Raw genomic sequence first — 67,119 nt, 5'->3', positions numbered from 1 at the left:
TTTAGATATGCGTTTTTGAGGTTGGTTTTAGGGATTTAGGGCTCGGGTGTTGCTTTGGGAGGTCGAGGGGAACATATTAGGTGATTCTGATTTTTTTGGAACACGGGGGACGGTGGCCAGAGCAGCAGTCGATGGAGGTTCGGGCGGTAAAGATATGGTCGGCCTATGAACGGTTGGGGGAAGGATTGAGAGGTTTTTTTGAAGGGAGATATTTTTTTTATTTTTTTTATTTTTTTTGTGATTTAGGATAAAATGAATTTTTTAAAGATATTAGAGCTATTATAGGGAGGGCCTTAGTGCAATTAGCCAATAATTAAATTATTTTCGCAGTCCCTGTTATTTTGATGTGTAATTTATTTTGGTCACCTGTTGAAAATTTGCCCTTAAATTTTGAATTAATTCAATTTAATTCTTGTTATATTTTTTATATTTTTGTAATTTAACCTCCCTAACTTCTTTTTTTCCTTGCAGCTTTTAATTAATCTCAATTTAATCCTTGGTTTTAATTCTTTTCAATTTAATCCTTTTAATTTAATTTTTATTCTTTTTTATTTTGTTTTATTATTTAATATTAATTTGATTTATTTTTTAGGACAATTTAAATTTGTCAAAGGTAAGTAATCATGATCGAACTTTTAAATTTTAATTTGACTTTTAATTTTCGCAATTAAGACAACCGAGAAATCAAATTGGTACTGAAAGGGCAGTACATGGGTGCTAATCCTTCCCTGATTGTAATCGACTCCCGAATCCAACAAATTTCTGGTAAAACGTAGATCAAAAAGGTAAGTTAAGGTGTCCGATCAACCTAATTTAAAATTATCGGTGGTGGCTTCAGCACATTAATTTAAGTCGAAACCCGATTTCGAACCCACTTGAAGGACGGTTACGATAATGTTTATACCAAATAAATTAACAATGAGATGTAACATTCTCGATATTATTGAGGCAATGTTACTTGTTACATTCTGAAAATGTTATTTTCATACATACTATATTATGTGAACCAAACACTAAGGGCTGTTTGTTTTTACAGTGTAAGGTCTGTAAAGCTCTTATGTCTGCGCCGCGCAGACCACGCGCAGACATTGGGTTTCGCAGACCGTTTGTTTTTTAGAAGACAGAAACTTTTCTAACGTCTGTGCGTGATCTGCGCCGCGCAAACATGGTTTTATGTCTGCAGATGTCTTCTAACCTCTTCAAAGAGGTTTTATATTTAATTTTATATTATATTTGATTTTAATTTTAATATTACTTTTTTAAATAAATTAAATATTATTTTTTTAATTATATTATAGATATTAATTTTAATATTATTTTTTAAATAAATTAAATATTATTTTTTAATATTATATTATAGATATTTAATTTTATATATTATTAAAATTTTATATTTATTTTAATTATTTTGATTGAAGTTTAAATATAATATTTTTTTGGATTTGTTATTTTTAAATTATATTTAAACTTTTTATACAAAATATAAGTATTTAAACCACATTGCTTAATAAAAAATGATTTTATATTTGATAATTAAGATTTTAAAATAAAATATAAAAAATTATAAATTATTTTAAAATTTTAAAATATAATCACAATTAAATAAAAAATAATCATAAAATAATTTGATAAATTAAAAAATATTTTCTAAAAATATCATATAATTATAAAATAAATTATGAATATATATTTAAAAATTAAAGTATTACATAATTGCATATTTAAAAAAATCATATAATTTAATGATCATTTATAAATTTTATTCTATAAACTTATAAAACTAATAATATATGTGTGTTATTATAATAGAATTAATAAGGTGGTGTTTGTTTTTCTAAAAAATTATTATTGTAGTTGTATGAATTATTTAAATTTCAGTATTATAAAACTAAAATTATTTAAATCTCAGTATTGCAAAACTCTTTTAAGTTTAAAAAATCAGTTTATTTATATTTCATTTTATTTATATTTTAGTTTATTTTAGCAGTTTGCAGACGTTAAAAAACACTTCTTCTTGCAGACTGCAGACTTTTGGTCCACCTCTTCTGCTGCAGATGCCTGTAGATGTGGTCCGCAGACTGCAGATCTTTTACCTCTGCAAAAACAAACACCACCTAAGTATAAGCATGGAAGGGTTGAGGGGTATTGGGGCAGACGGTCAGTCACACTTTTTAAAATTGTTAATTTTTATATAATTTTTTTTTAGTTTTTATTGATATTTAGAGTCAGTTTAGGAAACTTTTGCTAATGGAAAATAGATATTCACTTTATAAGTAATGCTAAACACTCATAAATTGATTTGAAATCATGTTTGAAAAAAATGATTTTTAACCTAACCTCAAAACTTAAATTTCTATTTTTTACTATGAAAAATCACTTTTAGATGAAACTATATTTTTGTCCTCAATTATTTAATTTTAATTCATTTTTAAATTAATACATATGCATGTCTAAAATGGACATTTTATATTTGCAAATCACTTTTTAATGACAATTCTAAACAATTAAATTTAAACTACATTTTTTAATGGAGATTTTGATGCCACCGATTTGAGGAGTGGGACAACCAAGAACTTGTGAAGATGACCTTGCCTTTAGAGGCTTTGCTTTGTTAAACTTAAGAACTGGAGTACATGTGCATCCCAAAGTGGCCAACATCGCCATTGTTGCTTTCTCTGTTATTTCTATTTATTTGCTAGTTTCTCTGGCAGCCTCGACAAGTTCTTTTTCAGACTTCGCGACCCTTAATTGATTCTAGAGGTTTCAAATCATCAAAGGTGTGGTATCGAATCTTCTTTATATCCACTCATCTTTCCCATCTTCCATGTCGTTGCTTCCAAACTCAGAGAAAAGAGGTGACACTGAAAATTTTAGGTGTTTTCAAAGAAAGTCCTTTTTTAACATGTAAAGATTAAAAAAAACCTTTTAATTTGATCACAAATAACCCCGTTAGTTTGATTTTTAGTTTGACCACGTCATAATGCGGTTAGATTTTTAATAATAGAGTGAACAAAAAAAGTAATATATAAAATTTAATTATTAAATTAAAAATTTTAAAGTACAATAGTAAAATAAAATAATAATAAACTACAGTTATTAAATTTGTAATTACTTTACCATATATCCTATGTCTCCCAACTTATGACGTGGAGTCGGTCCAAATTTTCATGTTTTATTTAATAGCGTTGGTATCATATTATATGTATGCACGTTGGAATTCGTTCATTATTGTCACACCTCAAAATAGAGCTTAAAATTCTCTTAAAAATTTACGAGAACTAAATTGAATTTTGATTAATTTTAGGAATTAAATTGAATTTTGATTAATTTTGGGAACCAAAGTGAAATTTTGATTAAATTTAGATCCAAATTCATAAAGTAATTAAAGATGGAGGACCTATGACATGATTTTGCCATTTCTTTTTAGGGTTATTTAACCCCAAATATGAAAAAAAGTTAATTATTTTTATCTCTCTTTAATATTTTCATCTTTTATAAACAAATCTTGAGTGTCGTTTCGTCGCAGATCGTTGCTCCTTTTTCGACACCTCCACCACCATCGTGTTCCTTACGTGGTCCCGATTTACGGTGTCCTTCTTATCTCCGTTGTCGCCGGCGTATGAGGGGGTGAGGAATATCAAGTTTCTGATATTTCGAAATCGAGCTCTCTACTGTTCACCGTTGTGAACCAAGCTTGGTAAGTGTTTCAAAACCCCTTAAAACGTGTTTGGAATTTTTTTTGGAATACGCCCTTATGTGCCACCCATGCGCGTGGGGAAAGTCCACCACCAAGTGGACTACTTGGAAATGGGTCGATCCGACTCGACCCGTCAACCCGACCCTCTAATTCGACCCGCTGCCCGACTCGGTCCAACGTTTGACCATTGACCGTTGACTTTCACCAAAAAGTCAAAATTTTCAAAAAGTCATATTTATGTTTTTCGACGTCCTCAGTCCGATTCCAAAGTCTGATTTGCCAAATTTTGACCGAAATCCCCAAATCGAGCCGTTAACCAAAAAATGCTTAGTATTTTTAGCACTTTTGCTTATTTATTTGAGATTTGGTTATGGAATTGATCCAAGATATATTTATGAAGGTAATCATGTTTCACCTGACCGAGGGTCAGTTAGGTCCTATGTTTCCTCCGTCAGACCCGCTCGATCTGCGTTTTACGAGAGTTACCCGTAGGTTTCCATAAATTATTTAATAAAGGTTAATATTATTATATTAGGATTCCGATATGGATTTTTTGATTTGTAGGATCTAGCACTGTCGCTATTGTGGTAGACATCATCAGTAGTAGGCTTCCCTATCAGACTACTCAGATCGATACATGTGTTTTCCTGTTGGTGTTACATTACTGTTTTTAACTATCTGCCTGAATGGTTTGAGATTTTGATGATACTGAATATTTTTACGACACAATACATGATTTTCTGAATAAGGTTTATCTGATATTTTATTACTTATATTTCTGATATGATCTCTGATTATCGTATTTTTGTATCTGATTTATGAAAATGAAATATTTTCATATTTTAATGGATTAACTACCATTTTCATTCGATTACATATATGTTATTTATGTCATCGGGTTTTATAAGATGAAGTATCTCATGCTTAATCTATGACTTGTAAGACCTTATCGTTTCTGTAGGCTCCTCGGCTTTGTGCTCAGGGTAAGTCGTTACTGCATGCTCCTTTGCTTTATGCTCAAGGTAATCCTAATTGCAGGTCCTTGGCTTTGTGCTCAGAGTAAGTCCTTACTGCATGATCCACTACTTTGTGCTCAGGGTAAGTCCTTACTGCAGGCTCCTCAGCTTTATGCTCAGGGTAAGTCCTTACTGTAGGCCTCTGCTTTGTGCACAAGATAAGACCTTACTGAATGCTCCTCTGCTTTGTGCAGGGTAAGTTCTTACTGGGTGTGCAGGTGGGTGTATGGTTATGGGAATCTACACATTCTGGAGATCAGACGGGGGTAGTGTTCATGTTTTTAAAACATGTTTGATAAACTGATTTTACTAAAATTTTATCTGTGCTTTTATACACCATAAGGAACACACTGAGCTTTTTAGTTCATTCCGTAAATTTTAACCTTTTCAGATAATAAAACTAGGCTACAGACTTGGCATAGGAGGACCGACTTCTCCTAATTTTGTACCGCTTTATATTTTATATATCTTTCTGTTATATTGGTGACATGTGTTTTGTTACTGTCTTGATATATCTGTATTATCGGTATTTTATTCCGTAAATGTTTTATACAGTTTTGCGGTTTATTGATACATATGTTTTATACAGTTTTCTGACATATTATACATATATGTTTATCATATGGATCTTTCTTATGGATTTTAACGTTTTTAAATATGAAAAAAAAATTGAATGCAATATGTGGCCGCCTAGATTTGGGCCTAACGTCCAGGCCGGGTATAAGAGGTTACAATTTTTTTAGGTAAACATATAAATAGTTCGGGTGTTGTTTTGTTGAGTCCTCAATTATTAAAAGATACAAAATAATCCTCAGATTATAAGGAGTTGCTTTATTGAGTTCCTCAACTATTAAAAGTTATAAAATGGTTACTCGGCTATTCATTATTCCAAACTCGTTAAAATTTGATGATAGTCTAAGCTGAATGTTAATTTGATGACTAAGATATAATAAACCTGACCTTATAATCTCAAGCAAAATCATATCTCAGTCAGCATGTTAACGTCTAGCTCAGACGACTGTTAAATTTTTAACAAAAAAGTACGAGTTTGTAACATAATTAATAGTTGGGTAACCTATTTTGTAACTTTTAATAGTTGGGACTCAATAAAACAACTTCCTATAGTTTTGGGGACCATTTTTAATTTTTAATAGCCGGAGGACTCAACAAAGTATACTATAGTCAAGGATCATTTGAGTACTTTACCCTTCTTTTTTATGTTATATAGATTTTAATATATACATTATTATGTGTTTTAAGGTTTAAGGTAAATTACACATTTAGTATCTTAATTTAACTTTTATTTCATTTTGATTTTCAACTATTTTATTTTAAAATCGTATTACGTTACTTTTGATTCATTTTTCACTCATTATTAAAAGTTAACAGTGATGTTGACTTCCACCATAAATAATATATGCCATCATTGATTTTTAAAAAAAATATAATGTCAGTAGTTCTTTTAATATTTAACGATAGTGACCAAAATGAAAACGTAACGTTAAATATAATTTAAAAAAATAATAGTTGAGTGCCCAAAATAGAATAAATGTGATAGTTGATATATTAAAATTAGTTTACCCTAAACTTAAACAGAATTGTCTCATTTTAAAAAAGAAAAAAGAACCAAAACACTTCTGATATTCATACACGAGAGTCTCGTTTTGATAAGGACATTTTTTTTAATTCCATCTTTATCCTATATTATATTATTCAAGTGGGAATATCACATGCGTTGATCATATTAGAAAATAAAAAATTTATTAAATTAATATAAATTGATTTTTTTTTACAAAAAAGTTTAGGGCTGGCTCCTCAAATCCAAAGTCAGGACTACCTACCCAATCGAGATTTATATAAAAATTTACAGATTATCCACCAAAAGTAACAGTGATAGAATTTGAACTGGACCTTACAAGCTCAAATTCATGATTCCTAACCACTTGTATCAACACTCGTTGGCATATAAAGTGGTTTTTTTAACTTCATTGTTTACAAACTTTATGAAATTTAAATATATATTTTTGTAAGCTAATGAAATTTTCACAAACTTTATAAAAAAGGTAAGATTTATATTAAACCAACTGATAATATACAAATTTATGCATACAAAATATAAACTTCAAAGAGGGGTCAATCGCATGTTCTTTAAAATATGCAGTTAATTAAAAATATCGACGCCCTTATCTTCTATATTATAATAATTAAAAAAATCCATTCTATAAAAATAATTTATTACTATAAATACTTTTTTGATACAATATTTGTATTGTCTAAGATTCATCAAATTTTTAATAAAAATACTATGTTTTAAATAATAAAATATTGCTTTGTTGGGTTAAGCAAGAGCTGGCCAGAGAGTTAAATGCAACCGCTTTCGGATAACGGTTGGGGGCATGGCTTTCGTGGAAGGAAAGCCATGCGCATGATTTTGTTAAATAAATTTAATTACCTCGTATAAAACGTTCCCACAAATGTTTCAAATATTTTATATTAAGGATGAATTTTAAAAATTTAGAAAATAATGCTTTAAAAATTTAAAAGATGAAAATAAATTATTAATTATAAATATAAAAAATTAATATTTAAATATATGATAAATTAAATTATTCAAAAAAACGACTATCCTCTTCTGTTCTTCCTCGATCCATCCTTAATTCTAACTAACTATTTATAATTTTTTTTGGTACATAAAAGTTTAGGTTAGGGGTGGCTCTCCAATCCAGGGTCAGGGCCAGGGCATACTTAAGACCAATTGGGATTTATATAGGACTTTACAATTTAATAACGTTAAAATGTCTTCATAGTCACACCTGTCACTTTATTAGCGACAACCACATATATTCACTCACACAAACTCCTTTAGAATCTCTTTTAGTTATTAACACACACACTCCAGATATAATTACTTGAACCCAATATCTCTAGAAAGAACAATATTCCCTTTAACTACTACGTCCACTTAATGAATTCTCTATAGATAATTTTATGGTTATTTGATGACAACATAAAGAGATTGAGATCTTTAAAATGTAAGAGTGTGATTTTATTATTTATATTCTCATTTGATAAATAAATAAAATTTATATTTAATTAATTTAATTATCATATTTCACATTTTATTCACATTACATAATATTTATCTATATTTATTCAACATAAAAGATTTTCGATAATTAAGTACTTCTTTTAGAAAAGATACTATTATTTATAATATAGAGAGAATAATGTTTCAATACATAATAAATCTTTAACGAACTATTTGTTCAAATACTGATTAATATAAACTATTGTGTGTATATATATATATGAAAATAATGTATAATAAGTTCCAACCACAAAATAGTTATTTGTTATTGACATATTAAAACGTGGACTTTTAATGATTATCGTTCACGCTACGCAAGTAATGTAATTAGTATCAACCTCCAACGACCATATTTATTAATCCACAATTCTGTAAATTATTTTAATTTGTGAATTTCATTAATAAGTGCCCTTAGAGTAATATTTACGACAATACAGTATCTGATATGTTTATTTTGATGAATTTTAAGAAATAAAATTCACCACATAATTCATATTCTTTATTAGTATTTTATTTTCAACCCTTTTATTTTTAAAATATATAAAATTAAAAATAATTTATTATGTTGTTTTATATTTTTATATATTTTTTAATTTTTTATAAAATTGGAAAAAGTTATAAGTTTCATTCTATTTTTATTTTTTTAATAAGTTAAGTTTTAAATAATAAGATTTTTTTTGAATGCTTATATATTTAAAAAAATAGAATTTAATCATTGGTAGATGCATGCCATGTATTAAAGAAGATATAGTTAATATTATCTTCAATTTTCCATATTTACTTCTTTCATATAATATATGGATTAAATCATTTTATTTATTTTGAATAAATTAATTTTTTTGACAGATCTATTCATATTCATATTGATTTTATATTTTTTATTATTTAAGTTTTTATATTTATAATTTATCATTATTTAAGGAGTTTTAGATGTTCTCAATGAATTGTTAAATTGTATGTTTCATATAAATTTTATTCACAAGTCAGATCGAGTCAAAATCAATTTGAAAATCATGTTCAAATAAAAATTTGATGGGACCCAATGACTTTTTTTTTATCATTGTACATTATAGTTATAGAATAAAATTAATAGAAACATAATAAATAAATAGAAAAATAGAGCACGTAAATAATAGAGAGGGCAACTCTTGTTGTTGTATTCTCATTGATTGTATATCATATTTACACATTCCATAAAACCTAATGAAGGAAAAAGTACATAATCATTCATCAACTCTCATTGTTTTCCGCCACCACTCATCACAGGGATGTTGATAAATAGAACGTCCGATAAACTATTCGTAAACCATTTGTTTATTAAGTTAAACAACGAGTGTGGATAATTTTTTTATGTTCATTTAATAAATGAATGAAATGAACATATGTGCGTTCATTTGTTTATGTTCATGAACAAATCATGTGAAAAACTCATTTATTGGCTTGTTTATAAGTTCATTTATTCTATTCTCATTCTTTTTACATTTTAAATATCGGTGAATGTAAGAACTAAATCAAACACATTGTAACTTGGAGTTCAAACTGTTAAGTCTATGGAGATTAAGAATGGTGTAATTTTATCATTTTTCTGAACATATAAATGAACATGTATGCGAACGCTAAATGGACATATTCGCTAACTTGCAAAATCTAAATAAAAACACGAACACCTTATAAAATAAACAAATAAACATGATATTAAAATTTAATCAAACAAAAACCGAACATGAACACCTTCAAAATAAATAAACAAACACATATAACCTTATCCATTAAAACCGATTTATTTACACCCCTACTCATCACCATTGTTGAACCAAAGAATTCCGGCTGCCACATGAGACACAAACTCAAGCCGAAACATCACTGACCAAAGCCTTTACCCAAATCGATCCCAAAGTACTAGATATATATAATTATATTTTTTAACAATTATAGAACAATAGTTAAAATATTATAAAAAGCACTAAATTGATATTTCATCTAAAATTAAATATTAAATAAAAATTAACCCTTTTTATTAATGTCGCTACATCATTGTAACAAGAGTTAACCTCTTGCCTCTTGGTGGCCAAATTATAACAATTCAAAGTTGAATAGCCAAAATTAAGAAAATGAAACAAGAGCTACATCTATAATTTAATAAGTTAAAAGTTGTTAAGATGCCGAGTTAGGGAAACCAGGAGTTGAAGGTGAATTTAGATGAATATATATATATATATATATAATTATATATATAGTTTAATGTGAGAAGTAATGACGTATAATCTTTTTTTTTTTGATGAAGTAAAGAGGAGCTAACACTCAATGTTCTTCTTGCAAATTACAAGCACATGAATCCTGTTGTAACAAGCTAAGCACTTCCAATGGTGGAGTAGAAAACCGTATGATCCGAGCCTATTGCTATGGCTAAATTGACTAGTTTATCGGCCACCTTATTTGCATCCCGATTTATATGCCTCAAAGTAATTGTCCATTTCTGCTTTAATAACTCATTGACCCGGTCGAGCAAAGTAAAAACTGATCCTTTATTAGCATTTCCTTTTAGCATCCGAATGACCTCCAAGCTGTCCGCTTCAACCATAATTTGTCTTTCGCCAAGATTCCATGCATGCGAGAGACCTTCATGTATTCCCCATAACTCCGCTTCAACGATAGAGCATTACCTATTACTTTAGAGAAACCAAGAATCCATCCACTGTTCGAAGATCGAATAACGCCCCCACACGTAACAAATCCATTTCCTATTTTACGGGATCCATCAGTATTAACCTGCACCAATTAGTAGGGGCGGAATCCAATGATTAGGCACATTAATCCTTTGATACGAACACGAATTAATTTGCAAATTTGTTTCAATTGCTTGCCTAGCCTCAAAACAAAGACGCCTACCTTGTGCTAATATCGACTCCTGTTCGATGTAATCCGAATAAAAATTCTCCTATTACGGTTCTTCCAAATCACCAAAGTACGAACTAAAGAGTAAGTCCCAATCCCAGTCATCCCGTGCATAGATTCCCGAATTAGCAATATTAATCTGCAACCAATCTCGTATATCCCTGGTCAAAACCATCTAATTTTTCAGCTTTAATTAACGTTATCCAAACAGCCAAGGCCGTATGGCATGTTCGAAATAATGGTCTATTGTTTCCCCCTGCTTGGCCGCAAACTCCACAGCAATTGCTTGATGTTAAGTGTCGTCTGACTCGTTCCGTATTGGTTAATAAACGTTCATTGTCTACTAACCACAAAAAGACTTAATCCGTTATAACCCTCTATATTTCGAAATCACTTTCCAAACTTTATGAGGACTAGCATCCGGAGTTACCTGTCTCATGTCATACGCTGATTTAACCGAAAAGCAGCGATCAACAGTCCATTTCCAGCCTAACACATCGTTCCTATTGCCTTGTCGTGGTGGCATTGTTGCTGCAAGCCGCTGTTGAATACTGCTCGGTGCTAAATTAAAAATCAACTCCCATCGCCATTGGCCATTAGTATCAACCATGGAGCCATCGTCCTCCTTGGTAGTGCGATTCTCTCCACTTGATTATCTACAACCGTATTTAAAGGCCCCACATCACTGAGCCAAGGATCACCCCAAAAGTCCACCCTACACCCGTTACCAATATTCCAAACCAACTCTGTCGCACCTCGCTCCACACGTGAGAGATTCCTTTCCAACATGCGAGCTTCTCTTACTGTCAATTGATTCGGGTAACTCATTCCTCCACCTATACTTGGATCGCATTACTTTAATCCACAGTTGGTCGGAGTTTGTTGCCAATTTAAAAGCTAGTTTCATAAGAAAGCATCATTTGATCGATTAGCTTCTTCATGCCAAGACCACCATTGCTTTTCGGTTTACAAACATTCTCCCAATTAACAAGAGATATGCCATTTATAGCCTCAGTCCGACCCCAGATAAAACCCCGGATTATTCGTTCTATATCATCGCAAATCCCTTTCGGAAGCTTCATAGATTGCATTGAATAGAAAAGAATAGTCAATAGTGATGCTTTAGCCAAAGTAATCCTCTCGGCCGAAGATAAAGATTTCGCCTTCCATCCTGTGAGTTTGTCTCGGACTCTCGAATTATGTGGCTAAACGAAGATCTCGTAACCCGAGTGAAGCAGAGGTACTCCGGGATACTTTCCCAAGTTTTGAACTTCCTGGAATCCAAATAAGGAGCTAATTGAATTCTTCAAACCCGAATCCACATTCTTAGAATAAATATAGTTGTTTTTTGCATATTTATTTTGACCGGAGAACCTGCAGAAAAGATCCAGAATGCTCCTTATTACAGAACATTGCTCAATAGACGCCTCAGCAAACAGTACCAAGTCATCCGCGAAAAATAGATGAGAAAGATCAGGACCACTGCGGCACAGCCGGATAGGTTTCCACCAATGAACAACATAATCTTTGATTAATCTTAATTGTGAGAAGAATATGTTTAATAAAAAATTAACATAATTTAATTTTAAGTTGATATAACTATTGACATATGTAAATCAAAACATTTTAAATGATTTTTTCTTTTTAAAAAAAACTCGAAAATTGCAAAACATGAAGTTATATGCTTGTTTGTATCATGCCATCACATTTCATTAATTTGTGCTAATAACTTCTCCACCTTCCCTCGCCCACATCCTTATTAAAACCATCCACTTTGATTCTGCCTTTATTCCGTCCCTACTCATCCTTCCTCTGTTTTTCCTAAATATAAATACAAGTTCAAATCCAAAAACCTCTTAACCCTGATTCATCGCTTCCTCTTTTTGGTTAATATCCTCTCTGTTTTTCAATCACGATGGTGTCGGCCTCTTTGGAGAGTCCCGTTTCGGGCCATCGGTTCTCATCGGTGGTTCCCGCCAAAGTAACCAGCGGGAACAAGGATTTCGAGCTGACCAACATGGATTTAGCAATGAAACTCCATTATATCAAAGGTGTTATTTCTTCCATCCGAAGCGGCTCGAGGTTTGTCCGTTCTGATTTGAAAGGCCCGATGTTTGAGTGTCTGGAACATTACTCCACCGTCGCCGGGAGGATTCGGAGATCCGAAACTGGCCGGCCGTTCATCAAGTGCAACGACGGCGGCGTCCGAATCGTCGAAGCTCGATGCGATCAGACCGTCGATGAATGGCTTGCAACGGCGAGAGATAATGATCATTCCCTTGATCATATGCTTGCTTATGATCAAGTTCTTGGCCCTGATTTGGGATTCTCGCCTCTGGCTTTCGTCCAGGTATTGGTTTCTGCATTCTATTAAATTACGATTCATGGACACATCTAGCCATCTTTAATTAAATTCGTAACTAACTTTTCTCATAGGAACTCGCGGTTCATGCATTAAGGTTGCTTTTTCCACCAGTTTTTTAAAATTTCTTTCATGGTATGCATCAAGTATAATATTCAATAATTTAAAAATCATAGGCATCAACATGCTTTATGAACAACATCAAAAATATTATTATATAAATAAAAGAATTATTTAAATAAAATTCTGAAATTTTTAATCTGAATTTGAACTAATATTATAATAAAATAACCTCTTCTGAATACTAACATTTTTTTAGTTTATTCACAGCTTATTGCCTTGACGTTAAAATATAAATTATAAATCATGCGAATTAGTTCATGAACAGTTAACCTTGTGGTGAACGTGCATATGTTGGTCTAATTAGGTATGATATATAAGGGGTATGGGAGATTTATTATTTCCACCTAGCTTTTTAGTGTATAATCTAGAACACTGTAGGTGTAGGGTTTAATTCGTTATTTTTGACTCATCGATTTGAGCGGCAATTTATTGAATGGCCTGCCAACTGAGACGTGAAAGTATATAGTTTTATTAAAAGCCAACGACACTGACAATTTGTTCTTTTATAAAAGGTGTCTTTCTCAATTTTATTATTTATCTTTCATCTAAAATTAATTATTAAAACAATACATTAGAGATGAGTACGAGACTGAATTCAATAAGTTCAAATATAATACTAATAAGTTGAACTTTTTTAAAAGTTAGTTTAGGTTAGATTGAGTTTTTTAGAGCATAAATTTAGATTAGGTCAGGTAAAAATATCTAATTAGACTCGATTCGAAAAATAATATAATTATTTCTTAGTATATAGATAATTATAATAATACCTCTATATATATTATTGAATATAACCAATACCTAATTAGGCCAACATATGCACATTAATTCATAGAGTATTACAAAGATAAGAACGATCATCTCAACCTAATTTGTTACATTCACAATGTAAGAATTTGAACCATCGACCTTGCTTAAATTTAGTACTTCATCATACTAGATCAACTGTTGTTAGTATGAAAAGTCTTATTTGATTGATTTTTTTTTCTAACATTGATTTTATTTTATTTTATAATAAAATATGTGTAATTTTAGTTTATTGCTAGGTAACGGTTCATTTAGTTTAGTTAGAATTTGGGACCCAGTCCAAAGAGCTTATGCTAATTAAAGAGTACACCCTCTCTCCAGTCTCCACCCCACCCCTCAACCCCCGGTCCCGTCCTCTTATTTATTTTTGGACCAAATCCATGGTCCATATATCCACCATCAAATAATAATAATAATAATAATGATAAACATATAGTGTAATAATAAATACATGTAAGTAATATAAAAATTGGCTGTGAATTAATTATTGTTTATATTAATAATATAATGTTAAATCTAATAGCTGGGTGAAAAATAATGTTGTTCCGATAGTCATTTCGGTCGTTAATCAAATTAAATTATCATTAATGAAAATTTTAACATTTAAATATAAATATAATCAAATTATTAGTAAAACTAAATTAAGTTAAATTAATTTGGTCGGTTCTCAACGTAACGGACTATCAGGCCTTTATAGTTTTAGGTATTTATATTTTTTTAAAACTTTAGTTTGTTTCCTTTGGCCACTAGTTTATCTAATACATCTTTTAAAATCCGTTTAAGATTGGATTAAAATATTTTTTTAATATTTATTGATAATTTTTTAATTTATTGACAACTTATATATTATATAGATGTACTGTTTGAATTCAAAATTTCTAAGAAGAATAATCTTCCCTTTTATACTAAGGTCACTTGATGGGTATCTAGTCGAACTAATTATAATTAAAATTATTACTTTAATTTGATTAATTTATTTAGATTTAACCTAACTTTACAGACCTTAACAATGTATACATATTTAGACTAATAGTACTTTAGATTCTAAAAGTCCTTTTATTAAATCAACGTATTATTTTAAATGTGTAGTAAAAAGTATTTTATTAATATTAATTTAATACAACTCCGTTTATATTATTATTATCATTATTATTATTAACAAATTGAATTTGAGCACGAATCAAACGATATCAACGGTTAAGGAATTTTTATTATTCCTTAAGATTTCATATTCAAGCACCATGTATATTAGTGGTATGAACGTTCAATGACAATGATTGTGAGTCTTTTAAATGTATTCAAGTATAATTAATTTTTAATTTGAAATTTAAAAACTATAAATAACTTTAATGTTTTATAAAAAATTTGATCAAACTATACTCTTTTATATTGGCGTCTAAATATTTTTGGTTAATCTATGTATCTAACATCTAAACATTACCATTTAGGTGTCTTGATGTAACGACCATTAAAAAAACACTATTAAATGACATGTGTTATTTTATATTTTTTTTCTTCTAAAAATGTTGTTTTTAAAAATATTATTTTAAAAAATAATGCCCCCATCTCATCCCCACATTTTTAGCCCTGCAAATCCCAAATAAGAAATAGCAAAAGTTTTTGGCCAGCCTTTGGTTAGCCCTACGTCAAACAGAGAAAGGTCGATGGGTGGCTAAATGGCCGACCACCACTGTGGTAGGTGTTTCAACGGTCGACTGAATGGATTTGAGTTAGAGATTTCAATATATTATTTGGGATATAAAAATTTTAGTTTAAAGATTTAGAGGATTAAGACGATGGTAAGGATGATGTCTGGTTAGTTAGATGACCGACGATCTAAAATGGCCGGCAATGATAATGGAAGTTGAAATTAAGATTTTTAAAGTCATGAGTTTTTAAATAGTTTTTTTTAAAATTAAAAATATTTTTAAGTTTTTTAAATAAAATTTTCAAAATTACTAGAATGCGACATATGTAATTTATTAGAGTATTTTAACAACTGTTGTGATAGAGATATCTAAAGTAGTAACGTTTTAATGTTAAACACTTGAATTAATTCAAAAAAATTAAAACATTAATTTAAAAATATATAATTTTGGAATTTTTTATATGAATCCAACTTTAAAACGAAAATTCAGAAGGATGAGCCATTATTAATGGTAATGAAGTTTGTAAATTATAACCGTCGCTTTGGGAAATCTGTCCAGAGGGATGTCTTAAATGATGCTAGGGTAAAAACTATAAATGCAGATTCCTTGTCAATTGTCATGGAAAAAAGGTAATAAATTTGCCCCTTCTATTTATTGGTAGTAATAAATTTGCACTCATCCCTTCCCTGTAAGCCCCATTTCATTCATGAATCAGTACAAAAGAAAATTACATATTTTAGCAGTAAATATTTCTAACTTTAGAGAAATATATCAGTATTTAGAAATTAATAAATAATGATACATTAGATAACACAAATCAAGTTATTTAGTGGTTAAAGGGATGATTGTTATTCCTATAAATCCTAGGTTCAAGCATCAGAGACTACAAGGGTGTTTAAAATTTCATTGGCAAATAGTGAAGAATCTTTAGAACATATATTACCTTGTAATCACTTTATATTAATAAAAAACCGATACATTAAATGAAAAGACTCTAAAATAACAATTGGAAAAGGTAAAATACATTTTAGGTCCCTCTAAATCTTGAAATTATGCAAATTGACCCCTCTGAAATAACCTCTTGCTTTATCAGTTCACATGGTTCAATGTGGGGGCATATCGGTAGGACTCAGCTGGGCTCATGTATTAGGGGATGCATTTTCAGCCTCGGATTTCATCAATGTATGGGACAAATATGGCGGAAACAAATTCCATCAGAGGTGAATAATTCTGTTCTGAAATCTGAATTCCCTGCTTCTATTTCTAGGAAACCATTCTCATTGAAAAAAGTTGACCCGGTTGGTGATCGTTGGTTAACCTCCAATGACTCTAAAATGGTAACTCATTCTTTCACATCACTGGAAAACAACTTCAACATTACATTACAACAAGCTCTGTTCATGACTTAAACATAGTCGACAAGATCAAATTTCGAAATCATTTCGGCTATAATATGGCAATCGATGTCTAAAGTTAGAATCAATTCGGGTCCAAAGACCATTACGATTTGTTGAACAATAATCTCGTTCGAGGTTATGAAATGGCGGCACAGCCGGTTAATGGTATGACTTTGAGCACAATCGAAGCTGACTTTTGTGTTTCGAAAGTCGAAATAGCCGAATTAGCAAAGCTGATTGCCGATAACATGGTGTCCGAGAACGGTTTGATCGAAGGTTTCCTATCAGGGGATGAAGAAAAATCGGATTTTATAGTTTACGGAGATAATTTGACATTTGTAAACTTGGAAGGTGCAGATTTTTATGATTAGAACTCAAGGGGCTGAAACCAGTATTTGTGAATTATATGATTAATGGAGTTGGGGATGAAGGAACGTGTCTGATTTTTCCTAGCAATGAAAGAGATGGTGGCAATGGGAAGATCGTGACCATGACCCTGCCCATGGATCAAATTGAAAAGTTGAAGAACATACTTGAAAAGGATTGGAATATTGCCAATTAATTAAGGCAACTTAATTTTAAAAAAATAATATTTAATTTGAAGAAAGAGCTGATTTGTTATTGTAATGCTTGGTTTATCGTTTATTTGTATTGTTAGTTATTGTTTATATATACACACAATAAGATTGATTTCGGGTTTGTAAATGTTATCACTATTAGTATTCTATAAATGATTGTATGTACCAATTAAGTTATGATAACTGTTGATTATTTTTAATGATAAATGTTATGCATATCATGTAATATTATTCTCGTAAAATTATTTGAATCGATATAATTTTTTTGTATTTTAATTATGTCTGTAGACAATGAAAAATAAATAATCAAATAAAAAGAGGAAATAAAGGAGAAAATAAAAGAAGGGTTAAATTTAACATATTGATGTACCAAAATGGATAAAATTAACAATCCGGGTCCAAAAATTACATTATCCCATAAAAGAAATCCGAGGGAAAGACACCTTTTTATTTTGTTCTCTTTTCCCAGGCTTTGTGTCACGAGTCCTGCCATGAATTCGAACATGGAAAATCGAGAGAAACCGGGTTTTTTCCCTTTCTCGTAACGCCTTTTTTCAGTAATAGGGAAAATAAAAAATAAAAAATCCCTCTAAATTCTGGTAAATTATGTCTCTTTGGGACCATATCTCTCACTATTTAAACTGAAGCTTCAGTAGATCCGATCAACCCCAAAGCTTCTTTGCTCTTTCACTAGAATTCTCATTTTGAATTGCCTTTACTTTTGCCGTATTTCGTTTGTTTTTGGGGTTGAAAGATGAGTTCGAGCTCGGATTTAGTGAGTTTTGTTGAGACTATTGGGAGTATCGTTAGGCGGTTCGGTAACGGATTCCATGATAATGATGGCAACGACGTCGATGGCGGTGGTTCTGGGGCTCTTGATTTTTCTCTGGAAAATATCAGCCACTGAACGAAGCCGTGACGTTAAGCCTCTGGTTGCTCCTAACTCTGTTTCACTCGAGTCTGATGAAGATGATGATGAAGCCAGCGTCGCCGCCGGTAAAACGAAAGTCACCGTTTTCTACGGCACCCAGACGGGAACCGCTGAGGGATTCGCTAAGGTAAAAAAAGAAGAAACTTTGATGTTTTGGTTTTGATTGGTTAGTATGATGATTTGATTATTATCTTGAAAATGTGTGACTTGAATGTTACTCTAGTTGACATAAATGAAACATTTTTTACTGATGGAATTTGGAAGAAAATTGATGTTAAAATTACTAATAAGCTTGTTTTGTCAGTCAATGGAAAGTTGTGTTGCTGGTGAAATAATTACATGATACAGATCAAGATTAAGAAGTTGCAAGGAGATGGAGGGAACGTTCTTTTTTTTATGTCACACTACATGAAAATTTAGGGTATCAGACTATTTGAAGTTCACTGTACTTTTCAACAGTTTTCGAATATTCGAATAATTTAGCTATAAATTTAGTTGTAATAAATTGTTTATTCGTTGGAGATTTAGTTGCATTGTTGGATTCGATTTGCTTTTATGTCCGAACCTTTCATCATTCCAAGGTCAAAGATATCCGGACATAAATATAGATTGAAACGTGGCGACAATCCTTCTCGTTAGCAAATCTTTTGCTATTAACCGTTTTGTCGTCAACAGAGGATAATTTAGCTATATGGGGAGCTTTTTTGCCGTTACACTTGAACGAAATCAATGTGTGCTTGTGTAGACACCTATTTTTTTATTGGGATTAAAATATATATTATATTTATTATATACTATATTATTATTATTATTATTATTATTATTTTACAATATTTGCAGGCCCAATTATAAATACCAGGAGGCCCAACACCAGTGACCCAACAAGTAAACCCAAGCATCTCAAATGACAACCCAGCAACTTTAGGGGTTTTGAAACCCTAATCCCTAAACCAAAACCACCACCAGCTTCCCCAACCACACCATATACTTCACCGAGCTAACAGCTGTCGCACACCAGCTCATCTCGAGCCAACAACCATCGCACGCCACCAGTTGTAAGCCGAAGCCATCGTAGAGATATCAAGCCGAGATATCCCAAGCTGTCACCATCGATAAACCTGCACAAATCTACCAAGTCAACGACAACCCATGTCAAAACAACACCTAATCCCAACTAAACACATCAAAATCTCACCAAACGCATAGAAAATAAGCATGCAATGACAAGAGGATTTGGTATTGAGAAGAGAAATAAAAAGGAGGAAAAAATACGAACAGAGGAGGGGGAGAGAAAAAAAAACACACATCAGGGAGGAAAAAAAAAAAAAGAGCATTCGAATCAAAAAGAAAAACCGGAGGAAAAACTCACCAAATATCAGAGCTTGTCGAAAGGAACTCAAAAGTCATCGGGTTTCAAAGGTTTTCGAAAGGTAAACTAGTAGATCTATGATATTTGGGTTATTTGTAGGTTAAAAAAAGGTGTTTTTCGGGTAGAGGGTCAAATAAGGAAGCTTTTGGGGACCATTTGGTCCGTGCGCCGCCTTGTGCCATCACGCTGGCAACCGTGAATCGCCGTATAGTCCACTGGCGGCGGCGACCGATGAAGCTTTTTAAAGAGAGAGTTCAGAGCATTTTATGTGCTCTCTCTCTCTTCTCTCGATTCAAAAGAGAGAAATGAGAAAATATGGCTCTTTTTGCCTTTAAAATACCTATATATCTTTTGAGCAAAACGACATCGTTTCAGTAAAGGGCCTTCAACGTATTTTCTTGGATGAGGTAATAGCTATTTGAGTCCCTCTGATTTTGTAATTTTATAAATTTGCAGTTAAATGAAATTATAATTATTTTATTTCGAACTTTAATGTTTTATTATTTATATTTTTATCCTATTTTCATTTATTTTACTATTATTATTAATATTAGATTTAGATCACAATATTTAAAATATTTCATTTTAACCATTGATTTAAATGTTGTGTATTTCTTTTGATGCTATATTTGGTCATGTTATTTGCAAGTTTTTTATTTTAATCACTAATTTATTTCTATGAGTGGTAAATGATTAATTGATTGTTTTAAATTTAGTTTTTATTAAACGATTGTTTATTATTTTCTTTCCTCCCTTAATTGATGTAATATGCATAAAATTAGGTTGTCAATATATTATATCCTTAACTTCAGCTTATTTTCCTATTCTCTCTTTATTTTTGTATTCCATGTAAGAAATGTTTAATTTTTTATCATTAATTTAATGTTTTTTTATTTGGTTTTGTTTTGATTTTGTCCCGATTTAATTGTTAAGTTTTATTTGTATATTAACTATTTTCTATATTTATTAAATGCCTTTTATATAATTTTTTATTTGACTTTTTATATACATTTTAAGTTCCTTGTATTATGCCTAAATTTATGATATATTAGTATGTGTATACAACTTATATACGTAAATATATAAAATATGTATATATGTAAATATTATGAAAATATATAAGTTATGTTTTTATTCCTATATTATGGTTTTAAGTGTATATATGTCATAAATATATATTTGAGCCTTTACATTTTTGTGTGTGTTATACATATATATTTAATATATATTTGACTTTACTGTTTATATATATATATATATATATATATATATATATTTTACCCTTGTATATTTATATATATAATAACACTTATTTTATTTTTTGACTTTATTTATTTCATTTCATTTTATAAGATGTTAAATTTATATTCGAATTGCGTTTTTAATCTATGAGGAAGGAATATTCTTTATGGATAAGAAATAGTCGAAATAGTTTTTCCATTAGAGAATTGATAATCTCGAAATTTCTTTTTAAGTTAAAGAATTTTCCTTAATATTTAATTCAAAGCAAATTAATTAATATTTAATAAATCGATCATATTTTAACTTGATATTTGATTTAGGATTTCCACTATTATGATAACGTGTAAGCGACACAGTACCAATTTTGGGCGCTGTGGGGGTGCTAATCCTTCCTCACGCGTAACCGACTCCCGAACTCATTTTAATCGAATCTTTGGTAAACGAAGACCAGCTTTTTTTCTTAAAAATGATTTTTTCTTAAAATTATTTTTAAAAATATATTTTTAGGTATTCGACCTACCTAACCCAAAGGTTGATGGCGACTCTATCCAATAATCCAAATTAATTCAAAATCAACCATTTTTCAAAATTAAAGTCGTAACTGTTTTTAAAACAATTAAACGATTGTCCCCGCCGAAAAACAGTTACGACAGCTTGGCGACTATGCTGGGGAGATTTTCTAGAGAGTCAGTCTGTAAGTCGCTTACACATTGTCGTTTGGTAGAAATTATGAGTTCGAGTCTTTAGTTAACTTATGATTCTTTTATTGAAGTTTTTAATTGCTTCATTTTATTATTGTCTTACTAACATTTTTATCTTGGTTTTCAGATTTGTCCAAAGTTTTGTCGAATGTGTCATTTTCCTTTTGAGTCAAAGGGTTGAATGTTCCTCCTCACACGTCACGAGCATTTGCATAACATAAGCTCTATACCCGAGCTCCGAACCTTTCTAAGTGGGGGCGAAAGCGACGCCTTCGTGAGAATTTATTCTCCGTGCAGGCCTAGCAAGTAACCTTCGGGATTCATATACCTTATGTTTTCGTGAGAATTTATTCTCCGCATAGACATAAGGGAATGTATCCTCTCGAATTGAACTCGATCCGTTTAAGCCTATAATGGGCGAGGATTGAGGGTTTGGCAGCTCAAGGGGGCACTAACATCAAGGACAATTCGAGTACCTTTTTCTGTTAGAAACGGAACCACACATATAGTGAACCGTAGAACGATCACCTTAGGTATATATATATATCGAACCTATGTCTGTCAGTAGGTACCCAAAATAGGTGTACACAAAGGAGGAGCGTTTCTGAACCTTTTCTTTTTGCTTTAAATATTGTTTAATAACAGCATGTGAACTAGATACCATGCAGTTAGGATCATTTCATTGAAAATAATTATTTTGGGTAGAAAACATGTTTGGGTAGGATCACTATCTAATAAAAGCATGATCGGGTAGATATCATGATTGGGTAGGTGTTATATTTAAATAGTATTTTTTAATTTTATTGATTATTTTGCCCATACTTTTTTTTTGCGTATGCAATTTTTTTGTCCTTTGTATTACATCACTTTTGCATCTGTATTTGCATCTTCGCATTTGCATAATCATCATGAATAAAAGAAAGGTGTTGATTAAACCAAGTAATCATCAGATTAGAAGAGCGATCATTGAAATGGAAAGAATTTTCATAACAAGGAAGAATCTAATCCAACGGTTCGAGCTTAATCTAAAGAAACACAAAGGGCAAAAAGATAATTTTTTGGGGATTTCATATCACAAATGATCACAAATGTCAATGTCAATGTCAAGCAAGAATGATCTACAAGAGCTGATAGAGATATGGGATATTTAGAGAGTAGTTACCAAAGAAAAAGTTCACAAGAAATATGGTGACATGGTCTATCTCCTCTGCGTAAAGATAGATGAGTCGTTACCTAAAGCTCTGGTCTGATGCCGAAATTCCACATAAAAATGCTTCACTTTCAAAAGACAATATTTGACACAAACAATAGAAGAGTAATGCTTTGTTTAACTTTGAAAGCCTTCAGGTGGATAAAATTCATTACAGACTTTCGAAAGTCCAATACTTCAAAAGAAAGCTTGTGAAGATTACTGATAGTAAAACACATCCAACAAATGAGAGAAGGATTAGACACATTTGCTATGGCTATACATGATATAGTGATATTCTCAAAGACTTTGCTACACATTGAGGCTGTTGTTGTAGATCTTTTGGACAGATTGGAGAAAGGTATAAGTCCTGCACTGGTTATTTTGGCAGAGACTTTTTGATCCCTAAATGATTGCCATAGATTAGAGGGAAGGTGATTCAGAAGTTGCACTTAACTACTCACCATATGGATTCATAATCATTTCTGGAAAGAGGAGAAAGTTATTGGGATCATGACTGAGATCATGAAGCTAAATTAAAAGGCCAAACTTCATTCATAGATTGATCTTTCTTGTAAAGATGAAAGTTTTTTTGGAAGAATGAAACTCTTTCTAAGAATGATTACTTTTGGAAATCGATACCTCGTGCATTTGCATTCTTATTTTTGCATTGGCTTATTTATTTTGATATTGTTGCTTTTTGTTATTTTGTTATCCTATTTGTACTACCTTGTTTTTTATGTGGTTTTTTTCTTTGTTTGCATTGCATGATCATGACATAATCAAAAGGTGTCGATTTATGAGTGGCCAGCATAGTAGAAGGCTTTCATGATGGACAAGGGGTTTCGTGATCAAGCAGGCTATAATACAGCTAAGAAGTGGCATCCTAAGAAAGCGTCGAGAATAATGGAGAGATTTGCGCCCAAAGATCGCATGGCTGAGGAAGAACGAAAGGAAATAAGAGAGATAAAAGAGGAGATGTCCAGGATGATGGATAGGATAAATGTTTTGTCCAAAGGAAGTGTGACTTCTATATCAGAAAAGAATGAGCTCGATGAAAGCAACCTTGAGGTGTCAAATACACAAGGGACTACTTTAGAACTTGTTGATTCTAGCCAGTATGAGAAGCCACACACAGTCACTATTCGTATCAACAAGTTTTCTGGAAACACCAAGGAAATGGTGACAACTGTAGAAGTCCATAAGGATAAAAAGAAACCATGCAATCAAAACTCGTGGGCATTTGAGAGTATACTTACATCGTCAGGAATAAAACTGAAGACTCCAGTTCCATCCAAGCCTAGAGGTGGCTCTCATTTTGATTCTATCCCTATATCATATAAGGAGTTGTATGATAAGCTTTTAGAAGCCCGAGAGGTGTCCTCGCTGTATGTGAAGCCTTTACAAACTCCATATCCGGAGTGGTACGATGCCAATGCCAACTGTGAATATCACGCAGGAGCTCAAGGACATTATATCGAGACTTGTGTTGCCTTCAAGCGTCGAATTAATTGCTTACTAGAGCATGGAGTATTGGAATTTGAGAATGAGGGTCAACCAGGTTCAATAGTCAAACATCTGGTCGAGGCAAAACTGAATGAGTTCAAGGACAAAAGTATCAGTAAGGGTATCCAAAATGAGGAGCGTCTATTGAAATATGAAGCTCAAATACTTCAATTGCAAAATGAAAAGACATTCTAAACAGAGAGAAGCCATGCAAGATGGTTTTCAAAGAATCAATCAAAGTGTTGGGTTAGACAATACTCCAGAAGAGTGGGCAAAAGAAGCCTCTAAATTGAAGAGTGGTATTGAACAATGGAAAAGAAATTGTAAAATGCATGAAGAACGAGCTAAAAGGTGCTATCATGATCTGTAAATTGCAGAAAATGAACGTAAAACAGCCTTACAAGAGTTAGGGATATGGAAAACAAAGAACGAAATGTTGAGAATAACCCTTACTGACGCCAGAAGCCTCGTTTCAAAACCACAATCGTAAGAAAGATATTGAACTTGAAACAAGTAGAGCCAACAATAAAACAATGATAGAGTTGGTACATGATTATATAAATCTTGCACGAGAATTTCATAGCCGCATCGAGTCTCTTACTAGAGAGAATGATCAATATTGCTTACAACTTCAAAGGTTGAAATATAAAGTGGAGAAAAAAGACAATGCTATGAATGAGGCGGTTACTCAAGCAAGCAAAGTGGCTCATAAGTTGGTCGAGTTAGCTGTCTTTGCAAGAGATTTAAAGCAGATTGATGGCTCATCACCGGATCATACTTGGAAGATAACCTGGCTTCTGAAGGAGATAGAAAAGCTAGGAGTGAAAGCTTTCCATTATCTGTAAAGTTTGTTTGATGTACAGAGACCTTTGTGTTCAATGAAAGTTATATTTTAAGATGGTCACTCTGGAATGACACCTTTTGCATTTGCATTTGGCATCTGTATTTACATTCTGCATAACATTCATTTAAGCATTTTTACATGCATATTTCATTAAAAAACATAGAGTTAATTCATAGAGGATTCTATAAAGTGGTCATACCACGTGACACTACATAAAATCAAGAAGCTGAAATTAGTACAATTGGAGCTTGTTTAGCTGATTGTAGGACCGAGCCTTCCAGAATGATCTGAGAAAAGAGTCCCCATATCCCGAGGGATACGATGTTGATATTGTGCACAGTTACCACATAGGAAGTTCATGACATTTGTCTAAGAATTGTGAGGCACTGAAGCGCAAGATCCAAAACCTGATTGATTCAGGGCATGGATAATCGGAAAATGATGGGGGCATGCATTACCATTACGTTGAGAGCATTGTTTTGTTTGAAATCATTTTTGTTCTATCTTTTATACTTGCTTAATCTTTTAAGTGACTGAACTTATGCTACATTCTAAGGTTGAATAATTGAGCAAATTTTAATCTTAGTTCTTTGAATATCGAATGAATTCATGATTCTTTTAATTCTTCAAGAATTATAGATTTTGAAATATGACAGATCAAACATTTCTTATCCTGTCCAAAATAATCCCTCGATTTTTACCCAGAATAATTCATGGAGATAAAGAGTTATATCGATACCTTTGAGTTAAAAAGTCACACCATCATCTTTTTAGATGCAAAACAACATTTCTACCAATAAACCTGCAAACATGAGTTCAAGATTCACTTGAGCATGAACCTTTCTACCAGAAGACAAATTAGGGCATTTCGTATCAATTTTCTGAAGTTGAGCCTAAACAATTACATGTTGGTCTATCCCCCTGGGGATATCTCTTCTACGAGGAATTTTGTGTATGAGATGATGAACGGCTTTGTTTCATGTATCCATATATGTATGCATATATATATATATATATATCCTTTGTTGTCCCCTTTTGAGCCTATAACATTTTTTTTCTGACTCAACCCTAACTAAGGATCACCCCCCACACTGGGGGGCAAGGCGGAGATATGCTCACATGAGTGTAGACATCAATCCAGAGGAGATACCAAAAGGTGAATCGAATGTCAAGTACGAAGATCCAATCAGAGCAAAAAGAGGAAAAAATAAAAAAATAAAAAAAATTAAAGCAAGGATAATAAAGAAAGAAAAAAATAAAGAAAAAGGATGAGAATCAAACTCAAATGGCGCATCAAACTTCAAACTATGAGATTGATCAAGCACAATCATTCCAGAAGAGCATGGAGTATCCAGAAAACATCAAGAGAGGGACACATACAAACAGATTCAAATTGAGCAAGACATGATTGAAGCAATCGGAATGAATTGATCCTTGGTTCAATACCCTAAAACACTTATTTGGGCCTACTTATCCTTTTCTTTCATAACCATAAACCATGGCCTACATTACGTACTTTAAAAGTCCCTTCTAATCATACATGGATTTCTAGACAGAAGAGGTTTTGAGTTGAAAACCTGAAAATACGGCTCGAATGTAAAAATTATGTAGCTGAGGCGATCACACAAATTCCTTGAAGGCATTTCACAATGCGTGACCATGAGAGCTTGGGAGCCGGCGAACACTTCCAGTAGATGAGCATACAAGCTACCCCATCAAATCAGTGAACATCAAAGAAATAAGAAGGCCAAACCATTGACAACAACAATAACCTGAATTTCATTTTACCCATTCCTTACCTAACCCATTTCCTAGAGATAGCTTTGATTTTGACACTTTTCAAAAAGTTATAATTTATGAAGGATTAACAGTGTAATTAATTCTTTGATATCCAATGAATTCTAGTTTCATGATTTGTCTCAATATGAAACCTAGAAAGGGACATATTTTCTCAAAATCTTTGGTTAAACATTTTTCAAAATTTTTTGATATTTCAAACTTTTGAAATAAAAGAAGAGAAAAAACACTTTTCAAATAGACAATCTCTCTAGAGTGGATCTTGGTATTTGACATGTGACTCTCAGACAAAGCTCATACTTAGAATCAGTGCTGAAGCAATAGAGGGCATCTTGAAGATTCAACATCAAAGGTTTGGGGGATCTTTGGAGATTCAACACAAATGTTGGGGCATCTTTGGAGATTCAACATCAAAATATTGGGGCATCTTTGGTGATTCAATATCGAATATTGGGGCATTCAATATCCTGATGCAAACGATCAGATATTCTGAAGGCATTTCCTCCACCAGCAAGAACAAGCAAATTATCAGTATCCTTTAATGTTGTTTCTCTTAAAAAAATTGTCTCACTGAGATAATTCCTCAAAACAATTTTGTCTCACTTGAGACAATTTCTCAAACAAATTCCGTCTCGCTTGAGACAATTTTCTCTGAGATACAAATTTCGAGTATGTTTCACTTAAAACAATTTTATAATCTTTGAGTCAGTTTCTTTTGAAAACACCCATCTGTAAGATCGTTCTTTTGAAACGAATTTTGTCTCTTGAGACAATTTCTTTTAAATTTTTTTGAGTATGTTTCATTTGAAACAAGTCGTCTCACTTGAGACTGTTTACTTGAAAGAAGACATTTCATTTGACTAAAGATTTTTCTCAAAACAAGATTTGTCTCTGGAGACATGTTTAATTTAAAACAAGACATTATTTCATCAAGATAGTTTCCTCGAAACAGAAAAATTTGTAGACAGTTTCCCTTGAAACAATATTGTCTCCCTGAGACGGTTTCCCTTGAAATAAATTTTGTCTCCCTTGAGACAATTTCCCTTGAAACAAATTTTGTCTCCCTTGAGACAGTTTCTCTCGAAACAAGTTTTGTCTCCCTTGAAACACATTTTGTCTCCCTTGAGACAGTTTCCATTGAAACAAATTTTGTCTCTCTTGAGACGGTTCCCTTGAAACACATTTTGTCTCCCTTGAGACAATTCACTTGAAATAAAAGATTTATCTCGCTTGAGATAGTTTCGCTCGAAACACAATATTTTTAGAAACTAAGCCTGATTTTCAGGGGTTTCTTGAAGAAAAGCTTGAGAAACCATTGTGATATGTAGAGGTTCCTTGATTACAAATTTGATGACAAGCTTGAAGGACCATCGTGATATGTAGGGGTTCTTTGAGGAAAAGCTTGAGAAACCATCGCGATATGTAGGGGTTTCTTGATGAAAAGCTTGAGGGACTGTCGTGATATGTAGGGGTTCCTTGACGACAAATTTAATGACAAGCTTGAAGGACCATCGTGATATGTAGGGGTTCTTTGAGGACAAGCTTGAGAAACCATCATGATATGTAGGGGTTTCTTGATAAAAAGCTTGAGGGACCATCGTGATATGTAGGGGTTCCTTGATGACAAGCTTGAGAAACCATCGTGATATGTAGGGGTTTCTTGATGAAAAGTTTGAGGGATCATCGTGATATGTAGGGGTTCCTTGAAGACAAATTTGATGAGCACTTGAGGGATCAACGTGATATGTAGGGGTTCCTTGGTGACAATTTAAGAAATTGAGCTTGATTTTCAAGAGTTTCTTGATTTTTAAGTCCTTCGGGCCATCCATAAGACCTTCAGTGCAGGATGTTTTCAAATGAGATTTAAGAAACTGAGCCTTCGGGGGTTTCTTGATTTTTTAAGTCCTTCGGGCCATCCGTAAGACCTTCAGTGCAGGATGTTTTCAAATGAGATTTAAGAAACTAAGCCTTCAGGGGTTTCTTGATTTTTTAAGTCCTTCAGGTAACCATAAGACCTTCGGGCAAAATGCTTTCAACATTTTCATTGCTTGATTCACGACATTTCGAATCAGAGACGAACCTAAAAAAAGAATGGACAAAAAACTGGTTGTCTTTTTCATCTTTGCCCTATTCTTGTTAATACAAGAATGTGCAAATAGAGGCAGCTGTAGACACCCATTTTTTTATTGGGATTAAAATATATATTATATTTATTATTATATACTATAGTATGATTATTATTATTATTATTATTATTTTACAATATTTGCAGGCCCAATTAAAAATACCAGGATCCCAAATGACAACCCATCAACTTTAGGGTTTTTAAAACCCTAATCCCTAAACCAAAGCCACCGCCAGCTTCCCCAACCACGCCATATACTTCACCGAGCCAACAGCTGCACAACAGCTCTCGAGCCAACAACCATTGCACGCCACCAGTTGTAAGCCGAAGCCATCGTAGAGATATCAAGCCGAGATATCCCAAGCTGTCATCGATAAACCTGCACAATCTACCAAGTCAACGACAACCATGTCAAAAACACACCTAATCCCAACTAAACACATCAAAAATCTCACCAAACACATAGAAAATAAGCATGCAATGACAAGAGGATTTGGTATTGAGAAGAGAAATAAAAAGGAGGAAAAATACGAACAGAGGAGGGGGAGAGAAAAAAAAACACACATCAGGGAGGAAAAAAGAAAAAAGAGCATTCGAATCAAAAAGAAAAACCGGAGGAAAAACTCACCAAATATCAGAGCTTGTCGGAAGGAACTCAAAAGTCATCGGGTTTCAAAGGTTTTCGAAAGGTAAACTCGTAGATCTACGATATTTGGGTTATTTGTAGGTTAAAGAAGGTGTTTTTCGGGTAGAGGGTTAAATAAGGAAGCTTTTGGGGACCATTTGGTCCGTGCGTCGCCTTGTGCCGCCGCACTGGCAACCGTGAACCGCCGTATAGTCCACCGACGGCGGCGACCGATGAAGCTTTTTAAAGAGAGAGTTCAGAGCATTTATGTGCTCTCTCTCTCTTCTCTCGATTCAAAGAGAGAAATGAGAAAATATGGCTCTTTTTGCCTTTAAATACCTATATCTATTGAGCAAAACGACGTCGTTTCAGTAAAGGGCCTTCAGCGTTTTCTTGGATGAGGTAATAGCTATTTGAGTCCCTCTAATTTTGTAATTTTATAAATTTGAGTTAAATGAAATTATAATTATTTATTTCGAACTTTAATGTTTTATTATTTATTATTTTATCCTATTTCATTTATTTTACTATTATTATTAATATTAGATTTAGATCACAATATTTATAAATATTTCATTTTAACCATTGATTTTAAATGTTGTGTATTTTTTGATGCTATAATTGGTCATGTTATTTGCAAGTTTTTTTATTTTAATCACTAATTTATTCCATGAGTGGTAAATGATTAATTGATTGTTTTAAATTTATTTTTATTAAACGATTGTTTATTATTTTCTTCCTCCCTTAATTGATGTAATATGCATAAAATTAGGTTGTCAATAATTTATATCATAACTTCAGCTTTTCCTATTCTCTCTTTATTTTTGTATTCCATGTAAGAAATGTTTAATTTTTTATCATTAATTTAATGTTTGTTTATTGATTTGTCCCGATTTAATTGTTAAGTTTTATTGTAGATTAACTATTTCTATATTTATTAAATGCCTTTTATAAATTTTTATTTGACTTTTTATACATTTTAAGTAAGTTCCTTGTATTATGCCTAAATTTCATGATATTAGTATGTGTATACAACTTATATATACGTAAATATATAAAATATGTGTATATATGTAAATATTATGAAAATATATAAGTTATGTTTTTATTCCTATATTTATGGTTTTAAGTGTATATATATGTCATAAATATATATTTGAGCCTTTACATATTTTTGTGTGTGTTATACATATATATATTTAATATATATTTGACTTTACTGTTTTTATATATATATATATATATATATATATATATATATATTAATTTACCCTTGTATATTTATATATATTAATAACACTTATTTTATTTTGTTTGACTTTATTTATTTCATTTCATTTTATAAGATGTTAAATTTATATTCGAATTGCGTTTTTAATCTATGAGGAATATTCTTTATGGATAAGAAATAGTCGAAATAGTTTTTCTATTAGAGAATTGATAATCTCGAAATTTCTTTTTAAGTTAAAGAATTTTCCCTAATATTTAATTCAAAGCAAATTAATTAATATTTAATAAATCGATCATATTTTAACTTGATATTGATTTAGGATTTCCACTATTATGATAACGTGTAAGCGACACAGTACCAATTTTGGGCGCTGTGGGGGTGCTAATCCTTCCTCACGCGTAACCGACTCCCGAACTCATTTTAATCGAATCTTTGGTAAACGAAGACCAGTTTTTTGTCTTAAAAATGATTTTTTCTTAAAATTATTTTTAAAAAGATATTTTTAGGTATTCGACCTACCTAACCCAAATGTTGATGGCGACTCTATCCGATAATCCAAATTAATTCAAAATCAACCATTTTTCAAAATTAAAGTCGTAACTGTTTTTAAAACAATTAAACGATTGTCCCCGCCGGAAACGGTTTACAGCTTGGAATGTGGTGCTGCATAATCGGAAAAGATATCTGTTTTTATTTAACGGTTCACGTGTTGATGTGAGGATTTCCTGTTGCAGGCTTTAGGAGAAGAGATCAAGGCAAGGTATGAGAAGGCAGCAGTCAAGGTTGTTGACCTGGTATGTACACAGAATTGCTTGTTACCTTGTTTTCTTACTTCAGAATTACTTGGTTGTGTATCTGTTTCAACGTTATATAAAGTATGGGTTTTTAATATAATTGAGCCTGACATTGTAGTTACGGGGACAGGGAGCCAACCGACAACTCTGCTAGATTTTACAAATGGCTTACTGTGGTTGGTGCCTTGAAAGAACAGTCAAATTTAGACTTTGTTTATGCCATCATTCATCTTTTTTGTTGATTAATACTCACTATTGGATTGTTTTTATTCAAATTTAGGGGAATGGAAGGGAGCCCTAGCTTCAACAACTCACATATGGTGTTTTTGGTCTTGGTAAGCGTCAATATGAACATTTTAATAAGGTAACATTGGCACAGATACTCGGGACTCGCCCACATAATCACTTTCTCCGTTGCAATTGTGGTATCTGATTATATGGTTTCTTTTTTTTTTCCCAAATAGATAGCAAAGGTTCTTGATGAGAAACTTTCTGAAGAAGGTATTCTTTTTACATTACTTATTTTGAGATTCCACCCTTCTGATCTTGATGAGATTCTACTAAGTGTATGACTTTTTCTTGTGTGAAATAGGTGCCAAAAGTCTTATCGAAGTTGGTCTTGTGTGCAATTTTCAGAATGCTGTTCCTCTGTAGAGAAACAATGATTATAGCTGGGCTCCCATTTTTATCAGGCAATCCAATTTTAAGCTACCAGCAGACCCTTCAATTCCAGTTATCATGGTTGGACCTGGGACTGGATTTGCACCTTTCCGAGGTTTTCTACGGGTTGATTATTCCGTTTACATTTTCTTTTATGTCGAAAGAAAAATGAAATATGAAGAAAATAACTTGAGCTAACTCTTATTTACAGGAAAGAGTGGTCCTTAAAAAGGATGGTGCAGAACTTGGTCCGGCTCTACTCTTTTTTGGATGTAGGAATCGTCGAATGGTTCGGATTTGATTCTGATAATAATGATCTTCTAGCAGCATTATTCGCATGTCTCATTGTAATATTCAACTGATGTTGATATTCATTTGGAGAATTTTATTTATTTACTTTTCCTGCAACTTTTTAAGATTTCATTTACGAGGATGAGCTCAACAACTTTATAGAACAAGGTGCTCTATCTGAGCTGAGCGTAACATTCACAGAGAAGGTGCACAACAAGAGTACGTTCAGCATAAGATGATGGAGAAAGTAAGTAGTAGTAATAGGAAACAACAGATATTGCAGTTAAAATGGAGCATTATAAGTTACATCTGTTGTTTCTGGAGTACATGCAGCCTATATATGGAGCCTAATTTCTAAGGGAGGATGTCTTTATGTGTGCGGCGATGCCAAGGGTATGGCGAAAGATGTTCATCGCACCTTGCACACCATTGTTCAGGAGCAGGTATTGTTCATCATCAGTTTTTTTTTCGTTCTCCGTTCGGATATACTTAGTTTAAAGTTTTTCTGGTACGCTTGTAATGATAATGATTTGAGTTTCACCGTCACCAATTCTTGATTAGTAGGAACATTAATCTTGAAACTTGTCTATGAATTTCAGGCGAACGTGGATTCGTCAAAGGCGGAGTCTATGGTGAAGAAATTCCAGGTGGAAGGACGTTACCTTAGAGACGTCTGGTGATGATGACCCTATGCGGTTCTCCGAAGCATCCATGCCAAATATGGGGGTGGGTTAAGTTTATATTTTCTAGCGCTAGCGTCTTTAACTGCTTCATCTCTACCTGTCCGGAGTAAAAGCAGCTGGAAGGATAGTATGGTGGTCGAAACAAAACCCGGTTTTATCCGGTGGTGGATGTTAATCTACCTTTTCTTCTCTTCTTTAATCTCAAATAATACTAGGAATAGAAGCAAAGTTTGTGCTTAGACTTTCCCCTTCATCTAGAATTGGGATGGTCATGGATTCATGGTGCTTTCCGTTTGTAGGTTATTTGGGATGGTCATGGATTCATGGCGCTTTCCGTTTGTACGTTATTTGGGATGGTCATGGTCATGGTGTTTCGTAGTGAAAATAAATAAAAGACCAAATAAACAGTTGGAATTATAAAGGTTGGTGTCTTAATCTTTTTTACATGGATACTTTCCTTCCATTGTCTCTTCTTTTAGGGGAAGAAAATGAATAATTGGTTTGGCATAGTGAATAAAAAAGGGGAAACAAATGAGAAATTTTTTACCAAATTATGAACTTTCTTTTTAAAATTTTTAGATTGCATTGATGATTGATCATCAGTTGTTATGGTTATGAGAAATATATAACTGACGACGATTTTCCTTAATACATGCATGCGGGCAGGATACTAGACCGAACAAGACAGGACAGTACAATTAATTAGAAGTTGCCATCTTACCTATCACCTTAAATTTAAAATTTATTTTAAACCAACCAATCAAAATTTAAATTCTCACATACTCTCGATTTTAATAATTAGGATATTATGTGTTTAGTTTTGTACGGTCTGACGTAATCAAACAATACAAAATATTATCACTGTTAGGAGCGAGTAAAATTGGTTACTACTCGCAATTTTATTTTTTTTTTTAATTTTAAATTTTTGAATTTGAGTTTAAAATTTATCATTCTAAAAAATCAAATTTCAAATTGATGTCGATCTGATTTTTAACTTGATAATTTGGTTGTATTGCAATTTAACTCTTAATTTTGTTATTTCTTCAATTCTTCATTCATTTTAAGCTCGTATTTGATCAAATTTGAATTATATGCTATTAAACTATTTTAGAATACCTATATAATTTGACTTTCTCTTTTTGAAAACAAATTTTTATTTTTCAATTTAGTCCTTATATTGTATGATTTCATCATTTCTTCAATTTATTTTTCGTTTTAAGTCAATTTTCGCAATCGACCGACGAAATGAAGATGATAAATTAGGTATGCAGAAAGGATAGAAGGAATCACGATAAAGAAACGATTAGAATCGGAGAAGCATCCTTTCCTTTTTTTCTATTTGGTTCAACATCGTAAAATTGGATCGAGACCTTTCAATTACTTGCCCTTCGATCTCATTCGTTTGCTGTCAGATTGAGCCCAAATGAAAGTATGTTAGTTAGTCACCTCGTATCTCTTCACCATTCAGATCTAGAAGGCAACACTCAGAGCACTAGTGGCTACCTCTAATCGAATGTGGATAATATCTTTTTTATTTTTTTCATTATCTTTTGTTGTTTCATTCTTTGTTTGGTTTTGATTGTTTAGATTAAAGAAAGTCAATGAAGGAATTTAGGAATTGAGATGTTTTGGTGGCTTTGGAGGTGATGATGGTGTAGACACCCATTTTCTTAAAAGATAGAACTAGCAAGAGTTCTCTCCTAGGAGGACTCTTCCACCACCATATCTTTTAAAGCAACAACCACACCAACAAACGTACAACAACCGAGCAAGGAGTCTAGTTGCATTAGGATTCTATTGTTAATAGGATTCTAAAAATAGTTAGTTTTTTTCACTATAAATACATGTAATCCTCCCATTTGTAACAGAGGATTTACATACAAAATACAGAGGATATCATGGAAAATACAAAGACAAAGCTATTGTAAACGATTCGAAAATGAAATAAAAGGTAGCATTTTTTTACTTTTGATTCGGTCCCTTACATTTAAGTTTTAATTATTATTATTTTTATTTAACTTTATTTATACGCACATTTCCCTTGTTACTCATTTTATTTAATTATTTTGTTATTTTTTTTCTTTTTTTTTCATGTAATATTTTTTTTACATTTTATGCATTTTGTTTTTTACTTTAGTATATATATATATTTTTAGATTACACATATATATATGTTAATTTTCATTATATGTTTTATTAATTTATATATATTTACTATTTTTTATGTTTTTATTTATTTTATATATATACATATTATCATTTCGTTTATCTTATATCTATTTTATTTTATTTTATATTTTTTCTCCTCTTGCATTTATTTATTTATTTACTATGTATATATTATTTTCACCATTTTTTTCTAGTATTTTATTTATTTCATTTGCTTTTATGGACTTTATTTATTTTTTATGTCTTTTATTTATTATTTATTATTATTTTTTTTCTTTTCGTTTCTTTATTTTATTTAATTTACTTGTTATCGTTAATTTTTATTATTCTTTTCTTTGTCTTTCTTTTATTCGTTTTATTTTATCTTCTCCATTTCATCAGTTTTCTATTTTGTTAGTTTTTATTACTTTTTTTCTAACACGTTTGTTGACTTTTCTAAGAGTACGCTTTCAAATCAATCAATTGTAAGTAATTAGAATCGGGTCTGTTAAATTTTAATTTTAATTTTGAATTTTTGCAACTAAGACAACCGACAAATTAATTGGTACCGAAAGGGCGGTTCAAGGGTGCTAATCCTTCCTTGACCGTAACCGACTCCCGAACTCGACACATTTCTGGTAAAAACGCAGATCAGGTAAGATGGTGTCCGACCCACCTAAATTCGTTTTAAAGTGGTCGGTGGCGACTCCCAACCCAATTATTTCAAGTCGAAGCCCAATTATTGGGCCCAACCGAAAGACGGTTACGACAGCTTGGCGACTTCGCTGGGGACAAGTAAGTGAGCCAGGCCGAAATTAATTTCTGGTTGTCTTTTTGAGCGAAAATTATAAGTTTAAATTTTAATTTATTTATTTGATTATTATTATTTAACTTTGATTATTTTTCAAATAAATAGTTGTACTGACATTTTTTTCAATGATTTCAGATCTTTAATTTTTTCCATCTAAGGGTCTATACCCGAGCTCCGAACCCGTTCTAAGTGGGGCTGAAAGTGACGCATTCGTGTGAATTTATTCACCGCATATGCCTAGCAATTAGCCTTCGGGATTCATATACCTTATGTCTTCGTGTGAATTTATTCTCCACATAGACATAAGGGAATGTGTCCTCTCGAGTTTAACTTAGTCCACACAAGCCTGTGATGGGTTTAGGACTAAGGGTCTGGTAAGCCCAAGGGGGCACCGGCAAGAAGAACTCGGGTACCATTTTTTTAGAACTTAAACCGGGAGACTATGGAGAAATAGAGCCTACCCCGAAACCCCATTTCAAACCTTAGGACTTTTTTCCACCCTAACTATGATGTTTGTTTGTCTTTATATTTTTCTTTCTTTCATTCATTATTTATATTTTTATTTTACTAACTTTTTGCCTTTGTTTTTGTTTTTTAGCACTTGCATCATAAATGAGGCCATTGATCCACTAAAATGTGTTTGTTAAAACTTAAATAATCTGCATTAATGGAAAGGGGTTGTAATACAAGAGATAAAAATACAGAGGACAGTCTGCAGGACGTCTATGTGTTGTATTCAATCCAGAAGACGTGGTGCCCACAATTGAAGAGTATATCACTCTACGACATTATAAAGGGCTCAGAATGAACCAAGTCTACATCAAGCACAATGAAAGTCTATCTTTGAAGAACTGACTGGCTGAGGTTGCAGGGGCAAGATGAATGTTACTGATCTTGGGAGTCCCTTCGAAGACAACAATGGCAAAACGATAGCTGAAATTGGAAATCATTGCTGATGAACTCAAGAAACAAACTAATGAACTTCACATAGTTCCTCCCAATTAAGGGCTCCAGTGATGTATTCGTTAGGAACAGACTCCAAGGATAGATGCTAGAGATGCAGTCATTCGAGACTTTTTGGGCCAGTACCAAAAAACAACTCAACATTTTCACGGTTCATCCGGAGAAGCCGGAGCGGTTCGACAGGTTATTCAACCGGTGAAAGACGAAGGCAGAAGACTAGTCAACATGTCAGAAGCTGTTAGGATATTTTTGTCTCTTAAAAGATAAAACACTTTTGTCCCCAATAAGGATTATTCATAATAACAGACACATTTTTTTTGGATCAATGCCTCGAGCATTTCATGCATCATGCATTTAGACATTTGCATTTTGTTATTTTCTTTGCATTCGCATTATCTAACAGAAGCATGTCTTATCAAACAGGAACATATTGGATACACCACCTTAAGCATAGGACGCACCTCATCCGCATAATACCCGCCTAAAAAAAGAAGATGGAGGCAAGAATCGAGAAAATCGAGGAGAACATGGCAAAATTGCAAAAAGAACTTGAAGATAAAATAAACCAGAGTAGTTTGAGTACTCTGAATACAATCATGAAGAACCAAGAATCTTTGGTTGATCAGATCGTTGCCAAGTTAGTTGGCCTACAACAAACCATTGCGCCTAGGGCAGGTTCACCGGAAGGGGTAAATATACCACCTACCCCACAAGTGGTTGTCTCACCTGAAATCATACCAGAACTTCGAAAAGACTCATCGGCTGCAAAAGCGAAGCCCTCATCCTCTGTATTTAACCTTGAGAATAATTCGGGTTATTATCATATACCAGATTCGGACGAAGAGGACAAATCAAAGAAGATGGATGAGAAAATCAAGCAATTGGAGGACCAGATGAAGGTAGTTAAAAGAGATCATGACTACCCTGAAATCGATGCCGCGGAGCTCAGTCTAGTCTCGGACTTGGTTTTTCCTCCAAAATTCAAGCCCCCGGAATTCGAGAAGTTTAACGGGAACAGTGACCCATCCACACACATCACCATGTTCTGTCGAAAGATGACGGGATATGGAAGAAACGACCAACTCTTGATTCACTGCTTCCAAGAGAGTGTCGGGCTCAGTCATCTGGTGGTACAACCAGCTCACCCGAACCCATATCAAGACTTGGAAAGACTTAGCCAAGTCATTTCTGGAACAATATAAGCATATTAACGAAATGAGACCAGATCGGGTTATGCTACAAGGCCTGGAGAAAAGCACAATGAGAGTTTCCGACAATACGCACAACGTTGGAGGGATTTGTCTGTGCAAGTTCATCCACCCTTGTATGAAAAGGAAACTAAAAAGCTATTTTTACAGACCCTGAAGGCACCTTACTTCGGGCACCTAGTGGCAATTACATCAGGAACTTTCTCATATCTAGTCATGGCTTGTGAGATGATCGAGCTAGCTATAAAACAAGGAAAATTAAGGGAGAGATCAACAATGTCAGCACCTACAATGTCAACAAAGGTGTTACGATCTCAAGTCCAAAACTGTTGCAGCTATACCGTCTGGTACTTCTAAACAAACTCAGAGAGAACCAAGGAAAGAAAAGATTCGTATCAGTCCAATCCCAATGACATATGAGGAGCTACTCTCAACGCTAGTTGATAAGAATCTTGTGACTCCGGTTCAATCCAAACCTAGAGAGGCCCCATATCCTGAAGGCCTTGATATTAACGCCGTATGCAACTATCATATTAGGAGCTCAAGGCACACCACTGAGAATTTTGGGGAATTAAAACATAAGGTCCAAGATTTGATTGACTCAGGGGAATTCACTTTCAATATGTAATGGGGTATTCTGATCGAGAGTCAGATGGGGCATCTGTCAGGAATTTTGTTGCATTATCAAGCATATCATCTTGTTTGAACTTGTTTTTTTTTCGTACTTCTTATGCGTGAACATTTCAAATAAAATACTTCATTCTTAGGAACTAAGAAAATTTTAATCTTGAATTCCTTGAATATCACCTTAATTAAAAACTGTTTAATAATTGAGGTTGTAAATCTTTGACAAATGACAAGATTGAACCCTGCAAAACAAATACCCTTGGTCCTAATTTAAAAGATACATCAGACTACATGTTTTTCTCTTACCGAGCTAGGTTTTCTCTTCTCATGATGAGTCCATCCAAGGTTTGGCATCCAAACACGTATTAAGAGTGAACAGAATGGGGCAACTAGCACATGCGATTACAAAACTAATTGGTTTATACCTTTGTTTATGATGTTCAGTGATGATAATGATCTTCACAGATGGAATAGTCGAGTAAGCCAATCTAGTTTAAGTCAGTTGTTTGGAAATTGAACTCTAAAGATGAGATCCCTTGACTTTCAAAAACACCTAGACTATAACAGGTTCTTCTTGACAATCTTAAGAAATTAAATCCGTAAAGCTGAGCTATTCCACTAAGGCAATTGGTTATAGAGGAAACTCGAAAGCCCTGGCTTTATGAATAAATTACATTCAAACCATGACATTGCTCGGACACTTGGCAATTCGGTGTTTGCTCCACTGCTTTTGTCAGGCCAAAGACTTTATGATGAGACGAACCCTTCAGTGATTTGTCCCTCTAAAGCTGAGCTATTCCACTAAGGCAATTGGTTATAGAGGAAACTCGAAAGCCCTGGCTTTATGAATATTACATTCAAACTATGACATTGCTCGGACACTTGGAAATTTGGTGTTTGCTCCACTTCTTTTGTTAGGCCAAAGACTCTGTGATGAGACGAACCCTTCAGTTAAACTTGGTAAAAGTGATTATAATACTAAGCTGTCCCTCTAAAGCAATTGGTTAAACTCCCCGGCTTTATGGATTCGGCTGGCCAAAAAATGGCAAATTAAATCTAAATAAGGAGTTTCGGTGAAAATGAACTAAGGGAGTTAAGAAACACCTGTTATAGTCAAATACACACGAGCACTCAAGAATTTCATTTTTAGACCAATATTTCTGCACTACCTTTATTAGATGAGCTTACAAAACTTGAACAAACGAAAGATTTCAGAGAACTGAAACAGAAGTGTTCTGAAAGGTCTAGCCATTGATTATGCTAGTAGTGTCATTTTGGTCGCATCCGATTAAAATATCAAACCAAGAAAGAGGGGTGAGCCCTAACCAAAGCGATGACACAAACCCACCATTAAATCAACTTTTCGATTTTGATATTTGTCAAAGATTTGCAGCTATCAAAGCTTAAAAGAGAATTTGATTCTTGTGATATCCAATGAACTTCTATTTTATGATTTGCTTCAATTGTGAAACCTAGAAGGGGGCAGTATTTTTCAAAATTCCTTTTGATATTTTTCAAAATTTTGAAAATTCGAAAGAAGAAAAGCATTTTCAAACAAGATAAGTTCTCTGGAAGCATATCTTGGAATTCAACAAATATCGCTCCGAAGCTGAAGATCGAAACTGAGGCAAAGGAAGCCATTTTTGGGGCAAAATTTGATAGGGGAAGGAAAAATTATCTTAGGTTGAGGTCTGCAAGAGTACACCTTAGTGGAAATAAGACAACTGAGTCAAAGATAGAATGAAGGCTACACACGCAACCATTCCCCTCACATATCAACATATACATCAACACATATACATGACGCATGAAATTTGCATCTTTGCATTCATCTCATGAGCAATATAAACCTTGATTTTCCTCTCTTGAGGACAAATTCAACATCAAATAAATTTCATTTGGCATACATAAAACATCCATCATCATGATAGTTACATCCAAATGCATTTTATAGATCTTTCAAGAGAAGATGAGATTAAAAGCCAACTCGACAGATTGAAAGATCGACATTCATCTTCAGATTCAAAATTTCCAATATAAATTTTGTCTCGCTTGAGACAGTCTCATTTAATACATATATCTCACTTGTGATTGTTTTTCTTAAAGCATACTTTGTCTCACTTGAGATTGTTTTACTCGAAAGAAGATTTATTTCACTCAAGTTTGCTTTGCTTAAAACAAACTTTGTCTCACTTGAGACTATTTTACTCGAAAGAAGATTTATTCCACTCAAGATTGTTTTTCTTAAAACCAAATTTGTCTCTCTTGGGACTGTTTTCACTCGAAAAAAGATTTATTTCAATCAAGATTGTTTTTCTTGAAACAAATTTTGTCTCTCTTGAAACAAATTTCGTCTCCCTTGAGACATTTTCTTTTAGAACTACGTTTCGTCTCTATTGAGATAGTTTCTCTTGAAACATAAACATTGAAAACATTTCCCTTGAAATGAATTTTGTCTCTCTTAAGATAGTTTCTCTTGAAATAAAATCTTTGAATATGTTTCCCTTGAAACAAATTTCGTCTCCCTTGAGACATTTTCTTTGGAACTAAGTTTGTTTTCTCTTGAGATAGTTTCTCTTGAAACTAAACATTAAAAACATTTCCTTAAAATGAATTTTTCTCTTGAGATAGGTTCCTTGAAAAAAATTTTGTCTCTTGAGACAGTTTCTCTTGAAACATAAACATTGAAAACATTTCCCTTGAAATGAATTTTGTCACTCTTGAGATAGTTTCCCTTGAAATAAATTTTATCTCCCTTGAGACAGTTTCTCTTGAAGCATAAACTTTGAAAACAGTTTCCTTTGAAACAAAATCTTTGAATATGTTTTACGTTAAACAAATCTCGTCTCCCTTGAGACAGTTTCTTTTGGAAGTTTTTGTCTCTCTTGAGACAGTTTCCCTTGAAACTTCAATCTTTGAATACAGTTTCTCTTGAAACACAAAAAACCTTTGAAATTGTTTCTCTTGAAACAAAAAAAAACCTTTGAAATTGTTTCTCTTGGAACACCAAACCCTCGAGTTCGATTACACTCAGCTTCGAGGGCATATCATTTACAACATAACTCAAGGCTATAAGGGTTATATGTCACCAAAAGACCTTCGAGTTCGACTATGCTCAGCTCTAAGGCACATCATTTACAGCATAGCTCAAGGCAAGAAGGGCTATCTGTCAATAAAAGTGTCGAGTTCGATTCCATTCAGCTCGATGACACCTCAATCATACTATTGTCCGACTGTAATCGAGGTTTTTCAAGCCGAGAAGAAGGTCTGGTTAGCCTGCCTTAGTAGCAAAAAGCCTTTTTTCCGTCAGCATAGCTTAAGTCGAAAAAAACTATCTGTCAATGAAGACTTCGGTTTCATTCAGCTCGAGGGATATCACCTCATTGTGGAGTCAAGAGATTACTTTCCAGTCGAATTTTTAGCCAAGGTCTTTAAACCGAGAAGAAGACCAAAGTGGACTACAACGAGAAGCCACATTCTGATTCAAATCATTTCAAGATGGACTTGACTTCGCGACGGAGGATCCATCTGCTCAATTCGACAATGAGTTATTCTTCAACTCCACTGAACGAAAATTTGTGTCTTTTTATCTTTGTCCTATTTTTCGTTCCACGAAAAAGGACAAAGAGGGGCAGCTGTAGACACTCATTTTCTTAAAAGATAGAACTAGCAAGAGTTCCTCTCCTTGGAGGACTCTTCCACCACCATATCTTTTAAAGCAATAACCACACCAACAAACGTGCAACAACCGAGCAAGGAGTCTAGTTGCATTAGGATTCTATTGTTAATAGGATTCTAAAAATAGTTAGTTTTTTTCACTATAAATACATGTAATCCTCCCCATTTGTAACAGAGGATTTACATACAAAATACAGAGGATATCATGGAAAATACAAAGGCAAAGCTATTGTAAACGATTCAAAAAGGAAATAAAGGTAACATTTTTTACTTTTTATTCGGTCCCTTAATTCCGTTTAATATTATTATTTTATTAACTTTATTTATACGCACATTTCCATTGTTACTCATTTTATTTAATTGTTTTGTTATGTTTTCTTTTTTCATGTAATATTTTTTTTACATTTTATGCATTTCTTTTACTTTAGTATATATATATTTTTAGATTACACACACACACACATATATATATATATATGTTAATTTTCATTATTTTTTTATTAATTTATATATATATTTACTATTTTTTTTATGTTTTTTTATTTATATATTTACATATTATCATTTCATTTATCTTATATCTATTTATTTATTTAATTTTATTTTATATTTTTTCTCCTCTTGCATTTATTTATTTATTTACTATGTATATATTATTTTCACAATTTTTTTCTAGTATTTTATTTATTTCATTTTCTTTTATGGACTTTATTTATTATTTATTTCTTTTATTTTTATTTATTTATTTTTATTTATTTTCTTTCTTTTCGTTTCTTTATTTTTATTTAATTTACTGTTATTGTTAATTTATATTATTCTTTTCTTTGTCTTTCTTTTATTCGTTTATTTTATCTTATCCATTTCATCAGTTTTCTATTTTGTTAGTTTTAATACTTTTTTCTAACATGTTTGTTGACTTTTCTAAGAGTACGCTTTCAAATCAATCAATTGTAAGTAATTTGAATCGGGTCTATTAAATTTTAATTTAAATTTTGAATTTTCGCAACTAAGACAACAGGCAAATTAATTGGTACCGAAAGGGCGGTTCAAGGGTGCTAATCATTCCTTGACCATAACCGACTCCCGAACCCGACACATTTTTGGTAAAATGCAGATCAGGTAAGATGGTGTCCGACCCACCTAAATTCGTTTTAAAGTGGTCGGTGGCGACTCCCAACCCAATTATTTCAAGTCGAAGCCCAATTTCGGGGCCCAACCGAAAGACGGTTACGACAGATGGCAATGATAATGGTTGTGTTGGACAAATGGAGAGGGACAAAGCTTTGATGACTAAGAGTTGGGATTTCACTTAGTGGTCATGAGTGATGATGGTAGGATGTGTGTCGTTTTTTGTTTCGTTAAGGACAATGATTATTTTAGAGGTTATTTGAGTAGAGGGTAGCATGATGTGGACGTGTGTAGTTACTCGGTGAGTGTATTTAAGGTGAAGATGATGGTTGATGGTAATTAGGTTGGATGTAGCGTAGGTTGTAAAAAGGACATTGAACAGTGGTTGGAGGTTATTAGAGCTCGTGGACAATGAAATTATATTTGGGTCTTTGAGAGTAATCTTTCTCTAATTTTTTCATTTCATTAAATCTCCTATTTCTCTTCTTTTTGCTTGGTCAACGGTGGTTAGAATGATGACCGTCGGTAATTAGAACGACGGTCAACATGATGGTCAAAATTTAGGTTTATATAGGTTAATAAGAGAAATGAAGAGGAAATGAGAAGAAGAAAAGATGAAAAAAAAGAGAAATAGGAGAAATGAGGGGAAATAGCTTTTTATGACATGTATTTTTGAAGATTAAAAAATTGTTTAATTATAAATCATAACACCATTATAAAGTTAACGATGAAGTGACCCAAAAAGTCTAATGTATAAACTTTAGTTATTAAATTGAACATTTTTAAAATATAATGACCGAAATAAGAGTAAGAAGAAAGTTCAATCATTAATTTTAAAAAGTTTAATGTATAAAGTTTAGTTATTAAATTGAAATTTTTTTAAATACAATGACCGGAATAAAAGTAAGAAGAAAGTTTATTCATTAATTTATAGTTTATACTTAAATTAAACTTGAAACTAATTAAATAATTAAAATTGAGAGGATTAGAAAACAAAGATCCATATTCCGAAGATATTTCCGTTTCTTTCTTCACAAGAACCTTGTTAGGCGCGTTCTCCACGCTCTCCACGGTACCCCCTTCAATCACTTCTCCACACGCTTCTCTCTTTCCTTCTTCATCTTTGCCCCTTTCTCTATCCGTCTCTCTATCCATACAAAGGGTTTTAGGCGCTTTTCATTTCACTTTTTATCTTAAACCCTTCCTAGGGTTTTCACCGATTCCAAAACCCCAAATGGCCCCCCCTTACCATGCAATTTTCATCGACCAACAACTATGATGAAAATACCAATACCAAGAAACAGAAGAAGGGTTCAATCAGAGGAAGATATCTCTACTCTTTACAAAGGTTAGTTTTATCTTAAGTTCGTTATTTGCCATCCTGGGCTTCTTTTTAATTGCCAAATATATTTTTTTATTGGTTTGGGCAGGTATACAGCAACTACTGTTTTGGCACTGTTGCAAGAAGTGGCGCAATTCCCTGATGCAAAGTTGGATTGGAATGCTTTAGTCAAGAAGACATCTACTGGCATTTCTAATGCGAGGGAATACCAGATGTTATGGCGCCATTTGGCCTACCAGGACACCTTGCTTGAAAAATTGGAAATGGGCTGAACCCTTGGTCAGTTTTCTATTTTTTTTCTATGGCATATATCTATTTAATCTAAAAGATTTGAAATTGTTAAGCTACTGCCCTATTTGATGCGTGATGAAATTTATTTTGGGAATTGCTGTTAAAACTAAACACATCCTTGAAATTAATATACTGTTCCAATGATGAATTTTCCTATCTATTATAATACTTTTCCTTAATTGAGGGTGTATACGCTCCCATATATTCTACTTTCTAACTTATAGCCTGCCAATCTGCTACAGTCTTGGTTTGACTTTGAAATTGGGAAATTTTTGTCATGTTTGGTCACTGGTCAAAGGGCTAAAGTGGTGGTGGTTAATTTATAAATGAGTCTTTTTGGTTGAAAGACAAGTGTTTTGGTATTTCTTATAGCTCTAGTCTCGTCATATAACTTTTTCTTTTTTGGGCAGGACGATGATAGTGACTTAGAATATGAATTGGAACCTTACTCTTCTGTTAGTAGTGAAACATCAGCAGAGGCTGCAGCATATGTGAAGGTAAGTAAATTATATATGTGATTTCCATAGAATTATATGTGGTTGTTAGTATCTCTTGTCTACATAGTTATGTTCTGATTCTAACGGTTGGAATATTAAAAAGCATGCAAGTGCGAGTCGTAGTATGAAGCATTACTGGTAGAACCGTAGAAGATAGTTTTTTACCTTATCTGGTCAACGGGTAACTTGCAATCTCAATGAAACGGTTAACGATAACCTTGTGAAAATCTAACCAATAACAGTATTGGTTGTCTGACTACCTTCTCTTCAAATTTCCAAACTGGTTTATCTTGTTGCCCGTTTCTTTTCAATCGAGTCAACTCAGATGTCTATTCTTGTCAGGTACTGATTGCTTCTGGTTTGCCAAATGACTCGAGCGGTGCAAACAGCTCAATGGTGGATGCTCCGTTAACAATAATATACCTAATGTGAGGTCATCTAGAGTGTCTTCAGAAAATTTGCAGCCCACTTGCTCAAAGCCAGGGTGAACATTACTGTTCCAGTTTCTGTTCAAAAAGGTTCTGCCTGCAGTGCCATCGACCGAAACATTGGAAGGAAATGGACCAGCTGGTACAAACCTGCCTAATCGCAGGAAAAGAAAACCTTGGTCAGAAGAAGGATTTGGAACTTATTGCTGCTGTGCAGAAATGTGGTACTGGAAATTGGGCAAATATCTTACGAGGAGACTTCAAGGGAGATAGGAGTGCTAACCAGCTGGCTCAGGTTTAACTAAACTGACTTTTTTGTTTTATATATCTGTTTTCTTCAATATCATATTAGTCCTGCTATTTTTGCAATATATAGCTCAAATGCACTATTCATTTTCCGTACAGCTGAAATTCAATTCGCTGTTTATAAAATTAGTATAGCAAAGTCTGTGTAGCTTTGAGGAGCTGGGGATTAATAAACTTAAATTAAAATGTCTAGTAAATGTGAAAGTAGTAGATTCATTTAACACTTCTGTCTTTCCATGCTATATTGGATTTCTTAGGATGTGAAAGTTGTTTTGGTTGATTGCATTAGTAGTATTGGTTATGTGATAGAAAAGAAACTTAATTGCTCTTATTTTCTGTATGTATGATTTTTCTGCTCTCTAGGTTCTGGGGGATTTTTGAAACCTTTGAATTTAGAATATAATGGAATAGCCCATGCTAGTAGGGGTAAGTGTTCGATCGAGTCGAGTTAAAAAAATCGAGTTATTTGAGTTGATGAGTCTTATTTTATAACTCAAACTTGACTTGAATTTTTTTTCGAGTCGAGTCGAATTTACGAGTTTCTGCTTAAATTTTATTATAAATATTTACAATATTATGAAATTATTTGATTCTAATTTAAATAGTTTTTTTTTAGAACCATATACAATACATTTATATTTCTTCATTTTTTTTATATGTGCATATATTATACAAAGTCGAGAGACTCGACTCAAACTTCAAAATCAATCTACTAATTACTAAAAAAATTGAGTTACTATTTGAGTTGTATTTTACAACTCGATTTGAACTTGAAATTTTTTCGATTCGATTCGAGTTTTTTCGAGTCGAAAAAATCGGTTTTTCGAGTCTAGTCGAGTTTTGCTCTCCCTTAGCCCCTGCTCCTGGATGATGAACGACTTGTATATTTTGTTGAATTAGAATTAAAGACATATTCTGGACATTGGTGAAAATGGAAGCACAAATTTATTTTCGGTGTTTCTGTTTCTATATCTCAAACAATTAGCTTCTTCTTTGGTGAATATCATCTAGTTGCTGCTTTAGAATAACAATCCGTTGTTAATATATCCCGGTTATGATGTGTGGGTTTGCCCAGCTTTTCCCGGGTTCAAATCCCGGCAACGGAATTTTTTCAATTCTGTATTTTTTAAGACAAAAAAATGATCAGTTCTGTGAATCTTTATAAGACGGCTATAACTTGGTCATGCAGATTAAGGCTCCCCACCAGAATGGTTTTTCCTATGCTTTTCCACAAGCTAATCGTGGCAAGTTTGTTCTATAATATTTGCAGAGGTGGAGTGTTATTAAGAAGCGATTTGGCAACCTAAATGTGGAAGGACACTCCGTGATTTCGGAGGCACAGTTGGCAACTCGTAATGCTTTGTCCATAGCCCTTCCTATGGCAGATAAAAATTTAACAGGTGCTTGTTCGATTAACCCTGGTAATTTTCTCCATCTAATACTATTTTTAAGTTCTTTAAGTGTTTGATGTGGCAACATTCTTTTCAGTAAGTGAGCCAAACTTATGAAGTGATGAAGTTATGGGAACCTTTGAAAATGTGAGATATCTTATTTTCTAATAGACTTGACTTCTTGGCTACTGGGCCAGGTTTGAAGACAGCATCCGGCTCTGCACCTCCAACTGCTAGCGGCAAAGCTTCAGTTCGAACCGAAAACCAGTTCCAACAAGGCCTCCTTGCTTCTGTCTCATCCCATAATCGACCTCAATATGGTCCGATTACTTCTGTTCCCTCCCAAAATCCATCCGGGCAAGGTCCTGTTGCTTCAGTCCAAGTCCCAAATCAGTCTCGACAAGGTCTCGTGTCTACACAATCCTCATCATCTGGTTCTGCTTTAAAATCCCGGGTTACCTTGAAAAGAGTGCCAGCAAAAGCTTTTTCCACCACAGGTTTGATCCTAGATGCCACTGCAGTTGCTGCTGGGGCCCGCATTGGTAGCCCAAAGGCTGCTGCATCGCTGCTGAAGGCTGCTCAGTCTAAAAATGCTATTCATATTATGACCTCAGGTGGCTCTTCAATTAAACCTCTTATCCCAAGTGGAACCTCTTCCCAATATTTTTGTACTGGTTTAACAGCTGAACCACACTCTTCTCCTGTTACATCTTCTACCTTGCAACCTGGTTCAGTAAAACCTGCAACTCAAAGAGTTGGGCATACTTCATCTGTTTCTTCCTCACCATTAAATGATCCAATTCAACAATGTAATGTTGTTACATCTGGTCCAACCATTGAAGGTCCTCTGAAGGAAGAACTGGATGCAGCAATGGAGATCTCTGTGTCAGACAGTTCACCTAAAGGGCAGGTGCGTAAAGGGCAGGTGCGGGAAAATAGAGCATGTGTTCCAAAAAATGAACAAGGTGAGGGAGTTAAAGATCATAAAGAAGCCGTGCCAAATCCGAAATCCAAGTTGAATCTTGAGGCTGTTGCAGGACATTCTAATAAGAAATTAATGGTTAAAGGTGATCAAGTATATGCCAAAGAAAACCTCATTGAAGAGAGTGAAAATGCCAATGATAGTAAGACTGATTGTTCACTGGTTAAAAAAAGTGAGTCAACCTACAGCTGAAGAGCGATGCGGGAATCAGAACATTATTGAGACTCCGGCTAAAGCTAACCTTTTAAATGATGACTGCACCAAGAGTCTGGAGGTTTTGAGCACACCAGAAACTGACCAAGCTACATAGTGAGACGTGCATCTTGTTTATAGTAAAATATGTCAATTTTAGGTTTTTATCCTGCTATTTTAGGAAAATATATTGTAGATCTTTATCTGGAAAATGAATCTCTTGAAAAAGAAAGAAATTTGCATTCAGCGCTGGTGTAATTCCTTTGTAGTTTTTGTAGAAAGGAAAAGCGAAAAGTTGCTTTGATTATTTACCTTTTTAATGAGAATAAATTTGTTCTCTTCTCTGTCATATTTTGCATTTCATTAATGAATGTGATTCAAAACGAATCTTTTCCAACACCTGGATTAAAATAGTTCAACAATCTTTTGCCTTCTATCTTGTTCCGAAAACGGTTTTATCATTGTGTCGTTCCGGTCCGGATTTTAGTCTGTGTAGATCGAATTCATGGATAGAGAAAGAATGAATTAGATGATGATGAAATCCAAAATGGAAAGTATTGAACCTATTAGAGATGAAATGAGAAAATAAAATGAGATCTTCCAGAATGGCGTCTAAGAAAATTAACCAATGGAGCTGCAAGAGACCAAGAGTCTACTCTGAGGGTTCTTTAGGTTCTATTATGTAACTGAGCTGTTTCATCAATGTTTTCTTTTTCTTCTTCTTGCTCCTGAATTTGATTCCAAATAAGAAAGATTGAAGAGGAATTCGGGGCCGCCATGATCTCGAATGGTATAGTGAATGCAAGGATGGCGACGACCAGAGTTCTTTGTCCAAATCCGCCATTATTTTCTCGATTTCCTCCTTGAGTTGTCGGGCACGAGTGAAGCCCGATATCAACTGTTCGCTAACCCTTTTGATTTCCTGTTTCATGTTGAGAACCTCGCCTTGAAACTTGGCAGCCTCATATACACTGATCCCAGTTTCTCCACTATTGTCGCCTGCATTGGTCACCCTTGTTATCTCGTCTTGGAAGTTGCACACGTCGAATGTCGATCTTGAACTTCATCTTTCAACACCTCATTGTTCTCCAACCACAATGTTAATTCAGTTTTTATTTCTCTCATGTGATAATAAATGGGGCGTGCTTCTGATTTCATTGACTGCTGCTTTCCACCTTCTTGATTCTTTCTTCCTCTTAATTTCGATAACTCAGCTTTCAAGTCCTTCACTGAAGTTTGATATTTTTTTATCTGATGAACTGATGTGCTGAACCTCAACCAGAACTCGAGATTTTCCTCCAGCAACTCATCAATGCCTGATCGTATTTCGTCTTCTACGGTTAAAACACCGTGGGGTCGACTTTCGGGTTTTACCTGCATAACATGTACTCCCACGTTCTCTGCAGATTCTTTGAATCCTCCCCATGTAGTTTGTTCGGCTTTCTTCTCATCTATTGGCGATGGCTGAACGGCTTCGGTTAAGTCAGATTCCTGGCTCGTACTTCGTCGAATTGCTTTGTCTTCTACCAAGTTCTCATCCTTATTTTCTACTAGTGAACTAAATTTTCGACGTAATGATTGAATCACTTGATCTCTTAAGGCAACCTCATTCTTCAGTTCCTTTATCTGCGATGCCAAGTGAAAGAAAGCTTCGCGGTTTTTCTTATCTACTTCGCTAAGCTTCTTTCTTACCTCCCTATAATTCTTAAGAACATGCGAGTACTCGTCTAGTAAAATCTTTTCTCGATCATCCAATCTACTCAAGTATAGTTGCCTCCAGTTAATTTCCTCTTCTTCATCGGTTTCGGGCTGGTCGAACTCTGTATTGGGGATACTGCTTGCTGTTTCGGACAAAGATTTCATATCAGCTTTGTTTTCTCCCACCGGTTCCTGACCCTTTTCGGAATCAATATTAAGCTTGTAGCTTGAACCAGAAGCAATTTCTCCCATCTGTTCCGGACTCTTTTCAGGATCACCATCATGCTTGTAGCTTAAATCAGAAGCAACGGACAAATATTTCTTTTCATCTTTGTTTTCTCCCACCGGTTCCGGACCATTTTCGGAATCAATATCAAGCTTGTAGCTTGAATCAGAATCAACGGACAAATGTTTATTATCAGCTTTGTTTTCTGCCACCGGTTCCGGACCCTTTTCGGGATTACCATCAAGCTTGTAGCTTGACTCAGAATCAACGGACAAATATTTCTTATCAGCTTGGTTTTCTCCCATCGGTTCCAGACCTTTTTCGGGATCACCTTCAAGCTTGTAGCTTGAATCAGAATCAACGGACAAATGTTTCTTATCAGCTTGGTTTTCTCCCACCGGTTCCGGACCCTTCCCGGAATCATCATCAAGCTTGTAGCTTGAATCAAAATCAACGGACAAATGTTTCTTATCAGCTTTGTTTTCTGTCACCGGTTCCGGACCCCTTCCCGAATCACCATCAAACTTGTGGCTTGTATCAGAATCAACAATGTTTTCTCCTTCAGCTGAAACATCTTTGTCCATCCTTTTCAATCCAATTCCTATATCTTTTAATGATGAGCGGACGAGCTCGAGTTTTTCAGTTCCCTTGTAGGCTTTGGCATCGGATCCAAATATTACACCTTCTGAGAATCCAGTGGCCTCAACCTCCTGTAATTTCACTGTTAAATGATTAACATTACAAATTGCTTCAGTGAAATTAACTTCGAGGCTGTTATTTTGTTCTACAACAGTTTTTGCGTGATCTTTTACTCTACTTAGTTCTGCTTCCAACTCGTTAATCCTCTTTTTCGTGGCAGCCGAACCTTCAATCAGTGCTGTCTTGTCTTCTTCCAGGCTCCTAAGTTGTTCCTGAAGCTCATCCACTTCGTATTTCAATCTCTTTACCTGAGCTTTTTCAGAAACGACTGCAGTTTCCAAACGAATAACTCTTTTCACAAGGACATCAATTTTCTCAACAAGCTGTTTCATTGTAAGAGATTCATTTGAGCCTAATTGAAGCTTCTCTTCGATCTCCTTTCGCAATGCTTGGATATCTAGGCTCTCGTTTTCTTCATTGTCGATCTCGTAGACCATGTTATCAAGCTCCGTCGTTGATGCTTCGATATCATCTCTCCTGTCATTTTCATTGTCGACATCGTGGATTATATAATCTAGCTCTGCAGTCGGAGGCATGCGCTTTGGCTTCTCCAGCTGATCTGATGCTTCCGTATCTTCTCTCTTTTTAGCTTCATTGTCGATATCATAGTCCATGTTATCGAGCTCGACGATAGAACTTACGCGTTTCGGCTTCCCTTGCTGATCCATCTGTAGGGACTTAAACTTATGCCTGAGAGCTTCAAACTTACTAGTTACATGTCTAATCCTTCTGGATTCTGCTCTTACCTCCTTCGTCGACTGCTCGTGTTTTTCTTTCAACTTATCTAACGACTCTTGGCATGAAGTTAGAGCTTGATTCACCATTAGAGTCCGACCTTCATTGTCATCGATAACAGACCCGATTTCGAACTCATACTGTAAATCGCATACTCTCTTTTGCTTTTCGATTATCTGGTTTTCGATTTCATTAAACTTCTTGTATCCATACTCGTATGAACTCTTCATAAACTCCTTTTCAGTTTGAAGTGCTAACATCTCCTTCTGAAGCTTATCTATCTCCTTCAATGCCTCGTCTTTGTTCAGCCCCGAATCTTGAAATCCGACTGCTTTCTTCGGCGTTCCCTTTCTCGACATGAACATAGCCTGGTTCCTGAATTCCTTCTTTAGAGATTTGGCTTTGGGGATTGCTGGTTTGTCGTGACGAAAGGTAGAAGCCGATACTTGATCAAAATTATCGTCGTCGTCATACATCTCATATGGAACTCGATCAGGGAACACTGAGGCAATGGTACTATTGGCACTTTGCAGTTCCTTCGATAAGTGATCGAATCTTCCGGCTAACGACCGATACGAACGGAAAATCTCTTCGATGAGGTTTACAAGTTCTGATCTCTTGCTGTAATACATCTCTACCCTCTTCGCAAAGGAGTCTCCTTCGTAATTAATGATTTCCAGCATATCAGAGATCTTCTCCTCCGTATCTGTAACATTCAAGTATCAATATTAACTCTCACTTTAAAACAGGTATATTCGATCTTTCCATACGCGGAAATATATCGAATAAAATGAAGAATACGAGCAACATAAACGAACAAGCACAAATTAACTACAAATATTCCGAGAAAATGAAAGGAAATCCATGCAAGCAAGCACATTGAAATGCTTACCCTGAAGATTTTGTTCAAGCCATTTAGACTGTTTTGTTCTAATGTGGCTTGCCCACCACCATGAATATGCATTGCTTGCAGCTCTCTGCAACATCGTTTTGGTTTGTGGCTGTGTTTAGATCCCATGGACAAAGATGATGATGGCCATAAAAGAAAGTGACAAGTTTTGCAGCAAATGGGGAGGGGTTAAGGGATGGCCCGGGTTATGTGTTGAATCCTTTCGACAAAGCTGCAAAAATAGGAAGAACGTGTCCAAATGGCAGTGTGTCAAAGTGGAGATGAATTTTGCTAAGTTTGGGGTTTCCTATAATAAGATGTCCAAATGCCCTCTCTTTTTAGAATTTGAAAAAACCACATTCTACAATCTATTCAAAGTCGTAACTTCTTGTTCGAACCAAGTTGTAACTTATTGTACGGACCAAACGATATTAATAGTTAAAGAATTATTATTATTTCTTGAAGTTTCGAATTTGAGCACCACATATATAGATGTATGAGCGTTCACTGTCAAATGATTAAAAGTCTTTTAACATATATTACCTTATACTCACTCCAAATTAATAAAAAAAATCCGTGACTGCTTTAAAAATTAATCACAATTAAGATACTTAAATAATGGTACATTAATTTGTTTTCAATTAAGTTTGTACGCAATTGTTTTTCAAATAAGTTTGTGCGAAGTTCACGTGACTAATTCAAAAGTTTGGTATTAATAGATTACTTCTTTTCAATTATTTTCATTTAATTTTTTAAAATTATGTGTTCAATCCACGAGTGATAAAATAATTAGGACAGATGAAATAATATTTAGAGGTAACGGTAAACTTAATTTCCAGCAATTATATTCCTAGTTGATTTTAATAATTTATCTTTCAATCAAAAGTTAAAGTACTTTATTAACGTAAATATCAATTATTAATGGTATTGACATGATAATTTTTTTTTGGTTGAAACAGGTACAAAGGGCTGTTTAGCTGTCCGTTCTATAAGAAATTAGAAACTTCTCAGCTTCCTTGGGAGAGTTCTGCAGCAATATTGTATCCCCCTGGTACCTCCATATCTGTTTGGTGATTATATCCGCTACTCGATTGGCTTCTCTAGGTATATGCTTTAATTCAACCTTCCAATTTCTCTTAAGAAGAATCTCTATGTGCTGAAGAATCTCTATGTGCTGAAGAATAGTTAGCTTTCTGTGTTCAGTCGACTTGTTTTTTATGAGATTTATGACTTCTCTGTTGTCAGATTCCTCACATTCCTCTCTCCCTTCATCCATGTAACATTTAACCCCTCATGAATTCCCCAAAGTTCTGTTTCCAAGATGGAACAAATCCCAATTTTCTTACCAAAACCTCAAATCCAGTTTCCATTATGATCTCTTGCAATTCCCCTGCACACAGCTTCTCCCGTATTCTGTCTTTTGGCTCCGTCTGTATTAATCTTGTAGTAGTCTCTGATTGGTTTTTGCCATTTGTATTGTTTGCTACTTATGCTTTTGATATTTCCAGTCTTAGAAATTTCTATATTCTGAATATCATGGGATAGTCTTATGGCTTGTTGAATAATAGAGTCTCTTTCAATCATTTCTGGGTCGAAAATCACATGGTTTCTTTTTTTCCAAATGTACCAGATAACAGAGTTGAAGAAGATAGGCCAATTCTCGATCCTCGACGAAGGGGATTTGCTTGTTTCAATATTCTCGATGATCCACTCCTTTATGTTGATACTCAGGAACTTATCCATTTTCTGGGTACCCAGTAATTCAATCCATATCAGCATGATTTTTGGGCAGAATCTCAGAATGTGGTTGATATCTTCTGATTCATAATTGCACATAGGGCATCTTTCATCCGTTGTCATATGCCTATGAGCTCTTTCAGAGTTGGTCAGTAATATGTTGTTTCCTATAAGCCATAGGAAAGTTTTAATTCTGGGGATGTTATTATGCTTGGCAACGGTGCACCAGATCTTCTCCTCTCTGGAATTGATATTTGCTATCTTCTTATATGCAGATTTGACAGTGAAGACTCTTCTCTCCGAGGGAATCCAGCCTGGGGAGTCTGCAATGCTTTCTTCTATTGGGGGAGGTATGGCTTTCAATTTATTGATGATTTGGTCTGGAAGTAGACGATTAAGCTTGATCCAATCCATGTATCATTCTACTTAATCATTTCCTTTACTTTGGATTTGTCATTTTCCACTTCAATTGGATGGTTGCATGAATTTGATAAAGGGTCATTCTGATCTAGCCATATGTTGTGCCAAAATTGCACATGATTTCCATTTCCAATGTTCCAGCAAATATTCTACTTAAACTCTGTCCATATGTTGCATATGTTGTTCCAAAGAGCTGATCCACCCTTTTTAGTTAGCTTCTCAGGAAGGATTCCTTCCACCTTATATTTGTTTCTCATCACCTGCACCCATAAAAAATCATTTCTATTAATAAGTTTATAAGCTAGTTTAAAAATGAACACCTTGTTTTGCATCCTTAAATTCTTTTGGCCTTGTCCCCCATCTTTGATCGGTTTACAAAGGGTATCCCAGTTCAACAGATGAACTCCTTTCTGTTCATTTGTATGTCCCTATATAAAGTTTCTGGTAAGTCTTTCCAGTTCATCGCACGTTTCTTTAGGGATTAGAATTGACTGCATAGTGTATGCTGGAATTGAGTTGAGAACCGATTTAGCAAGTGTAATCCTTCCCGCCAAAGATAATGTCTTAGCCTTCCAACCTGAGTCTGTCTTTAACTTTCTGAATGATGCTGATATAAGTTCCTTTATTGATTCTGTTGTGTAAAAGTGTAACTCCCAAGTAATTTCCAAGATTGTAGACCTCTTTGATTCCAATCATGTTCATAATAGTGTCTCTGGTTTGAACATTAATATTGCTTGAATAAAAGATATTGGATTTCTGTAGATTGACTTTCTGGCCCAAACTGCTACAGAATTTTTGGAGCGTATTCTGAATTATCTCAATTTGGGAATTGTCTGCTTCTGCAAAGAGTATAAGGCCATCTGCAAAAAAGAGGTGAGAAATGTTAGGACCCTTTCTAGATAGTTTAATAGGTTGCCACTTACCTTGATCCACAGCTACTGCAATTTCTTGCGCTAGTCTTTCCATACAGATGACGAACAGGTAAGGCGAAAGGGATCACCCTGTCTAATTTAATAATTTAATCCTTGATCTATATTAAAAACAAACACATCAGCAGAACAGATGGAAAATAGTATGAGAGTTAGAGAAAGAATGAGGAACAAAGATATGCTATCTCAAACTGATATTACTACAGATCAAGCCCAGAAGACAATTGTCTTTCCTCTTTGTTTAATAGGTAAGCCCAGAAGACGGTTTAAAATATTTAGAAAAGAAAAGGAAATCAAATTATAAAAACTATTAAAAATGTATTATGAAATAAATGTGGACTACCATGTTAATTTCACCGAAAATTTAAAATTTTATTTGATATTTTTAAAACATAATTATTAAATTATTTTTAATATAGATCAAGGATTAAATTTATTACTTTTTAGATATTGAGAATCAAATTTTACTCAAAATAAAAATAAATGTAAAATCAATATAAAAACTATAAACGTTGAAAATTAACTTTCTTATTATATCCATTATTTATTATCGTTTTAAAAGTTGATTTATTTAAGATTTTCTTAATTAGATTAAATTGATATCTAGTTACACCATTTTAATATATATTACATTATGGCCATGGGAGACCCACTATTTGGGTGGTTAAAAATATGGGTAAAATTTTATCTTCTATTTTAAAATTTGGTCATTTTTTAATTAAATTGATACTAAATTAACTTATGATTCTAATTATATCAGAATTTTAATATATAGTGTATGTATATGTTTCCTATTTACATGTTGAAGACGAAAGACAGTTTGATGCGCAGGGATATGGTTGTTGATGGTCTCTGTGTACTGTATTTATGTTCTCCTTCTCGAGTTAGTGTTGAATGCTTTGGGAATAACGCAATAGAAGACGCTTTAGTAGCATTTGTTAGTAGAAACATAATTAATTTAGACAAGCACATTCGTATAGCTTGGAGGATAGGAAATTAAATTTATTTGTTGATTTATAGCAGCTTGCTGTTTCTTTAGATATAATACATACATTTTATTCAAAAAGAAAATAGGTTTTCTATTTACAAATAAAAGAAACCTAAATAGATGTTTATTGAATAAAAGCATATTCTTAACCAATGCAGGGTCGGGCCATATAAGGATCAGATGTAGACATATAATTCTCGGGTTAGAGTCTGAACGATAAAAAAATCCGACCCATCTCACCCAATTGTATTCCCTAATTTTTTTACTTTTGAATAATATGATGTTATTACAATAAAATATATGTTCAAAACACAATTCACATCAGTTGGCATATGGCAGGTTCATATCCTTGAACATGGAACATTAGCCCCAAGGGATGCCATGTTCAATTCCATCTTGGCACTTTCAGCTCCTTTTGCCTTAATCATAACATAGAACAGTAGCAAATCATTTGGTCATCTGCTGCCAAATTCGACAACTCTTGATCGATAAGGGAAAACTACAAACCTTGGAACAACAAACTATCCGACTGTGTTTCGCTACGCCGATGATTTTTATGAATCGATAATGTAATAGAAAGAAAGACTTATGTTATATACACAATACTCCCAATTACTCATTTATTATATTTACAGTAATACAACGAGAACATAATCTGCTTCAGTTTTTAGTATGTACATTGATATTTACAGCAAAGAATAGAATACACAACTTTCTCCATTTATTTCTAGCCAAATCTCCCAATAAATCTACCACACACACACAAATGAACATTAATCTACTTCATCTGAACAGCATACAAGGAAGACATATTGTCGGCTCCTTTTTCTTTGGTTCTCAAAGGAAACAGCAGAAAAGGACATGTATAGTCCGATATTCACACCATGTTGGTCCCCTCGCTGTTGTTTCCGCTGCTCATCGGTTGATATCCGTTCCGATTCTCTTCTAATTGCAACAACAAATCAATGAAGTAGGCTATTCGTCCGCCCCTCTGTCTCCTCATCTTTTTTTTTTTTTTAAATTACACTATCTACAACATCTTTGTACAATACTTATAAACACGACCAGATTCTTCCAGCAGATGGGCATTCATATGCAATATTCAACTGTGCATGATATCAGTTAGTCTGCAGGGAAGAAAGCCACTGTTCCACGTACTTTTTGCTTTCTGCAAATTGAACAACATAAAGAAAAGGATTTAGAACAATGCATATGCTTCAGCAAGATCCGTAAAGCTTACCGAAGACGACCATGATTGGAAACTTAAAGCACATGGCTCCCCAAATAAGTACACTCAGACAACAATTCAATAGCTAAGTATGCAGGGAATGGGAGATTAACAGAGCAACATGACAATCAGAAGAAAAAACAAGTTAAATGTCAAAATTTTCACAGTTCATTGTATATAAGAATTTCAATGGAACTTTTAACATTTAAATGCATAAATCTCACAACTAACCAAAAATCACTTTCCTCTTTGTTTTTAGGTCACTAATACTATTATACCATCAAAGTCACTGAGAAATGCCTTACAAGAAGATAATGTCAAACCTAGAACATTGTTAGTCTGCACATACTTTTCCTAATGCAACCTTGAAAATTTTGAACAATTAAAGCAATCCAACAACATCCACGGACAAGTTCAAAACATAAAAAAGTGCATCTAGATTCACATTGTTGAATATGCTCTATTTCTCAAATTCAGGAGCTAAAGTTAGTTTTAAGTAGCTGGTCTATGAGATGCCACATGCCGAGCTGTAGCTTAGCCTTTTCCTTGTTAATAAATACGCATCCCAAATAACATTTCAAAGGCTCATGAACGGGGAATAACACTATTTGGAGTTTACATAATTCAAATCCATGTTGTTTCCTATGATATCAAAGACTTGCAATCTAAACCTCATAGACTTGCTAAGCAATAAAGACGATGGAATTGAAAGTTAATGCAAATTCTTAACATTAAAATAAAGGTGAGAAATGGTTCTTACCAACAGAATAATTGTCAGGAAGGTTGACAATGGCACCGAGAATATTGTTCTTCGAATCTGCCACCAAATTATCCTGATTATGCCCATAACATGGAACCAACACTGCAAAACTGTTCTCCGAATCATCATCACTCTGGAATCCAGGTCCATGAGGCTCTAACCATCCAATGGAGTAATCAGAACCATCAGACTCAGAACCCGACACACACCCTCCGTCAGATGGCACAAGAACTACATCATATTCCCTATCGATCTTTCTTTCCTCCCGACTATGCCATTTCCTCTTAACTCTTCTTGACGAAGAAGCCATAGTAGCCCTCTTAATCCTAGGAAACTTCAGGTTATCTGATTCCCATAACCCTGAATCAGGTGAGGAACTTAAAGAGGACCCATTGGCAGTTCTAGGATCTTGATGTTTCCCACTCCATAACCACCATGAAAGATGAGTAAAGGCCAAAGCCATATGTTTAATTAACCGAAGCAACGATTTGTTTCAATCTTTTGGCACAAGCAAAAGTTTGTAATATGAAGCACAAATATAGCTAATATCCAATCCCCAGCGGAACCTGAACCAGAAGATATGCAATTTGATCAGAACTTTCTGCATTTGAAATAAATCCCATACTTAACAAACTGCAATCAACCCAGAATTATACGAAGGAATTAGATGCAGCAAAAACAAACAATCAAATAGAAACGTTTGAAATCATATATTTTCCTTGGCTTCATCTCAATGTGTACATCTTTCTGATAAACAAAATTTCCTTTAGAGACAACAAAAGTTTACAGCCTTGGACAATAAATTTAGACATAATCCAGAAGAATGAAAGATGCCAAGTAATACAGAGAGAGAGAGAGAGAGAGAGAGAGAGAGAGATTGTTTTCCTGCTAAAAACAGATTTCCAAATTTAGAAATAAAATAACAGTAAAACTAAAAAAAAAAACTCATCTTTCGATTCACATTTTCTCAATGAATTACAAACAGAATCTCAGAATGAACCATTTGAAGCCCCTAAAAAAAGGCGGACACGTTGAAGATAGAAGTTTCCTTCTTTGATGGATGCAAAGCGAAACAAAAAAGAGAAAGAACCCCCAAAGTTCATTCCTTGTGTTTCAATATTCGACTATAAAGAAAAAGACTTGTTGAAAACTTTAAGAACAAAAAAGATCAACAAACAAAGTACCTTAAAAGCTTCCCCACCGAAAAAGGCAAAAGACCCAAAATTTCAGATACGGTGATGAAATCGAAATCCCACCAGTTTTCTTTTTAATTCTGGTTGATCTCCCTTCCCTTGCAAGAATCAATTTTGTTTTTAAAACAGAAAGATAAGACAGACTCCATAAGAAGAGAGTTTCATTAGGAATACAGCGAATAATATTTTAACAGCTAATAATAATAATAATATCGTATAATATTTGCAATTATTAAGCAGTGATTTTCGCTCTCTGGTGAGGAGGGAGGGGAAGATTCTTTTGGATTGGTGGATATTAGTTGGATTGAAATGAAAACGGGTGTAGCGGATTAACGACATTTGATGGGGAATTTGGTTGCCAGGTCAGATATGAGGTGCGGTAGAAAGGGTGACGTGGCGGTGGATTTGACCAGAAAACTGAAATAATGAGAAACGTGTGCTTGTTGTTCAAGTAACCCTAACCAGCCTTCTTCCTCGGAATTTCCCGTTTCATTCATTTATTTGACATAATGTTCTAATTAAAATATTATTTAATTTTATACGTTTCTTTATATAAAAATCAACTAAATGTTACTTATCGAGAAGGAATAAATAATTTGTGGGTGAATTAAATTGGTAATTATGAATAATCTCTTAAGATTAGGTTTAATATAGAGATGCATGCATCCTTTGTTGATCTACATTTATGGCTTTTTGAATTTCATTAGTTGTCCCTATGGGCGGCTATTACATTTTCCAATTAAACTACTGCTTTACTCTCCACCCTTCTACCCAGAGTTTACGTAATTTTATAAGAATAATAATCTTTTATTATTATTTACGTGAATAATACGTAAAAAGAGTTATTTAGAAAAAATATTATCTTTTTTGATAAAGATGTATTATGTCCATCGTATAATTTAAAAAACATATTTGATATGATATATATTTATTAATTTAATAAAAGAAAATAAAGAAGGTAAAAATATATTGAAAAAATCATACGTATTTTATCTAAAATTATCATATTGACATGGATATAATCAAAGTTAAGACATGTAATTGATAGCTTAAAAATTAATAAATGTAATAGTAAGATTTTTAAATCTATATTATTTAAATAATATTTTTTTTCAACAATTTAATTATAATCTTTTAAACAGCACGGACCCTAGTGACCTCGGTGGTAAAAGAATTATTGTTATTCCTTGAGATTCCAGATTTAAGCATCAATAATGTCAAGGGTAAGAGCGTTTAATGTCAAATAGTTGAAAGTTATCTTTAAACATATATTATCTTGTTTTTACTCCAGATTAATTAAAAAAATTATAATCTTTTAAATTATATACTTATGGACTCATTACTGTTTAACTTGTGCATGTATAATATTATATGTGTTTCTTTTTTTCGGATAAAATCTATAAATCTTTTATATATTTTCTTTCATTTTTGCCCAAAAGTATAAACATTAAAAATGTTGATAGAACCTTTTATCACTTCAACAAAAATACGTTTAATCAAACATATTTTCTGCAAAGCACGATCTACATTATGTATATTTGTCAAAAGAATATTAATTTTTGAATAATATTTCTAAGTATTGTTTACTTAAATAAAATAAAATAATATTTTTCATATATAAAAAACCTAGAACTTAATAAAAAAGTAAATTACAGTAAAAGAATAAATTCATTCATTTATTTAAAATATAATTAAAAAAAAAAACTAAGTTGAGTTCTTCCCTAGCTTCCCAGATCCCATCTCCCTCAGCCATGGAAACCCAAAGATAAGGACAATTCTACTGAAATGAGATAGAGATAAGGACAATTTCTCATCTCACTCCTCCACCAAGGAAAATAAAATAAAAGAGGTTGGACAGGACCACAAACGGATTTGAAATCTGCTTTCAATGTTTGTGTCAATGTCAAACCAACCGATATTGCACATGGAATGATCACAAAAAAGGAATTATACATTTTTTTGTTGTAAAAAGAAATATTTCTGTTATCCAACATCTGAACCAATCACTGTTGCTGGGAAGGATTATGGTTTTCCAGTTGTCCAGATTCAATATGTTTGTTTGGGTGGGATTATTGGTAGTTAAACCAATCAGAAAATAACACTTGTCAGTCGTCAAGATTTTTTCCTAGGGTCGGGACAAACCCTAAAAGACAAAACCAACTTTCGATCCAAAACAAAGCAAAGCAACCATTTGGTTTGTGGCACAAGTTAAACTGAAGATGGAAGAATAGATGTTGATTCTAACTAGGCTTTTCGTCCGTATCACAAACCAATCATCTAGTATGTTCCTTCGGGTAACCATTATAATTCCAAAGTATAATATACACCAAATCACTTAATTCTAGGCATCTTTTTGCGTTAATTATGTATTTAGTTGCAAATCCATTTTCACAGTTCTATTTTAGTCACACAATTATCATTATTTTTATATTATATATTTAATGTTACGTTTTGGTCACCCATCGTTGAAAATAAACAAAACTATTGACGTGATAACTTTTTTAAATGATGACATGATATTATTTTATGAAAATATGTCAATGTTATCATTAATTTTTAACGACGAGTGATCAAAATGAAATCAAAACATAATGTTAGTTATGATTTTTTTAAATAATTGGGTAACCAAAATGAAACTGCAATAATAGATGAGTGACAAAATGCGTAGTTTATCCTTTTTTTCATGAAAAAGTTAAGTATAATTTAGTTGGCTAATTAAAATTAGGATAAAGTATATAAATAGTGCCTAAACTTTTTGGGCGCTTGCATTTTGGTCACCCAACTTTTGAAACTTGCAATACAGTCATCGAACATTTAGTTCGTTTTCAGTAAGGTTCCTGTCGTTATCTCTCATTAGTTTTTACTGAAGTGACACTTAACTCCGTTAAACCCCCCATCTTCCTCATTCTTCTCTTTTCTTACACACATAAAAATAACTCACTATCACCGACCTTCAGTCATCAGTGGCTCACACCGCCATCACCATCGTTATTGGTGTCGCCTCTGGACCACATCCTGACCCTTGATTCATACTCACCACCCACCGTTCGTCCCAAATCACGTGAAGACTGTTCGAACACTCATCCTCGATTTTCGTTGTTAGTTGTTTGTGATTGTCACTGTGGCGTGTTGTGAGTACTATAAAAATATACGCAAATAATGTGCAAGTATACACAATCGCTCAAGTAATACAGTGATGAGTGAGTATCGTCTCCACAGGGATTGGGTGAAATTACAAAAGTCCAACCAAAGCTAAGCACTAATCTATCTATGTATAGTTAGTCTTAATATATAATAATATCATGGCAAATGAAAGGTGTATGAAAGTGGATGTGGATGAATGGTCTGATGGAATAGTGAATAAAAAAAGCAGTAGCAAGAACAGATGTTTAGTGTTGAAAATGGTGTAATGTCAAGGCAATAAGAAATGGTAAAAACAGTAAATAAATAGCAAATAAATTGATAAGAAGATAATCCTCACACGATAATCTTCTATTGGAATGAATGGTAGGGATTGATTTAAGGATGCTAAACTTATTTCTCAGGTAGATTTATGCTATCTAATCTTTGCTCACTCGACAGGGTTTTCCTAAAGTGTTCCTGCTATCTCTAGTCAAAGAAACCTAATAGAATAGGATGCCAAGGCATCTGCTCTCACTCAACAAAGCTGACAGCCTACACTATTGATAAAAACACCATTTTTAGTCGTTGAAATCCTCCTAGTCTCTCTCGAGCACTAAGGGATTAGGATATAGTATTCCTAGGCGGGTTCAAAGCCCCTTGAAAACACTATAGCCCATTGCTTATGAAGATCTTGTATTGTGTTTCTCTCGAATACTACAAGTATTTTTAGCTTAGGTTTTTCTCGAACACCTAACCTTCATCTAAGAAATGGACACTCTCATGCCTCTTACAAGCCTAGATGGTGAAGTATTCATAAGCAAAGCAAACAAATAACCAAGATAAACATAAATATACCATTAAAATAAAGTTTAAACAACCACCACCAAATAAGTTAGTTCATGGTGGGGTTCAAAATATCCACAAAATAAATCATGAAAACATTCTTTCCAACAACCCAAGAATAATATAAAAATAACAACAAAAGGGAAGTGAGAAGAAGTCTTCGACGCGCGCCACCAGAGGTCTCCTCAGCCACCACAAACCACCTTAGCTCACTAGCTCCTCTCGGACGCCTAGCTCGCCACTCCTTAGAGCTTTACTGATGGAGGAAAACCCAAGGAAGAAGAAGGAAAATAAAAATGGGATTTTTATGCTCTATGCATGTGTCTCTCTTTTTATTGTGTCCCCCTTTCTTCTCTCCAATAAGATATCATATATAATAAAAATATCTACGGGTAATGATGAGGTTGTTGGGTACAAAATACCCCTCATACCCCTAGAATCACACCATATGTGTGAACCTTATCCTCCACGTGGTAGGGTCCTCTGGCAGGCGGTTACAACAATCATTTCATGTGCAGCGCCAACTATCATTTTATAGTTGTATCTTTTTGTCGTTTTCTGCGCCAAAAATGACAAGGCATTTCAATCTGCTTCAGCAACGTGTGATGCAGCGGTATTTCTTCCCAAAGAGTCCTTTTGTATGCTATTTCGTACACACCACAAACAACTGCACCTTTCTCTCATACAACACCATTAAGAAAAAAAACAACAATACCACCACAAATGTAACTATATGCAACTACATGATCCTAAAATGACTAAAATGGGCTTTTAAACAAATAATAACTTAAGTAAAAAAGGCCTTAAAAGTAACCTTTTTAGGAAGTTAACACACCCCCAAACTTAAGCTATTGCTTGTCCTCAAGCAATGGATAGCAGTTACATAAGCAGAATGTCATGGAAATTTTCAACAATAGAACAGTAGGACAAAATTGATTTTCAACCCTCATAAAAATAGGCTTCAACATGCTAGACATATCAAGAAATCAAGTACATTTCCCTAGGTCAAAATCCTTTGTGGTCATGTGTGTGCGTGATTGTATCCAATCTATACTTAGCAAATTTAGAGAATTTATACTCAAGTCCCCTAGTTTTTTTCATGGCATTTACTTATTCATTAAACACGTTTTTACTCATTTTTTACTGATTTTTTAAATGTTGTTACGAAGGGAGTCAGCTCATCATACCTACTCTTCCACACTCTAGGTGAAAGGGAGCATACCTTCCACCCTCGAGCTAGTTAATAGAGTCATCTCGTGACTTCTTTTATTCACTCATATACACAAGGCTGCCATTTATTAAAGAGAATTACAGGCAATGCCACGGCAGAGAGGAGTGTCCCTCTACAGCTATGCCTAAGCATTTATTCATAGTTTCATATATAAGGGAGTTGTTTTTAATTTTTCATTTAAGCACAATACTATATTTCAATGCCAAAACTAACTAGAGTTTATTCATAAAAAAATTTCCAAATTTTCTAAGTATAGTAAACATACAAATCGTGTAAAAAATTTCACAAAGCATCAAGCCCTAGAGCGAGTTCTATCATTCTCAAAAGTCATTTACATTCCAATTCTAGTCTAACAAAATCATCATCATCGGGTATCCTCAAAACATTCTATCTAACTGTCCTACCATTTACTGATGCCATGGCATAATACTACGCTAATGTTATCATGCATATGACCTACCAAGAACATTATCTCCCCCAAACTTAAGGGAAACATTATCCTCAATGCTTAAAATGAACTAAACTAAATAAAAATTGAATGCCATGCGATGAAATGGAAACTAAATGAAAATGAATGTAATTGAGGTACCTCAGGATTTGCGTGGTGGTGTTTCCTTGGAGCTACTAGCAACTCTTCGTCTGGTGCTCTTGCGTAGGGGTGTTGGGTTGGACTCTGAAGAAGTAGAGTAATAATGCGCAATATTCTTACGTCCAGCCGTGGTTTTGGTGCGACGGCCACTACGTGGTACAAGAAAGGGACTTGGTGTTTCTTCAACAGGGATAGTAGGTGGATATTCAGGGGTGTCAGAACGGTGCGGATCAGGTGTCTCA

General features: G+C 33.6%; 1 protein-coding gene and 4 pseudogenes across 2 annotated transcripts; 3 read left to right on the top strand and 2 right to left on the bottom strand.

Annotated features, from left to right (window-relative positions):
- The first annotated feature begins 12,489 nt into the window (after window positions 1–12,489).
- LOC120198072 lies at window positions 12,490–17,759 on the top strand (annotated as a pseudogene).
- Window positions 17,760–18,348: 589 nt separating this feature from the next.
- LOC120198204 lies at window positions 18,349–33,594 on the top strand (annotated as a pseudogene).
- An 11,651-nt stretch (window positions 33,595–45,245) lies between these two features.
- LOC120197916 lies at window positions 45,246–49,938 on the top strand (annotated as a pseudogene).
- Window positions 49,939–50,241: 303 nt separating this feature from the next.
- LOC120198202 lies at window positions 50,242–53,933 on the bottom strand (annotated as a pseudogene).
- Window positions 53,934–58,646: 4,713 nt separating this feature from the next.
- LOC120198544 lies at window positions 58,647–61,348 on the bottom strand. Of its 2 annotated transcripts, none has more exons than XM_039199856.1 (3): window positions 61,083–61,348; window positions 59,899–60,499; window positions 58,647–59,078 (listed from the first exon to the last, which is right to left on the bottom strand). In XM_039199856.1, exons 2-3 carry the CDS (start codon window positions 60,359–60,361, stop codon window positions 59,029–59,031), a joined length of 513 nt encoding a protein of 170 aa, XP_039055787.1. In that variant the 5' UTR covers window positions 60,362–60,499; window positions 61,083–61,348; the 3' UTR covers window positions 58,647–59,028. The 2 variants fall into 2 exon arrangements, with proteins under 2 accessions (XP_039055787.1, XP_039055786.1); XM_039199855.1 differs by having other exon boundaries at window positions 59,899–60,464; window positions 61,083–61,346.
- Window positions 61,349–67,119: the final 5,771 nt, after the last annotated feature.

This window comes from Hibiscus syriacus, unplaced genomic scaffold (genome assembly GCF_006381635.1).
Source record: "Hibiscus syriacus cultivar Baekdansim isolate YM2019G1 unplaced genomic scaffold, ASM638163v2 tig00117056_pilon, whole genome shotgun sequence".
Classification (NCBI taxonomy): domain Eukaryota; kingdom Viridiplantae; phylum Streptophyta; class Magnoliopsida; order Malvales; family Malvaceae; genus Hibiscus; species Hibiscus syriacus.
This window is presented reverse-complemented; position numbering and strand designations above follow the sequence as displayed.

What these genes read in the sequence shown, in the direction of transcription:
- LOC120198544 (XM_039199856.1), bottom strand. Translation starts at nt 60,361, where the DNA reads ATGGCTTTGGCCTTTACTCATCTTTCATGGTGGTTATGGAGTGGGAAA. An exon ending in TCCTGACAATTATTCTGTTG is followed by an intron (nt 59,079 to 59,898) that starts GTAAGAACCATT and finishes TTCAATTTGCAG; the next exon opens with AAAGCAAAAAGTACGTGGAA.